General features: G+C 32.0%; 3 protein-coding genes across 8 annotated transcripts; 2 read left to right on the forward strand and 1 right to left on the reverse strand.

Moving 5' to 3' along the window:
• The first annotated feature begins 999 nt into the window (after nucleotides 1-999).
• Nucleotides 1,000-21,234, forward strand: LOC130612448 (splicing regulatory glutamine/lysine-rich protein 1-like). 5 transcript variants are annotated; one of them, XM_057433764.1, is made up of 19 exons: nucleotides 1,000-1,436; nucleotides 2,568-2,674; nucleotides 2,986-3,099; nucleotides 3,297-3,379; nucleotides 4,924-5,010; nucleotides 5,103-5,212; nucleotides 5,688-5,703; nucleotides 6,111-6,236; nucleotides 7,743-7,775; nucleotides 8,391-8,438; nucleotides 8,722-8,748; nucleotides 9,269-9,316; nucleotides 10,093-10,128; nucleotides 10,405-10,470; nucleotides 10,652-10,738; nucleotides 12,424-12,542; nucleotides 16,663-16,737; nucleotides 17,455-17,588; nucleotides 21,040-21,234. In XM_057433764.1, exons 2-19 carry the CDS (start codon nucleotides 2,630-2,632, stop codon nucleotides 21,097-21,099), a joined length of 1,314 nt encoding a protein of 437 aa, XP_057289747.1. In that variant the 5' UTR covers nucleotides 1,000-1,436; nucleotides 2,568-2,629; the 3' UTR covers nucleotides 21,100-21,234. The 5 variants fall into 5 exon arrangements, with proteins under 5 accessions (XP_057289747.1, XP_057289748.1, XP_057289750.1 ...); XM_057433766.1 differs by having other exon boundaries at nucleotides 1,154-1,436; nucleotides 6,159-6,236; XM_057433765.1 differs by lacking the exon at nucleotides 8,722-8,748 and having other exon boundaries at nucleotides 1,140-1,436.
• A 742-nt stretch (nucleotides 21,235-21,976) lies between these two features.
• LOC130612452 (uncharacterized) lies at nucleotides 21,977-35,943 on the forward strand. 2 transcript variants are annotated; one of them, XM_057433771.1, is made up of 8 exons: nucleotides 21,977-22,102; nucleotides 22,320-22,411; nucleotides 22,700-22,877; nucleotides 25,077-25,265; nucleotides 25,526-25,704; nucleotides 25,850-25,927; nucleotides 26,190-26,370; nucleotides 35,713-35,943. In XM_057433771.1, exons 2-8 carry the CDS (start codon nucleotides 22,364-22,366, stop codon nucleotides 35,847-35,849), a joined length of 990 nt encoding a protein of 329 aa, XP_057289754.1. In that variant the 5' UTR covers nucleotides 21,977-22,102; nucleotides 22,320-22,363; the 3' UTR covers nucleotides 35,850-35,943. The 2 variants fall into 2 exon arrangements, with proteins under 2 accessions (XP_057289754.1, XP_057289755.1); XM_057433772.1 differs by lacking the exon at nucleotides 21,977-22,102 and having other exon boundaries at nucleotides 22,320-22,457; nucleotides 35,713-35,940.
• A 2,392-nt stretch (nucleotides 35,944-38,335) lies between these two features.
• On the reverse strand, nucleotides 38,336-45,462 carry LOC130612451 (leucine-rich repeat-containing protein 23-like). The gene is made up of 10 exons (XM_057433770.1): nucleotides 45,354-45,462; nucleotides 44,408-44,520; nucleotides 43,692-43,743; nucleotides 43,179-43,286; nucleotides 42,626-42,719; nucleotides 41,640-41,907; nucleotides 40,646-40,722; nucleotides 40,336-40,451; nucleotides 40,038-40,070; nucleotides 38,336-39,512 (listed from the first exon to the last, which is right to left on the reverse strand). The coding sequence occupies exons 1-10, from the start codon at nucleotides 45,441-45,443 to the stop codon at nucleotides 39,462-39,464; spliced, it is 1,002 nt and encodes a 333-aa protein (XP_057289753.1). The 5' UTR covers nucleotides 45,444-45,462; the 3' UTR covers nucleotides 38,336-39,461.
• Nucleotides 45,463-52,248: the final 6,786 nt, after the last annotated feature.

The following is a 52,248-nucleotide window of genomic DNA, read 5'->3' on the forward strand; positions in this document are numbered from 1 at the left end:
TGTTCATTAGGAGAATGTGAATGTTGTAAACTTTGAAGTAATCCGGAAGTATTCAAAAGAGCACAATCGCGTCTTCTACCCTTCGTAGGTCCATCCAAACTCACAATTTAACCGTTTGGTGCAACAACGCTTTAAAATTTAAAAGAATAAACCTGTTTATTGCTATTGTATATAGCTTGTTGACGTCATTTGGGTCGACATATTGGACGGATAGTTCCGTCAACAAGTAATTCCCAGTAGAATTTTACTCCTGAACAGCATCAGGATACTCTCTTAACTTTATTAGAGCTAACTAATTTTGACTGAGGTCGTGCAATTTGTACTTAAAATGCTGATAAATCAAATTTACACGAAGGAAGGAATCATACTTAGTTCTAAAACGGATCTCCCAAATCGATGGAACATGTTGCCATACCCACATGGTTTAGCGGTTTTATATATATCATACGGTTGTTTTGTTTTTTTGAAGATGAGATTGTAACAGGTACTGGAGATGAGCAATAACTTATTTTGCTACTTCCCTCACGGAAAATTCCGCAAAAGTGTGGAAAACGTATAGCAATGCCCACATGGACAGAGTTTTTGTTGTTTACACAGTTTAACTCAGCAAGCGTTTTTGATTCAGAAAGCGTTGATCATCACGACATGTCCTGTGATCGAGGATGGAATTCACGCAAACGGGCTAAGGTTCCGGCAAGGAAAATTAATGCGCAGATCATAATAGAAGTCCGTAAATTTCTGTATTATAATAAGGGAAGCCCTAGGTGCAACGTAAAAGACGAGTGCGTATTGAAATTTGCGCAGAATTTGTGCTGAAATTTGCGCAGGACTCCATTTACTATGATTAAAATTTACCACAGGCTTTTTGACAGCTTTAATCAAAACATCCGATGAAAAGTGTTCATCTTTTATTATACTCGTTTTGAAAAAGTATCTACTCTGTCAACAACCTCGTCTCCAGAGGTTCTTGACTTTTTGAGATGTAGCCCGAGCGCTAGCGGCTTTGACTTATCAGGTAACAAATTCTGGGGATGGGGATGGTTCACGCAGCTCGTTGATTCTTACCTGTTGGGAGACTGAAAAGAAAGAGTGCTTTCTGGCACTACCTCTATTTGTCTTAGACATTAATTTTATAATTATTTACAAAAATGTTTTATGATGTTTTGCGGCAACATGTTCATGGGGCTTCTTTTACCATCTAGGAGATGACGTCAAACTGGATTTCATCCCACAAAAAAAATTACCACATAATGGCGGCTTTTGACGAGTATCATGTAAACACAAGAAAATGTGTCTTTATATTTGCTTTATTATTTCGAATTTTACTTAATAAATGTTAAATTGCTATTCTTCAGTATAATCAGGATAAGATAAACTTTTTTAAAATGGGAGGAAGTTTTAAAAAAGGGGGGAGAAGTACTGGAAATTAAAAACAGGTAAGCAAGTGTGAATGTTTATTATTTTATACAATATTTATTAACAGTTTTTTTTATACATTAAATAATATTATTATAAATAAATAAAAATAATTCTTACAATATAAAAATATTTATATAAAAATATTTATATAAAAACATTTATATAAAAATATTTATATAAAAATATTTATATAAAAATATATATAATTTATTTCTTATTAATATTATTTCAACCATTCTAAATAATTGTGTCAGTTCTTTTATTTTTTTCTTGACTGCTTGTGTATATTTTGGAAGAGCAAGACAAATAATTATTTTTAAAATACCCACTATACGTGGGTATTCTGTCGTCACGTGACCAGCCAGGGCCTTCAAAATATAAAAGGCCTAACAAGACTTGGGGACGAGGTTGAGAAAGTATATCAGTTGATGTTTGTAATAAGATTCACTCTACATTGCACCATGCGGCAAGTTTGAGACAGTTTAAAAAACAAGTGACCTTTGACATGTGTCGCTTCCTGAATGAAATAAAAGCGAAAGTATTTTATTTGAAATGATCTCCATACGATTTTAAAATTAAATTTGAAAAATAATTTTTACAAAAAAAAAATGTTTCAATTTTGTTCCAATTCGTTTCAAAAAGTTTTAAATCGCTTCGTTGAATTAAAAATCATTTCGTAATCGTTTTCAAATCGCTTTTAGTGCAACACATGTATATTAACACAATTTTTTTACTTATTATTTTTTACTTATAAATTACTTATTATTTGATAATTGATATATTCAATATCTTCATTCTTTATCACAAAACTAACGAAACCACATCATATAGGAAACAAAAACATCGCAGTAATTTGTTTAAAAAAATTATCAAAACAGGATCCTGGGAAGTTAAATCATCAACGTAGCTCATTTTAACACCATCAAAATATGATCGTACAAAGCAAAAACATCAGAGGGAATCATACAAAGTCTTAGTCAAACAAACAATTGGTTTCAAAACTATCAATACGTCTAACTTGTTTAAAATCAAACGTTGTATTGAAAAAATATTTAAATTTATTGACATCCCACCTTCCCCATCATAACCCCCCCCCCTGCCTTATATTTAACCACTGCTAGTTTTATAAATAATCTTTGTTTTTTTAGAGGAAATTCCAGAGGAGGTAGAATGTCAGCATTTACTCAACACAACAAACGCATATGCCCAAATGACAGCAAATGGGTACTTATCACAAGCCTTCCCTGTTGAAGATGTAATACCATTTTTATGTTTTTTTATGATAAAAACAGGGTATTTATTTACAACTTTAACAAAACAGACAATGGCCGACTTCTTAAAGATTTTGGCATATGTGCATCAAATAGGTTAGGTACTAAATTGGCACATGTTGTATTGATAGCACATCTTACTTGACTTATATGTCTGTGGGTAGGTGTGTGGGCATGCTATTGCATACTTGTCTTTAAAAAGCCTGTTGTAGATGCTTCGATTTTTACAAATTTTGTATTGATTCTTAACATTGCAGTTTTGTCAACCCAAATGTTTTATTTTTGGATAATTTAGGTACCCACAAATATACCAGGTTTTCCTCCACCACCGGTGATAACATGCACCACAGATCCGATGGAGTTGGAAGAAATTAAAAGGACAATATTTGTAGAAAACATTCACAACTCGGTATGTCTGCAATGTTGCTTTAATTTCATATATGTTTGCTGATACATGCAGCACTTTTGATTGGCTTTTTAAACAAAGATTTTTAGCGCTTTTCCTAACTTTGATTCATTATCAACTATTTGGTTCTTGCTGGAAATTCCTTATTTGTGGTATAAAGCGAATGTTATTTTTGTTCACTTGTTGATCACTTTTTCTAGATTACCTCTGAACAGTTAATGGCATTCTTTTCTGGAGTTGGTGAAGTTAAATATATGCGACTTTGTAAATCTGAAGAACAAAAGTAAGTTGATTCGAAGTTAAATTTTTCATAAAACTTACAGCACTGTAAAAAGGTTTGTTAACATCGTGGTTCGTATTTTTACCCCGCTGCACACGAACCACGAAAGTCCACGGTGCATATTTTTTTACTAAACATTGACTCCACGAACGTTACATCGTGGCTTACACGATTAAAGATTAAACTTTACATTGTGGCGTCCACAATAGATTTATTGTATTGTTACAACAACAAAGAATAAATTACTTAACAATTAAATTAAATTTAAAACCAGCAGCGATAAAAATGTTTAACATTTTTTTTTATTTGTTGGTAGATGTAGTTATATTATTAGATTTTGATCCTTCGTCAATTGAGCGACGACAAAAAGTTGTTTAAAATCATGAAAACGGGATTGTAGAAAGCGAAAAGATCGTTGTAAATCGTTTAGATCGTAGAAAGCCAGACTATCGCCTCAGGTCATTTAAAAATCGTGAAAACGGAATAGTAAATAGCTAAAAGATCGCTATAGATCATTTAAATTTCAGAAAAACGGCATTGTAGAAAATATTGCTGTAGATTGTTTAAAATTCATGAAAAAGCACAAAGCAAAAAGGTCACTGTAGAACGTTTAAATATCATGGAAACAGCATTGTAGAAAGCGAAAAGATCGCTGCACATCGTTTAAAAACAGTAAAAACGGGATCGTAGAAAGAGAAAAGATCGCCATAGATTGTGTAACAATCATAAAAACGGGATAGTAGAAATATATCAAGCAAGAGCAAAAAACATGCTTCGTTGAACGGGATAAAAGCTGAAATAAACAAATTAACTTTCATAACATATTTTTTTGAAAGAAACAATTAAATTATAATTGCTATACAATAACAAGAAATCATGGATCTCGCGAAAATGATCGTGGGACACACGATCCTTTGTGAAGATAATGATATTAGCATGGAGGCCACGATGCAATGTTGGAATTTTTGGTAATCGTGGAGACCACAATGGCATTGTGGTTCGCATGCACCACAATCGTTACACGAACACAATGTTAACAAACCTTATGACAGTACTGTGTGTTGTTTTTGCCTTTCTGTCAACCAAAAATTTGTTTAATGCATATTAATTTTCTGACAAACAAATTGTTTAGGAAGTCATTTTCTGTAGAAATCAGGAATACTTAAATAAGTGAGATAAAAGAGTTTTCCCAAAATTTTACTTATGTTAAAGACATTATGGTTTTATGAATTTTCAGAAAATTTTGTTCGATTTTCATTAGTGTTTAAGATTTTATGGCCCTATTTTGGGGCCTGTTTTAACAAAATTCTGAGTCTTATGTTTGAAATTATATACTTCATGAAATTAGTGTTACATCTACTTTAATTTCGTATGGATTCTGAACTCTGTTAAGTCCAATTGTGTACCAGTTTTTCTTCAACTTATGCAAAATTCAAGGTACAAAACCCATCTTTTATACTGAGTGGCTTACTGAAAAGAAAACTGCTTTTAAGTATTGATTGAAGTCTGTAACAGTTGTGTAAAAAATTGTTATTAATTCTTCTTAGATATGCCTTCATTGAATTTTCCATGGTTGAATCTGTACCTACTGCTCTGCAGTATAATGGAGTTTTATTTGGAAATCGTTCTCTTAAGTATAGTAATTATTATTGTTTTTATACCTTAATCTATCTAGTCTAAAATTTAACCTCTTGCAATAAAAATTCATGCAATGGTTTATTTTTAGAGTAACTCATGCGAAGAGCCCCGTTGTGAAGCCAGAGACTGAACGGATTGCAACAGGTAGATCTACAATAAGAACTATGCGTGATGTTGTAAAACGCCCCACTTTCGACCGTAAGTTGTTTTTTGTAGTTTCTTTCTTATTAACAATAATTTTTTTTTTAGAAGAACTTTAGTTCCTAATGAGGAATGTAAGGCTCAAGTTGTGCTATAAATAATCTGTAATCCTTGTATTTTCTAATTATATGTACCGTAAAAACATTTTTTTAAATAACTCAACTCGAGTACAACAATATGTATTATTTGCTGTTAGATCGACCATTACTGAGATGTAGGTTAAGATATCTCAGGCATTGCATCGTACAGCACTCCATCGTTGATGTAATTGTGTTGGAAATATATAGCATAAATATTTTATTTTATTTCTAACATATCACAAAAATACTAAAACAGGAATTTCCATGTTTACATTTTGTTGCAGTACCAATTAGGTATGATAAAAATTAGCCAGCTATAATCCTAAACAATTGTGCGTACTATTATTTACAAAATCGAAATAAATGATGAAATATTTACTACTTTTTTTTAGGTGAAACAAGATCAAGGTATGATATTGTAAAGTTATTTTTCAATCTTTTCCTATCACTTTTTTCCCAAATGTATTTTTTCTTATTTGTGTCAATTTAAATTGGGGAACTGAGGATGAAGATTCGATCCTAAAGATTTGACATGAGTACTTGGAATAAGACAAGTTATGACGTGTTATATTAATTTATAATCGATTGCTATTACTATCATTCTAAAAGAGACTGTAAAAATAGAATTGATTGTATATGAATCTTGCAGTAAAATAAAATAAGTAAAACCATTTTTACATATAAATGTGATTTCTGTAGTTCATTATTTTTGCCATATTGTTTAAGATACAAAACTTTGTCTTCTCGACCTCACTTCCTCAACTATTTCTTTCTTTTTAATAAGATTTTTTGGGACAGTTTTTTCATAATTTTAGTTTATCAGATGTTAAGTCGATTCCAAACGACTCCACTGGTAATTATAGATCGCCTACAAGAAGACGCAGTCGATCCCGAACCCGACGATCCAGATCTCGGTCCCGTTCTAGACGTCGCAAGTCAAGGTACTTGACCTGTCTGGATCAGATGTATTTAGGATCAATGTCAAAATGTTTCTACACATTATTGCATTATTCATAATGTTTGATTATATTTATTTATTTTGAAGATATATAGAACAAATTAGATCAAAAAGCAGTTTTAACTACAATTTTTAATAGATTTGGAAAATGTGAATAAAACAAATATCCCCGTGAAAACAGGAATTGTGTAAATTTCTTTTCTTTCTTATACCAGTGCTTTAGGATAAATGTAAGGACATTCTATTTTCCACTCTACTTTTTGAATTAACTGTATGATGTAGTTCATCGCTTAAAATACCGTGACTGCTGAGAATTTAAAATGACAGGTCAAGTCAATTTTTGGGAATCAAAAAAAAGTCTGAGAAGCAATGTGGAAATCTTTAATTAAATTTTGAAACTACTTAAACATATGAAATTTAACCATTGGCGAGGATAACAGCATATTAATTAAGTAAAAATTGACGTGTTTTTCACAATTTAATTTACCCACAAGTGATATATGAAACTGTTTTTTGAAGCTTGTTGTAAATGTTAATTGTTTATTCACTTTGAGTTTTAGCGGTTATACACTTTACGCTTTGCCATATAGCTACACTCTTGTTGAACTATGTGTTATTTTCGTTGCGTGAATTTTAGGAGCGTCTTTTTTTTACTCGTGGAAGGCACAATAAGCTGCCAGTGAATTTTACCGTTCATTTTTTTGTATCTTGACAGTCAAATATTAAATTTCGGCAGTCATTGACCGTTGACAGTCCTTTATTTTAAGCGCTTGTAGTTGTTAAGTACTTGTGGTGTCCAATGTTTTGATATTTTTTAGGTCTAGATCTCCAAAGCGTAGAAGGTCCCGTAATAGTTATTAATTCTATCATTTTTCTATTGATGTATATTAGTTTAGTAAATTGAGATACATTCTTAGGGCAAAATTCATTTCTGCATAAATTAGTCCCCAATTCAACAATTTTATGATCTTTTTTAAATGGACTATATGACCATGCAGTCTTATTGCCGTATGTTCTGCCTCTTGTGACAGATCTTTACCTGTGGCACGAATAATTTTTGAAGCTATAAAATGGTATGATTGCAGGAATGCAGAATGTAATTGCCTAAAAATAAGTTGCCCTAAGTCTCTATGTATTAACGAAGCTTGGGCACTATGTTTTTTTTTGTCTATATATATATTTAAATATATGTTTTCAATTAGTCCCGATCTGTTGTGCCTTTAAATTATTTTTTACTTACCTTTACTTACATACTCCAAGCTAATATTTTATTTTTGATCTATAAATAAAACAAACGTGACCATTTTCATGTTTCTAGACATGATCACCTAAATGAAAAGTAATATAATACATGACTTTGATTAGAAAAGCACATTGTACAGTGTAAAAGTTCTAAATCCCTATTAATGCAGTTTTGAAGCTGTTATTCAGTTTTTGTGCTCCTGCTGTTGTTTGAACAATTCAAAATTTGTTTTTTATTAATTTTTAGATCTCCAGTGCGGCGAAGAAGAAGCTATTCAAGGTAGTATATACTATTGTTTATATATTAACAAACTAAAATCTAAAGAGAGGGAGATTTTTTTTAACCCTAACTTTTTGCCAAGATAATGCAACTTTCTGTGTTGTCAATGAACAAAATTTAATAATACTTAATAATTATATTTTTTAAAAACACTTAACACATTTTATTAGGTGAGTTTTTGTATCTTGTTCTTCTTATCATTTAGTGCAGCTTTGGACAAAACAAAAAACAGGGTATTATAATAATTCCTCTATTACGTGTCTCTGTGTTGTACGAGTACCTTTTAAATCTATTGTTTTTTGTGAAAATCTTAATAGAAAATGAGTTTTTATTTACCTTTGTGGATAAAAAACTTGGGTGGTAATTAGAATCATTAGACTAAATAGTTCTCTTAATAGAAACTGCGACAGTAACTGTTAAGAACTTATTGTTGTACCATGTGCAACAAACCAGCTTATATTAGCTGTTATTTATGATTGAAGGTACCAAAAGCCAGATTGATTGAACAAGGACTTTTATTTTATGTCTAAAATGTTAAAATCAACACATCGGTAAATGTAATTTTACATTTGTTGTGTAAGCATCTAATTTTGGATATTGTTTATTATTTCACAGATCTCCAAGACGCAGTAGTAGACGAAGTCGCAGTCCATCTCGTTCAAGGTATTTAAATTTTGTTGTTGTTGTTTTTCCTGTCACTTAAATATCTGAATTGTTCAACTGACTTCTAGACTTCTTATAAAAGGGATGATAAAAGATTTAAGTAAAAAATGAAATAAAAATGCATATCCATATAGTTTCCCAACCAAATGTTGTTTTCCATTGTGGAAATTTAATTTCGATGTAAGTTTTTGTATTTTTAAACCAACTTAATGTTATTTTACTTTTTTGAATGGACGTAATTACAACCATTGGTGAATTGTTGCATTGTGTTTTTATCATTTAGTGCGGCTTTGGACAAAACAAAAGCTGGGTATTATGATAATTCATCTATTATGTTTTCCTCTGGTTGTATACCATTCTCTGTCTAATTAACCTAACTTGGGGGAGTGTTAGCCTGCAAGCACAATAGGGCCAATGCTTACAATAAAAAAGGAAAATGTCATATATTCAAAATTTTTCCTATTATTCAAATCTGATCATGGTCATTAATAATATTTCCAGAAATTTTTGTAATTATTCACATAATAATGCTTGGTGTTATATTTTTGGTTTAATTTTCTTTATCCTGACTTAGCAAATGGTGTTTTTATGAAAGATATTTATTGCTCAGAGTGCGGCGATTGAGTGACACAAAACATCAATCAACTTTATAGTCATTCGTCAAAACTTAAATTACATCAGTTCATCTGATTTAAAAATATTGGTTCTAGCATTGAATTAATATGGCACTAACTATATTAAATTTAACATAGTTACCAGGTATTTGCAAATCTAAAATTACTAGTAAAGAAATATCTTAGCATCAGATTCATGATTTCCCTTCTTTATAGGTCTCCCAGACGAAGCAGTAGACGAAGTCGAAGTAGATCTCGCTCAAGGTATTTACGTTCTTTTAAATCTTCCGTGCTTGAAATTACAGTTTTTTAACTTCCAATGGTTTGATCTTTTTTGTTTGTTTTTGTACACTTTTGGTTGTTTCACACCACACACTGCAGCACGTTTTGAATGAATTCATACTTCCTCTAAAAATTCACGCTGTGCCATAATGAATGCAAACTCACACTTTTCATCAGTTTCTTCAATATTCATGGTTGTGGCTGATTAATTTGCTTAGTAATTTTTGTTCACTTCATTTTGAGTTACCTTAACCAGTCTTTCAATATATGACAGCCACGTGAAATAGAATTTTAGGGAAAGCAAGTTTGTACTTTCCATATTTGTGTCTGATCAGTTTCCTCCATAATTTTTTGTTGACTTCTTTTTAAGTTACCTTAAACAGACTTAAAATATGGAAGCTACGTGGAACAGAATTTTTAGCAAAGCAATTTATACTTTTTACATTTTGTGGCTGATCAGTTTGCTTAACAATTTTTTGTTCACTTCCTTTCAAGTTACCTTTGCCAGGCTTTTAAAACATTGTCAAAGTCAAACAATTATAATCTAATATAACAAAATTTCAGAATTGTTACGGAGCTATAAATTGCCCCATACTATTCAAATTAGTTGTTAACAGCTAATTAACATCTTCTATAAGGTGGGGTTAAAATCAATAGGTTTAGTACACAAAATTAAAGATCTGCAATGAATAATATGTATCTACAAAATAATTTTATAAAAAGAGACAAAATTGTAACTCGGGTATTTGTTATTTCAGGTCTCCAAAACGTCGAAAATCAAGATCTCGTTCCAGGTAAGTTATAAGTTAGGTTTTTGTTCTAGAAGTCGCTTATATTTCTTTCACATCACATTCACAAAAATAAATACATTCAGTATTTATTTTTATTACACCAATGTCTTCCTAAAATCGTTCAAACAAAAATATATCTAACATTGGTTAATTTATTTACTGGTGTAAGGTATAATGCCTTTAATAAGGTATTTAACTTATGAAGCACAGTGTTTACTTCTACCCATTAATTTATGTTGATAATGAAAATAAATAAATTTATAAATAACTGCTATTTAGAGATCGACGCAAAAGACGAAAGTCTGTTTCCAAATCTTCATCGCGGTCTCCTATAAGACGATCCAGGTATGAAAAAACTTTTATTTCTCACGAATGAAGTGTTTTTGATTGGGAAGCCCTGCATGGAGAACTGCATCTATTACAGATGTCAAATCTTTACTTTTTGTAAATTTACTTCATAAAAAGAACTGCTTGAAAAAGAGATTTTAAACTTCTTTTGAACTTCATTTTTATTAAATTCATTTAGAAAAAAATCAAAATCAAGATCTCATTCTCCTGCAAGAAGAAATTCCCGGAAATCAACTTCCAAGTCTCCTGATAGATCATCCTCTAAGTATGTATATGATCATTGACTTGTTGTTATTTGTCACCTGATACAAGTTGTCGTCAGAATTTGTTTAAATTACGATTTCTTCATTATCTAATAAAGAAATACTGTATGTTGGCAATATCACAGGTACTAATGTGTTCCATTTTTCCCAAATAGACTAGAAATGTAATTTGCGAAATTCCTATCTTGAAAATATGATAGTTCTTGCGTGCTTGTATATTGGATTCTTTGTTACCTTGGTTGTTTCTTTATCTATTTTTGGTTTTGTGAATTCTGAATTGCTTAATTATACAAATTGTATAATTAAGATCTTCCTCTTCTTGTTTTTTCAAACTTCATTACCCAATTGTAGATAAATGTTGATTCTACATGGTTGCTTTAATGATTTCAAGAAAATAAAGTAACATAAATAAGTTAGATAGCAATTTTGCAGCATCAGCTTCAAAGTATTTTGGATCCGCCTGTTCAACCTTATTAAATATTATTCGTATTTTTTAATTAAATTAATAAAAATGTTTTGCCAGGACTGATTTCTGTTCTAAAGAGGATAAAAACATGGCAAAAAGTGCGCACCTGACTGGAAATAAAATTGAACAAAGCAAAAACAGACGGAAACGTTAAAGAGTTGTTGTATTTCCTCAATTTAAAGTTGAGTTTACTGCCGTTTGCTACGAGATGTTTTGAAGCAGCTTCGATTAAAAAAGAACAAATGTTTGTTAAAATAATCAACTCAAAGTTTTTATTTAAGATTTTTTTTTTTTATAATCCAAATCCTGAAGCCAATGTTGTTTTCGTGGCTGTCAAAATTAGATGGCTACTTATTTGGATCTAGATACTAAAAATATAATTTTAACAATGTACATCTAAATTGTTTTGTAGTTGACACTCAAGTTAACAATTAAAATATTGACGTTTTCCTTAATCTGACTTTTACAGCGGACAGTTATAGCTAGCTAGCTATTTACAGAGATATGCAAAAAAATCACAAGTAAAAAGTTACCCTAAAATAAATTGTCACACTACCTATCCAAACTGAATATTGTTTGTAGTAGCCATCTGCTATTGAATTTTTTAGAATTTATTACTTTAAGAGGATTTGGTGTGGATATATTAGGTGAAATGGAAAGTGATGTAACAATCTTTTTATAATATGCTATGAATATTCTCACTTACTATCCAATTATATTATAGTTATATATCATTATAAAAGGTGTTTTTTCTATTTTTATGTTTTTATTCCATACATTTGCAACATTTGATACCTATATTATGCAAAAATATTAAACTCAAAATTATTTGTGCATCGTTTTTTTTGAATAATGGAAATATAATGGTAACAAACATGTGTCAGATATAATAAAAAAGTAGCTAGGAAAAGTTGTTTGCAGGCTGGTCACTTAGTTTACCTCAATACCAACTTAAAAGAATGCATCAGGGTGAATAATTTTTTTTTTATGTTATAAGCTAAAGTTACTCATTCACAAACAAAAAGCACTGGTATTTTGTAGCACGTTTTCAAAAGCATTGAGTAAGTATCAAAAGTATTTGATGCTGCTTTTACAATGCCGGATCAGATGTTTAAAATTATTGTTTAGTTTGTGCATGCAGTATTTTTTACCATTGATAATCCTTTCAACCTATATAACTTGATTCATTTTTTTTTTAAAGTCAGCAATGCTTTTCCTTAGGAAAAAGAAGAAAGAGAAAGATCGAGAAAAAGAGAAAAAGGAAGGGAAAAGCAAGAAAAAAGAGGAAGGAGAAGTCAAAGAAAAAAATAAAGACAAGGAAGCGGAGGCTGATGACCAAGGTAATGCAGAATTTGATAAATATTCTCATTTTGAGACTACACGTTCTTTGGAAATGTGTTCGAAACATCTTGGAATTACTTAACTATTTACTTGTTGTATTAATTCACAGCTTACCCACTAGCTTAAATAGCCCCACAGTCAAAGACCATGGACACTCAATCAGAGTGGATGAATACTTGGGCACTAGGCGCTTTTCGACACTAAGTTAAAGTGGTGTTTCTTCAGATTGAGCGGTTAATTAAGCACTGGATGCTTAATCGGTCATTGTGGTATACTGGAAGTAAATACAATCAAACTTGTACTAAGAATTAATAAAGAATCAAAATGGCTATTTTTGTCATATTTTTTATTTTTGTATTCTTAAAAACCTTATAGAGCTTGTAACTCCTACAACAGATAAAAAATGGGAAAATAAATGGGACCTTTTCTCACAAAATTTAAATCTTGATATCTCAAAAGCATTGTTACCTGGTATACCTTGGTATGTTTGGGATTAAAAGTAAACGAAGTTATAAATAAAATATTAAACATGCTTAACCCTCAACGACTGGTGTCCTTGAGGCAGAGCGTTCACCATAAAATGGTGGGTTTGTGGTAGAGCTTTCGCCTCCAGTGCGGAAGATTGTGGGTTCAATCGATGATCAAGTCATGTCAGGGGCTATAATAGTGTAATTCGATCCTTTCTGCTAACGTTCCACCAATGAAAAAAACAGATTCACTTTTATTATAAAATGTTTTTTTTTTAAACCTTAAATACGTGTTTTTAAAGCGTATTTATCTCGAAAATTCTTACACTGTATGTTTTGCAACTCATATTTGCATAAAAATATCAGTATTCCTTTGATGTCTTTTTATTTCATGAAGTAAAGAGGAACTTAGTACCAAAAAATTTAGATGTCAAGTTCACGTTGTTTCATGAAATTTGAAGTTTTGAGTTTGAAAAAACACAAACTAAACAGGTTTCTACTTTGAACTAAGAAATTATGTTCAAAAATTAATTCATGTTATTTCGCGTTAGTCACCATTGAAAACGAAGCTTAACCCTATTCGGTCCGGGGTTTTCGAACATATTATGACCGGGGGGGGGGGGGGGGGGGGGAATTCCCTCTCCCCCTCCCCCTCAATAACCTTTCATAGGATTGTCTAAATTGAATCAAACTTGGTACACTTATAGTATGTCAAAAGAAACAAAATGGCAGCAATAAATTTTTGCTTGCATTAGCACTTTTTCTGTGATGTCATCAGAAGCTATAAATTTGTTCAAAATGCCACTATCTGCTTAAAATTCAATTACTTTAGTTCTAGAGCGAATTTTTACATTCTGTTTGAAGTTTCTGAAAGCTAAATAAAAGTTATTTAACATATTTTCCGGTTTTTACATAGATCGTATGAAAAATTGCCAAATATTGCCCGAAAATCCGTTTTTTCCGATTTTCGGGTAAAAATTTAAAATTGTACCCGAAAAAATCGGGAAATCGGATTAACTACGTGACTAAAACATGCAAAATGTTTCTTCTTGATAAAACAAAGTTGTGTTGTAAGTTTCAAGTTCTAAACATAATCCTAACAAGAGTTATTATATTTTCCCCATTATAAGGGTTTCAAAGAGATTTTTAGGGGTAGTTTCGAGTAATAGCCAATATCAAAGCCTCTGAAAGATATGGGACCTAAACATTTTGCATGCTGGCTCTAATGCTTTACACGCCACAAGTACTGCTTTAAAAGAAAATGAGCAATTTTTCGTTACTTTTTTCTTTAATTTTTATTCTTATCATTTTGTTACTTTTATTATTATTATTTTTAGCCCGAAAATGTAACGAGTCCGTCCTCAACTTTAATATACTTTTCATATAAAAAATTATTTTTTCAAATTAGTCGATTGCCACGCTCGCAAATTAAGAGGAAGTATCTCTTGAAACAAAACGGCTGAAACACCTTTCCTGAATTTTATAATCTATATAATAATACGCCAGTTCTGTCTGTCTGTCTGTGACTTTTGCAAAGTGGATAAAATTTCTTTAATAAAGTCTATGAAACATCGTCTATAAATTTGTTCTGTAAATTAGCAAACTTTGACGTTAGAGCAATATTGACGCCAAAGGAAAGTATATTAAGATTAGTGAAGCCACTGCATTGCACTTTTAAATTTAAGGCTAAATAACTTGGAAACGAGTGGAAATAACTGACGTCATCTCCTGCGTAGGTAACTAGGGACCACTTTGGGTAAGTTTCCCAAACTTAGGTCCCCAAATCCGTTTCGGAATGGACGGGTTGATGACGTCGCCAAAAAACCTTCAAACCCTAATATCTCTGCAACCGTTTGTCAAAAATACGCGATCCTATACATTTTCTTGATCAGCGTTTCAAGACGTATATAATGAAGGCAGCAGGTATACAAATTTTTTAAAAAAAATTTTGGGGGGTTTGACTGGCCATTGTTGACGTCAGTAAAATTTTAAAACCGTTATATCTCATTAACTGCTTATCAAAAAGACATGATCATATACATTTTCTTAGTCAGGGTTTATACCTCTGCACAGTACAGGCAACGAATAAACTAAATTTCGCTAAAAATTTTTGTAATTGCACTGCTGACGTCAGCAAAAAATCTAAAACAACTTATTTTTCCATTGTCCTTCTGCCTAAGTGGATTTTTCCACGGGCCTTATCGACTAGTAATCAATAAACAGCTTGTTTTTTCATGACATACTCTTTAATACCAAGCTAATAAACGGTGTATAGCTTTATGTACTATTTTGTACATTTTTGACCGATGAAAGCTAGCTAGCTTTACCTTATATTCTGATATAAGGAAAAAAGAAAAGGCGTAGCTAGTCTCTTATAATAATACAGAAATTTCCTGACGTTACGGCGCGACGTCAATAACACCACTTTAACGTCAATATCCTATATTAAATTAATGAAGCCATTACAGTGCACCTAAAACTTAGAGGCCAAATAACTTGGAAGCGAGGTGGTGACGTCAATGATTTATCACTGCGTAGGCAACTAGAGAAAACCTAGGACCAATTTGTGTGAGTTTTCCAAACCTGGGTCCCCGAATCCGTTCCGGAATGGACGGGTTGATGACGTCATCAAAAAACCTTTAAACCTTGATATCTCTGCAACCGTTTGTCATAAGTACATAATCCTATACATTTTTTTGATCAGCGTTTTAAGATCTATACGATGAAAGCAATAGGTATACAAATTTATAAAAAAAATTTTTCGATCTTGGTGAGGCCATTGCTGATTTAAATTTTTAAAGCTCTCCTTATATCTTATTAACTGCTCATATCAAAAGCACATGATCATATACATTTTCTTGATCAGCGCTTTAATCTCTACACGATAGATGCAACGTGAAAACAAAACTTCTAAATTATTAATGGTAGGTTGCTGACGTCATCAAAATTTTTATCCTGCCTCAGTGGATTTTTCCACGGGCCTTATCGACTAGTTTGTAATAATTATGACGTTATTCAAAATTTTATATTAGTTCTATGCTTTTCAAATAAGGATATTCAGATAGAATATCAAATTATTATGACAAAATTTGCATGCAGGTGTCTAATAGATAAATATTGAAACTCAATAAGTATTCTAGCCATGCAACATAACATTAAAGAGTTATTAAAAAAAAACCGGACCGAATAGGGTTAAACAAGCAGCTATTGTGCTTAAATGTTTTTCATAGCTCAAATTAGAGCTTTAAAAGCAAAACAGCACATTTAGCATTATTAGAAACTGAAAAGGCTATCCTGGGTAAATAATAACTGTGCTTTAAAATGAAATTGTTCTCATACAACAGACAAGAAAAGTAAAAACCTTTTTGGTACAAATTCGGAACTAGACCTTATTCCTGCAGAGATTGTGAAGGTTGTGGTTTTTCTGTTTGTTCTTCTGAGCCTTGAGAGTCGGTAAGTCGAAATACTATTCGATAAAAAATTTATCTTACATAGTTTTATTTTACATCAATTTGGGTAATGCGTGTTTCATATATCCTGGGTACCTTAACACGTGCATAGTAAATGCTTTCCATTTCAAATGGCGCGTATTAAAGTGCAGGATAGATTGTAATTATATATAGAGATGAAAATCGCTAATTTGTTTTTGTAGGAAGTAATATGTTGTTGTTTTTGTTGTTATTTGAGCTAAACAGCCTACTCACAAAAATCCACACGTTTGAAGAAGGTATTACGAATTTATTCATCTAGAATTTGTGAGTTTGTATACACCCCCTCAAAATGTTTTTTTATATTCTGGAAAATACCTTAGAAAGTACTGGTTCACACAAAAAGTTATTTCCAAGCCGCCATTTAGGAGTTTTTTTTCTTTCTCAAGTAAATCTATTTTCTTTCTTTAACATAATATTCCGAAATGTATCTAGACCAACTTTAACCAAAGCTTTGGGTATTTTCCACCTAAGGCTAGGTAACTTCTGTAACAGATTTACCAAAGCTATGAGTATATATCATTTAAAAGCAAATAAATTTATGGTGTTGTTTGATTTATCCTTTAGAGTCCTAAAACCAGGGCCCTTCTATTAAGTCCTGGGTGTTTGATCCCATTCATGAATGAAATAGACAACAACAATAACAGTGCTTAGTTGCTCGTTTATTTTTTCCGTGCATTTTATATCAAAGCAATGACATTACCTGTGGTTGGGGTAGTTGCTGTAAATTTTAGTTAGCAGCTAATCAAATAGCTTTTGTTAAATGATTTGTTCTACCAATTTGAAGTGAACAAAACTGCTAAAATTCTAGTGTTTAGTCACGTAGTGGTTGTTACAGACGCTGTTGATAATATTTTAACATTGTTATACTTATTTTATCGCCTTGCTTATCTGATTACTTATAGTTAATTATTTAAATTAAAAAATTTATCCTTATATATTATATTGCATCATAGATACCAGCAGATTTTTCTCACAATGGGATTATGTCCTTCCTCCTTTCCTGAAACTCCTTTGCCTGATCTACCAAACAACAATTTTATGGCTATCATTATCCACAGTGGAGACACATTTGTTGTGGTATATGGAGGTAGGTTGATTTGGTTCTTTTATATATATAATCAACATAAGCATTTACTTATCGAATATCACTGCCTTTCATAATCTATGCATCATGTTGCTAATTTTTTTTTATTTTTACGGAAAAAATTAATTTTTAAATTAATATTGGTATTGAGGTTGAATAAAATAACATTTAACGCAGGTTATTTCAAAAATCAAAGTATTCGTACTGTAGTCTCCATATTAATACCTGATTCATGTATATCCGAGATGATTTCGCACGCACCCTTATTATAGAACCTTTTTTTAATTAATGTTAACATAATATAGGCACAAGAAAAATCCGTTTTTTACCCTTGTCGTGTTTTAGACCTGTTGATTTTCCTACCGGTTTTTAAAGACAACTCCAGACAAAATTTAGGGAAAAGGAGGACAGAATTTTAAATTTCGTAGCCACAAGCAGATAATAAAACCGTTTCTATGTAAGTAATTCGCACTGTGAACATGTTAACATTCTTTTCTTCATGTCCCCTTTCCTTGTTCACAGCAGGCTTAAGCCTTCTGGTCTCAGGTTGATTTTCGCTGACGTCAGCAAGCCCAGATCAAAGTAGACAGGAAATTCCCTGTCTATTTTGATTTTTGGTCTTCAAACGGATTCTATAATGTTTGTATTGTGTGCAGCAAGCTCATTTTCGACGTTATTTCCTCAGCTTTTACCACTGCCGAAGGAAAAACTTTTGTAGCCCTCTACCAGCTGAGTACTGATCAGGTGATGCTGTTTCCCAATTTCAGAAAATAGCAAAAAAATAACTTTTGCATAAGTATCATGCTAACAGTGATTAAGAACTGGATTTTCTTATAAAGAAAAAGCCGTACTTTCGCATTCTTGGAATATCTGATCTGCAACATACCCAGGATTGTAATTTTTAAATATTACCATACTGATACAAAAAGCCAGTTAGTATGGAAAAATCTGTTAATTTAATTTGTTTATGACTCATAAAATCTGGACTATGTATGGAGCCTACTAACCGCCTTGGGAAACTATTATACATTACAAAAAGTTACAGTGCCTAAATTATAAATGACGTATTAAAATGTGATGAAGTAAAGTTTTTTGTGCGTCAATTTGAAGATGGCGATGGCGATAGCAATATTTCATTCAATGATTTAACTACAGATTATACCTGTGAAGAAAACACAAATTTCATTTATCCACGAAGACCAAACAAGCTATTTATAAAGACAAAAGTGCCACTTAAAAATTAAAACTATTAATTGTAGAAAATTACAAAAAAGGAGCAAAAGAGAAATAGAAAACATCCCTGCACGGGAGCTCGATGAAATGCTATCCACTTTTTTATGTACGCTAAGGAGTTTAACAAACTTTCTGTAAAAAATGATGATGACAACTATCAACCTGATTTGTTGACAAGTTTCTATACATAAGTGTTGTTGGAAAAAGGGAGCCAAATAAAAGTAAAGAAAGATGTAGAATTTCAACGAAGTGAGAAAGTTTTTGTCGCAAAGCGCAAAAAATAAACTCAACAAACAACAATTAATTCTTTGTAATAAACAAAATGCAGCTAGACCACTGAAAGAACGTAAAATCGAAAGATTAAAAATGATAAAGTATCTTAACACCGAAATGCCAGAACAAATACAAAGCTTGGTAGTGCTTCATTGTTCATTTTGGCTATCGTGCTAAAAGCGAATCAAGGAAATTATGTTTTGACGACATGAAGCTCAGCGTCGATTTAGATGGGAATACTGAATATCTTGAGTGGGATACAAAACGAGGAAATAAAATAAGAACTGGAAAAAAATAAGTAGTCACTAACGTCAGTTTAACCCTAGTGCTTATGCGACTACTTTGTGGGATTGCCTTGTTAAAGTATACAAAATATTATGTTGGTACAGACCACAAGAAATGAATAATTCAGGGTTACCTTTTTTCTCACCATAAAAATCAACCTCGGTCTGTACTTTTGTCAGTATCCGTTTAATATTAAGTACATTCAAAACAATTCTAAATTTGATACAAAATCTAAGAAAAAAGAGGTGCATTTCAATGCGTTTTTGCCTCCACTGAATAGTGGCCTTTGGTAGAGCGTTCCCTTTATATGCGTAAGGTTTTTGGAACAACCAGCGGTGGAGTTATACCAAAGACTATAAAAGTGTGAATCCGTCTTATTTCTTAATCTCCGTGCATGAAAATAGCAATATGCTTCATACAAAATATGTCGAGCTGGAAAGCATTGTCGCCAACCAACAACAATGGCTTTTCTCTGATAGTTTAATTTTTAGATGGCCAGAGTGATTGACAGATACAACGGGGAAAGTAACTTCAATGTATTATTTCGAATCATTGATGTATTGAGGGGCCTTCAGTTCACCGTCACTTATTCTTCCTTGACATCCCACGTGCACCATCAAAAACCACACTAAAGCAGAACTTGAGACTTTCGCGTGTAAAGGTTGTATGTCTTTACCAGCAACTGCTGCAAAACAGTTAGGAAGATTCCATCTATGTTACATCTATTGGATCTATCTATATATATATATAATACGAAGCTTCGTGTCTCTGTCTTTGGCTTTTGCAAGGACGATGTGCTTTTCTTATCTGTTTACTAACAAATTAGCTAGTTGTTGCTGTTAACACATTAGTTTGACGCCAATAATTAAGTTATCATTAGTAAAGCCATTGCATTGTACTTTTATGAAATAACTTGGAAAAGGGTGGAAATAATCAACGCCATCTCCTGCGTGTGTAACTAGGAACCATCCGAGACCAATTATAGGCCAACTCCTAAAGCTGGGTCAACCCACCTGTCTCGGAACCAATTGTCAAAAACCAAACCGCAATCTCTTCAAACGTTCTTTAAAGGACATGATCCTATACATTTTCTTGATCAGCGTCTAAAGCTCTATACATTAGAAGTAACTGTAAATCAAATTTATAAAAGATTTTTAGGTCAGCAAATCAAACCCCTTATATCTCCCTAATCGTTCGTCAAAAGCACGTCACCCTATACATTCTCTTGATCAGCGTTTCAAGCTGTACACATTACAGGCAACAGGTAAAGAAGTTCCTCAAAAGGTATTATGTATATCCCTTATCAACTACTTTTTTATAACTTTAAGCCATTTTTTACCAGTAGTTGGTACTTTTAAATATTTTACAAACAACAACAACAACAACTATTTTTCTTATTTTTGTTCTTCGGTACTGGTATATAACGCTTAAGTATACTAGAGGCGAGGATTATAAGTCTTTTCCCTGTGGGAAAACGTTTTCAAAGACGTGTTGTAGCTTTCGTAATTCTCAACTCAACTAAACGTTTTTTGAAACTCTTTGTCTCCTGTGTAAATAACAATAAAAACAACAAAAAGAATAATGATTGACATTTACACTGGACAATTGTCACGTTTTAACAACCTTTTCTACTTTAATTTGTTTGCTTTAATGCATCTTGTAGGTCAACTCGAGCTGGATGCTATTAAGCTGTCCATCAAACAATTCTGGTCGAAAGGATTAAGAAAAGCGAAAGCAAAGTTTGTTGATCCTGGTAATCCTGACACTGCAACAAGATGTTATAAATTTAAATTAAAGGGAAATCCATTTTTTGTTCCTAGTGGCAGAACCGAATTTATTCAGTGTCGAAAATTATGCACGAGTATTTTATACAGCATGTATGACTTAGGATGGAAGGTTAGTAAAAGCTCTTGTAAAATATAGTATGCGAGTTGGCTTTTGTAACTTTATAACACAGAAGATGAAAACTCGAGAAATCTGATGATGTGTGCTAAGCGAGCAGTTAATACGCGTGTTTATCCTCCAAGGTTTATCCAAATAACTGAAATATTTATGTATCGGAATTTATATTTGATTTGCCGCATTACATGTAATTATGAATTTGTTATCGACCGGCCGAGGACGGTCTGTCATCAGTAAAATAGAGAGCGATAGTTTTCGCGATTTTATTCAGGTTTCTTGGTATGAATTATGGTGTGGAGCTTCGGTGCTATTTTACATATTGTTTTCGAAAGGCAAAAACAACGGTATTCTTTGAATAAGGGAGATCATTTTCACTCACTCGCACATGTATGTTTAAGATAACTCCATCCGTCGCTAGGTAGGGACGAGTTTTCGACTATGGTGACTTTTTGGTATCGGCCAATAATACAGCGGAGCAAGTCTATGTGCGTAGTTTGCTATTGATTTAAAAATGATTTGACATATTAACCCATCTTATTTAAACAAAGGAAAAGTTTTGTAGCGCTTGCACAGTTGTGCTGGTAGGTTACCTTATTAGTCACAGAGTACGAATGAGAAAATGTATACAATGCGACCTTTTCACACTTCTTTTTTATTTAGCCAATTCGCGAAAATTTACTCCACAAGCTTTTCTTTAGCTTTTGGTATCAACTGAATTAAGTCGACATGGAGATTTAACAACCTGGATTTTTCAAAGGCAAACGTTGCCTGCCAATACACAAAATTTTCTCTCAATTGGCATTACACCACCTGATAAGCTGCAGGTATATTTCGGAGTTTTGAGTCTTCTATGGCAGAGATATGTGTACATTTTAATGTTGAATTCGGAATAATATTATTATTAATACTACTATTTCTTTTTCTTTTTCTTTCTCTATTTTTACTGAAATGCTGTACAATTTTATCAACAATATAAGATGATAAATTTTAAAAAAAATTGCACTGAAGATATGCATTATCATTCCCGGTTATTTTGTTTAGATAATTAACTGTCCAGTAGATTTACATGCTGTAATCATAGACGCATGCTCGCTCGTTTACAAAAAAATGACATCTCTGACACGACCTTCGAAGTAACATTTTGCTGCTTCAGTTTGTGATGCAATTATATCGCGTGATGTTAGTGGCAACGCTATTTTTGCGATTATTGGCTCTTTTAATGAAATATTTTAGAACATTCTAAATCAATTTTTTTCTTCACAAAATGACAGATGAGCCGTCATTTTTTTAGCATTCACGTTTTCTCGCACAAAAGTGACCGCCTATTTGTCTTGTTGAAAGAAAAGCTTCCACAAAAATTATAGTTCGCATCATATGTTGTGGGAATTTTCTATAGTATCAGATTTTTATTCTATCATTAGATAAAATTTAAAGGTTACCCATGGCGTTTTGTATGCAAAAGCGAATCTATCATGGCTAGACACATGTTGAAACGAATTGTCCAAAGTCTAACAGTGCATCAGTGGCTTTTGTATGGAAACAGCAATGTAAAGTCGGCCGCTGACACATTATTTTTTCGAGAAGATACTACAATGAAAGGTTAGGTTTTCACTTCTTACTTAAAGCATTGCCACAATGAAATGTGTTCAAAGCGCCCCTGTAAGACATAACATTTGGAAACTTTTAAAGATCGAGATTCTCTGAATTAACCAAAAACATTTGTTTGACTATTTAAAAAAGAGAATTTTATGTCCCTCTGTTTTTTACTTTGTTAGGATAATTAAATTCAGCACTAGTGCAAAAAAAATTTTCTAGAGCTTTTACATAAACTATCAAAAAGAAGACTATGCCAACTTATCGAATTTACTTATCCTGTGAACTACCGTGAAATGAGAACAATTTTATTTCTCTTCCCACAGAATTTTCCTTCGCAAACAGCACTTTTGCGAAAACCAAAATGCTTGTTTAAAACGGGCTCTCAAACAAAAACCCCGTGAAACATAAAATGCGTTGGCAGTGAAGCACAAAAAGAGGTCGGTGTTAATCAGCCCCTAGGTAATCTCCGCTAACTATGTTTCATAACAGCGATAGTTGGTATGGCTCGCTTGCATTATACCATACCCTTTGTCTAATTCTAATCGCATGACAAAAGTTAAAAAGATACTAAAGTAAGAGACAGTTGAGTTTTTTAAATTAAACAACGAAATAATAAAAAAGTATCTCATTGAGTTCTTCATTCTTTGCAGCCAAATCCATAAAAAGAAAGTCATCTTTACTATTCTTGCCTCCTGGACACTTTTCTTTTCTTTTGCATCAAATCGACCAAATTATCAAAAAATTCAAAATTTAATAGTGATTTGATAGCTAACTTACACGATTTATGCTTATTCGTGCTTTTAAAATTTTGTAGCAAGTTAGAATTTTGTTGCAAATATGCAAGTTCTCAAATCTCAAATTATTTGAGCTATTCTTCTACGTCAATACGCAAAATCAATTTTTAATCGTCGTATGTGATTTGTGCGCGTTTGCCAGGTATTTTCTTAACCAAACTGTAAACAAAACATTTTGGTATCAAATCCCACAATTACCCTGGACCCTACGCGAAATTGTGTCAACCGAAGATTGAAGCCTTAAAACTATTTGGGCCGATGAATAACGTAGGGAAGTTTAAGAACGCGACGCATAAAATTTGATCTGTAGTCTTGGTTACCCAATTGTTAGTGAGAGAGGGTTTAAAAAAGTGGAACAGTGGCAATTTTCTTGAAATTCATAGTTCGGCTTGTGATAAGGAGGGAGGAGTGGGGTGGGGGGGGGGGTGGTAGTTTTAATTTTTTTAGACCTCCTTTAAACACAATGCTTATAATTAGTTCTGAAAATTTTATTGGCCAAAAAATTAGATTAGTCTTTGCACAACATGTATAATTGTGTTGCTCATAATGTTGTCATGGTCTTTTATTTAAATTTAGTAGTTAATCCCGTGGAATAATCCACTTAGGAAGAACTTACAATGGGAAGGAACCATCATCTTTTGAATTTTGATAAAGTCAGGAATTAAGCATAATGCACCAAGTTTTTAATTTGTTAACCCGTTACCTCTTTTGTATAGCGCTAAAATCGCTGATGAAGAAAATATTAAATTATCGTTTTTGACGGAAGGTACACACACAGACAGACAAACGACGGCTATTATTAAGGAGACTAGTCGATAAGCCCGTAGAAAAAGTGGCTGAATAACAATGAAAAAGAAACATCACTTGAATTTTAGTAATATAATACGGAATTCACCCGTTGCCTCTATTATATAGAGCTAAAAACGCTAACCAAAATAATGTATAATAATGTCAGGGTTCAGCAGACCCGTCAATATTCACCATACATTTTTATAGAAATTTCTTTGCTCGTTGCCTTTATTTTTTAGAGCTTAATATGGTCATCAAGAAAATGTAAATGATCCATATGATTCTATACATTTTCTTGACAAATAATTATAACATCCATCGGTTCTGTTTTTTTAAAAATTGTTTATCCGTATATTTTCATTGTGAAGAGCTTAAGACTATGATACAAATAATGTGCTTTACCATGTCATTTGAAATTTGAAGGAAACTTCTGTTCCACCGTAATGACGTCATTTCTGATCCCTATGACGTCATAATATTTAACCTGCAATAATTGTACTTAATAATCTTCGATAAACCTTTAATTAAATTATAGCAATTATAAGAGGAATAAAATAAACTTGCACCTTCTAAATTTGTATGTATTTATTAAATGGTCTGGCATATTTTTATATTCTAGACGAATTTGAATTTTTGACTATCAGCTTAAACCGAAATGATCGATTACGATTTATACTTGTACAAGATCATATAGTCGCTACGTTGGAGACAGTCCGACAAACTTGGAATCATGGTGTAGAAGAAGTTAAAGACGATCGCCCGCATTGTTATGAGTTAGTACTAAAAGGAAATCCATGGTGGACATCAGGTAGGATGATTTGATGCAACTAATACCAAACTGCCTGTTTAAAGATGGTTTCCCTAGAAGAAAATTATACTGTAAAGGACCCTCTTTTATCAAATAAGTAAAAGAACACTTCTGTTTTTTTTAAATGTTTGGGCAAACAGATCTGTAAAATAATAAAGCGATCTTCTACCTTCCTTTAGTAAAAAACATTGCTTATCATTAATCACTTTCGTGTTTTATATAGGAAATTTCTTTAATGAAATGGTGGTTTTTTTATTTAGGTGTTAAAGCTGTCGAAGCAAGACTCGTAATCTTAAAAATTATGGAGAAACTAAGCCAATTTGGTTACTCTGTTTTGACTGGATTTGATATCTCACCAAGATCTAATGATAAATCTTTGTTTTTGTTTCAAAGAGGAACACCTGTTCAAGCAAAGTTTATGTGTCTTTCTCTGCATGATGTTAATATAATTCGGAATATATTATACTATATTAATAACGTGATCAAAATTCCTAATATCGAATTTCCATAGTCTTTTAATTGGATATGTCCGTCGTAGTTACAGTTAGTAGTAGTACCTAATTGGTAATTGTTCATCTTTTTAGATTGGAAAGGAAATCATTAACAGTTGGTTGCTTGGAATTCAAGAAGAAATATGTGTATCCGATATTGTTAGCTACGAGGTTTTCTTATTAAACAATACCCTTTTATTATTCTTAGTAAACGTAGAAAGGACTTTCAATGTGTTAAATTTAAATGGATTTACTATACTTCTTATAACTCCTTACAGATATGTTATGCAATGGTTAGTGTTGTTTTCAGGTTTTATTATTGTTCACAAAATTGTCAGTAACAATTTTACACAGCTCCAAAGAAGTAGGTATTAACGTAACTCGTGGTTTCTTCAATGATATAAGCTGATGAAATATACCTTTTTTATTTCAGGCAACATTAAATGGTTATCCTTGGAATTCTATATGGAGCGAGGGAATTTATGTGCGTGCATTGCTACTTAAACTTTTAAATGCTTTTACTTCAATGGGATGGAGATTGGCTTGCACAGCTGATGTAGACGCAATGTACGAGTCTAATGACAACGGAGCTGGTTTCCCAATAGATGTTCATAGTTAGTACTTTGTGTATGTTGGATAAATTAGCTAACAATAAGTATCGGAAATTCCGAGTGTTCCTTCGGGCACTTCTACTTATTTTCGTACAATGGCAATATGAACTTATTCCGACCGCGTTAATTTTTTTAACAAAATTAAATTTAGGTTATAAAAAGAAAAGCTCGGAAAAAAAGTTTGGAATTTGTTTGATGTGAACTGTAGAATAATATTTGCGCAAATCAAATCGTTTAAGTTTTTTTACAAATGCGCAAAATTTAGTACTCGCAAAAATTAGTACAAATAAAGGTGTTTGTATCGAATGTAAATTCAGCTGAATCTCAAGTTGGTGTTTTCACACGTTTATCACGCCGTTGTGTTGTAGCACCACGCCATATTTAGATTTTTATATCGCCAGAGTCAACAGACAGCTAGAAGTTGAAAGTGTGGTTGTGTTTTTTCTATGCCAGCGAGCTAGCTGCTCCATACTTTATTTTTTAGCCTTTCAGTTGTGCTAGAGAACCATTTTCCCACTCCATTTCTCTTGCTTCTCCCTCCTGTAACTATTGGTACACGGCTGATATTAGTTAATCTCGTTGGTCATTTTTAATTAAGCAGTTTGTAGTAGACTTAAAGGGGAAGTAACCTCAAAAATATAAATTTATTTTTACGACTACGTATTTGTATTTCAACTTAAAATATCAAAAAAAAAAACATATAAACACGAGGAATTATTTTAAATACCTATATTTTCTGTTCATATCTCCTTAAAAACTTCGTTTTCGAAAAAAGCGGGTCAAAATTAAAAAGACTGGGTTCTACCTCAAATATGGCATTTTGTAGTTCAAAACATTGCGCTAGCTAGACGAGGCTCTAAGTTGTTTATATTTCAACAGACTTTTGAATAAGAAACAAAAATGCATTACAGTTTCTTGTCCAGTGACAAAGAAAACACTGTTCCAGGCATTTCGGCTCTAAAGTCATTTAGTTTTGAGCCTGAAATGTCGTTAGAAGAACAAGAAAAATTTTTAAGTTGCAGCCACGAAGACGAAGTTGTAGAAAAAGAAGGCAATCGAATTGGAAACAATAATCGGTGTAAATAAAGTAATCACTGTAGACCGATGAGTTTATTCTCTGAAAGTTTGTGCTGCAAAGATAATAATGAAATTCCCGACGACTACTTCGAAAGCAAAAATAATTTCGCCGAATATAAAGTCGTTCATTTATAATCATGACTGCGGTGATATCCATTTTATATCTTTGACCTCCTTCTGTCTTCAATAAATTGAAATTGTTAAATTGAATCGAGTTATAAATAAAGTCCAATAAAAAAGAAAATACATTTTCCATACGCACAACACGATAAAAAGTTTCTCACCAAGCTCTTTACAATTCCTTCGTCTCAGTCAATTTTTCTTCCCGCGCAATCATATAAATCCTGGATTGACTCCGGAACATATTTGGACAAGTTCAATCAAGCTGGTGTTATTGATATTATTAATAGAAACAAACAAGTTTTTGAACCTTGTGCAGATTTGGTTGAGAAAGCATTAATAAATATGAGTTCAAATTTATCTTTGAATCAGGATCAGTTTGCTGATGAAGGAAATGATGAAGTGTCACATTTGATGGAAGACTCTCATGATTTACGGCACAGTGAAAACACATAAATTTAAACATTGTCCCAAACATTTCTATTAAATCTTTAAAATTTCGACCAATTATTACACAAACTGGCACCTGCACGTGCAATGCTGCTCAGGCAATCTCTGATTATTTAAAAACCTTTGTACACTAATAATGACTTTATCATGACAAATACACAAAACTTTCTTTGATCCAGAATCAACCACCGCTAGATGTAAATGAGGAGTATGTATCATATTATGTCGAGTCATTGTTTACAAATAACTTACATCTTGGACGAAATTTATATAAACAAGAAGCTACCATAAATCTGCAACGCCTTCTCGAAAAGCTGACAACGCAGAGCACCTTCATTTTCCAATCAAGATATTACAAGCAGACTGATTGCTGTACAATGGGAGGTCCACTAACAGTCATTTTTTCAAACATCTTCCTGACAAAACTTGAGAATGAAATCGTCCGACTAACCGAACCAATCTTCTACAAACGATTTGCGGATGATGTGATAAATAGACGAGTAGCCAACCAACCAGATCGTCTATTTAATTTAATCAACAACTACTACCAAATATTCGTTTTATAGTTGAAGTAAATCACAAAGTTCTTGGAAATCAATTTGAACATTAAAGAAAATAAGGTCATCACATCTGTTCATCGAAAACCAAACAAGTTACCTACACACTGGACTTCAAAAATCCCAAAGAGATATAAACGAAATGCGATCAACGTTGATTTAAACAGATCGTATCGCATAGGCATGAATTTTAATGAGGAAAAGAAAAACATCAGAGATAAATTTAACCATGCTGGTTTCCCGATACTCTTCACAGATAGTGTAATTCGTCAGTCAGAAGAGAAGATATCGTCTCAGCCCGAAGATCTGATTATTCCGGAGTTCTTGTTCAAGGAATCAAAGAAGTTTATCCTTGTAGAGATTCCTGATTCAAATGTACAATTTGTGAAACGTTTTCTCCAGAAACTAAAGGATTTTACAAACGACAAGATCGATATTGGCATAAAATGGTTGACAAAGAAAGTCAAAAATCTTTTTTGCGTCAAGGACAAAAATCCCCATCAAGCATGCAATTTACGGAGACGTATGGACGTGCAATGCAAATTACATTGGTGAAACAAAACGAAATCTAGAGGCACAAAAATATCAACAAAGATCAAGAACCTGCAAAACAACTAAGGGAATACCCAGTACACGCTTTCAATTGGAAAATTCTAATGAATGCACAAATTGACAAGAACACGAAAGAACATTGAAGCGTCTGTAATCGCCCTTAAGAGACCTACCTTAAACGACCAATTATCCTCACAGCGACTCTTCCTCTTTAGAAATGGTGTAACATAAATATCATAAGAAAAGATAGTTACTGTCCTACCGTAGAGAATTACCTTTTTCTAATTTTTAATTTATCTTTTATCACCTCTATGAGTATGATTTTGCAACTTGTATATATGTAGCATATCTGATTTCTCATTTTATTGTAACATCTATAGCATTGATGATGGTTTTTTACCGAAAAGCTTTTGCTTAAAATATATTTTGTTGTTATCATTCCATTTCATTTCATCTCATTATTCTGAATCAGAAGATCCGGCTAAGGGCTGTAGTGTTAGATGAGGTTTGTGTTTCTGCTAGTTGTGCGTCGACTATTATCACTAATAACGAGTTGATTACAAAAATTAGATCACTTAACAAAAGGCAACGGCAATGGTTGGGCAAAAAAATTTGTTAAAAATCTGTCAGCTGCTCAAGTTATATATATTTCTCCATTGTGCATGTTTTTACTGGAGGTGCTGGAACAGGTGAATCACATTTGATTAAAACTGTTTATCATGCTTTAACTAAAATATTCTTATACAACTCCAAAACTTTGGACACACCAAAGGTATTATTGCTTGCTCCAACAGGTGTAGCTGCTTTTAATATTAATGGAACTACTATCCATTCTGCTCTTGGCATTCCAGTTAGTAAATTTGGAAAGAGTTTGCCTAGACTCAATGATAAAAGTAGGTCTGCGTTACGAAATAATCTGTGTGAATGGCGAGCAATTATCATTGATGAAATATCCAGGGTCTCCAATTTGCAACTTTTGCATATTCACTCACGGTTAAATGAAATATTTGGATGTTTTGATGATGTTCCATTTGCGGGTATAACTTTTGTAAAAGTCAGTGACTTCTATCAACTGCCTTCAGTATATTTTGAGTACAATGATTAGTGGCAAAATTACGCACATTAGTGGGATTTTTTTAAGAGGGTTAAACTTCATGAAATTATGCGCCAAAGAGGTGATTCTGCACTAATTGATCTCTTAAACAAAGTTCCGACTGGCTCATTTGAAGCAGAAGATGAGAAGCTACTAAAACCTTGATTTGTTACACAAAGCAATACAACTCATCCAAATGACGCTTTTCATATCTTTGCAGAGAATAAACCATGTGAAGAACATAATTGTCAAATGTTGAGATTAAATGAAAATTGTTTGTACTCAATACTAACAATTGATGATTTTCTTCCTAAAAATGTTGCTAATAATGTTATTGACAAAGCGCTTAGTCGCAATAAAAATGAAACAGGTGGTTTGGCAGGCAAACTAGAAGTCAAAGTTGATGCAAGAGTAATGTTAACAATTAATATTGACATTGCAGATCGTTTAATTAATGGACAACTTGGAATGATTCGCTACCTTAGTTCTAAAGTTGCCTAAGTCCTGAGTGCCTTCATTCTAAAAGGGCCTAGGTCCTAAATACCTTAAATCTGAAAGGGCCTAAGTCCTGAGAGCCCTAATTCTAAAGAGGCCTAAGTCCATTTTCTTGATTTTGAGAAAACTGCGATTTAAGTTTTTACTTGATTCTGAAGTCATATTTAATATTTAGGTTTGGAAGTAAAACTTTTCTGAAAGCCATGATTATGCTTTTGTTTCTCTAGGATCAAAAGCTGTTATTGGTAAAGTAGATAAGTCATGTGTACCAAGCAAAAACAACAAATTAATTTTTACTAATTTTAAATTATAGGGACTTAGCACCATATGAACATTTTCACTAAAAGGGCCTAAGTCCATGCCTTCAAAATTCAATTGTTTGAAAAAGTCCAAAACATTTCTAAAAGCAGTCCATACCCATTCTGAGTGAAAAAAAGGTCGAAAGTTATCAAACATAAAAAAGGCCTAACTTCATGCTTTTCCTAGAGCCCTGAAGAAAACTAGAATAGAGTAACTGAATAAGACTGATAAAAGTGCTGGTAGAAGTACATTTTATTTGAAGTATCAGCTAAATATTTCAAATATTCCTTGAATTTTACTATTAATGTTTATTATACAGGAATTATTAGACTAGTAAATATTAATCAACAGGAATAATATCAGCTATCAGCAAGACTGGAACAATGTTGAAGAAATATATAATAGAATTTTATAAATTAGTTTTTATGTGCCTTTATGTCATTATACGCCTAATAAGGCATGCTTAGGGCTAGGGTTAGGCAAGGCATACCCTTGGCATGGAGCGATATGTAACTAGTGTAACCAGTGTTTTTGAGACTGGATCGTATTGAAATTTAGCTAGGCAATGCAAATTACTGCAGCCTAGAGGCTAATCTGAGGCAATTTAAGGCAATAATGTAATGTAATGTAAACCAAAATTGAGAAAAAACTAAATGAGAATAAATTATTGAATCTACTGATAAAGATACTTTTTGAGCAATCTCTGCAATTCTTGAGTTATGAGTAGCTAAACTTTTTTGTAAAGTTAAAATTTAAAAAAGGTTTACTTCACAGTAGTAGAATCTTCGTTGTGAGTAAAATCGTCAGAAATAGAAAATTGAAATCAGGAAGTACAGCCCAAAAGGAGAGCTGATTATTAAAAATGGTACTGAAGACCCCTCAAAAACTATTTTGAATTGATAAATAATGAAATCATACAAAAGTACAGAAAACTCCTATATAACAAGAGTATTTTGAATGGATAAAAAAATCTGAAATTTAAATTGTTTTTATGTTCAGCTAACAGTGCTCAATATGGTCAGTTGAACATAGAGCCGTCTATGTCCAATGTTAGAAAACTTGAACAGAACAGGAATAAATAAAAGTGATTAAATCTTTGGTAACTCTGAAATGCAAAGATTTAGTCTAAACTTAACAAAAAGAATGAATCAAAGTAATGAAATACTTTAGAACTATTGCCAAAACTGAATAATAAAAAAGTAACTTGAGCAAAACAAGAAATATAAAAAATAAACATGATGATGAAAATAAAAACTGTTTTAAATATAAGAAATGAAAAAACTATGTTAAAATAATTAATAGTAGCTTAAGTGAAATTAATTGCTAACTAATGGAATATAATGCTAATAGACAATAATACTTAGGAACTGTTGAAACTATTTTGCAAATTCGCTATGGAATAAGCAAGAAATGGGGTTAAAAAAAGTTTTGAAAATAATTACATGGCGGGAATGTTAAAAACTATTGTAATGTAAAACTGTCATCTGAGACCTTCCCGTTTTTAGAATTAACCATACCTCTTAGGTCAGAATTCAGGCCTCTTTGAAAAATTTGAACAGAACTGAATAAAGGTGATTAAATCTATGATAACAACTCCAAAGTTTGAATATTTAGTCTAAAAACTAAACAAGAGCCAATAAAATGTCTCATCAAAATACTAAAATACTTTAGAAAGACCAAAGGCCATGTGTAGTAATAAGACAATTTTCAACTTCTCCTTGTACAAACCTTTGTAGTGAAATTGTGGACGAATCGCATTATTAGAGCATAATGCAAGCAAATCCTGAAAAAACATTTTTAGAAATTTTGTGACTTTAATATTACAGCACATGTTTTTGTATAAGCAAAATGCTAAATTACGCTCAAAGCTAATATGATAATTCCGTGGCTATTAAACAATTTACATGTTTACTCTCTGGATTTATAAAAACATGTAAAACATTTTAGGCTGACTTACTTAAACAAAATGACCGAGTCTGAGTCTTGTATACTTACAAATGTTGCTTTACCAGGATAACGTCACATGAAAAAATTTAAATTAAATTGAATTAAGCTTACTTTTAGCAATGCATTCGACAGAGGTAGTTTTTTTTTTTGTAAAGTGTTGGTAAATTAAAATTTTTTGGGCCACTCTTCCTTGCTTGTTTAAGTTTCATACCGACCACAACGTTTGTAAAAGTAGCAGTTACACTATATCGTACGCCAATTGAAACCTTGAAGTCAGTGGAAGGTGCAATTTTTATTTGTTTGACCTTCAACCAATGCACCTTAGTCATTTTCCTAGTTTTTTTTCAGGAGTTTGATCCGTCATTAATGAGGAAAAAGAACCATCAAAATCACTTTTGAAGTTGTAGAAATTGTTTGAATCCATTGAAATTTCTTTATATGGATTTTTCCTCTCTGTTTTCTCAATCAGCGTGATCCATTGTGTAGAGTGATGAATGTTAACTCACGCGCTCAATAACGGAACAGACCATATCATTAACATTTTGTGTGTAGCCTTTCTCTAAGTACACAAGGTTGATGACGATACCCTTTTCGTTTGCTAAGATGGATAGCATGTGAACTATAAAACGGGTTTTTTTTGGCATATGCAATTGTCAGTAAAAAGATAGAGTGTTACAGTGTCTGGCAATTCTTCAATAAACAATTTCAGTCAACTTGAAATTTCATTGGAGCCGCGCTTAACTTTTTCTTTTTCAAACTATTTCAAATTCTTTACCTGAAGTTAATAATGGGTTGATGGGTGGTTTGACATCATATTTCAAACTTTTCGTTGATTTTTGTGTATTCTTCAAACTTCATACTCCAAATAATGTATGATTCACAACAATGTTTATCTTCGTCGAATTTGCTCCACATGTTTAAACTTTGTGCATAAATTAAAGTAATGAAAAACGTTTGCCAGTCTTTCTTCACCTTCTAATTGTGCAGATAATCGGTATTAGGAACCATTGTTGCCACAAACAATGTCTTTCCCCGTTTAAAAAGGTTAAAGTTGGGACCTATAATTGTCCCCTCAAAAAGTCACTATACTTATCAGCTGCTTCACTCTTTTCAAAATAGCCAGCCCTAACATGACAATTTTCTCCAACTTTATATTTTACTTCAAAACGCCGTTTTTTGGTGCCTATTCTCACTTTTCTACTAAAACAATATATTTGTCTAACATGCTAACCACATTGGCTCGCTTACGAAACTAAAAAAACCTTTTTAGAAAAAAAATACAGAGGCAAAAAAAAATCTCCCACTAATTCACCCAAGTTTACCAGTTTCAGCCAAATGCAACCATTTTTGAGCCATCTAGCTCTTTTTTTAGGACAGGCAGAATCATTCACCGTGAATTTACCAGCTAAGATCAAACTTATAATCCTGGGTCTGTCTTGCAATATACTGTTATGTCTTTTGAACTTTTATTCTGGCAGAGAGCATAAAGAGACTTTCTTTCTTTATCCCCAGCAACTGTAATTGAAATATTTAGAAACGAATAAAGATGCACCTATTTGATTTCGCTTGGTTGAATTTAACTAAAGCTGAAAATATGAAAAAGTAACCAAAAAGTTTTAATATAAACCAAAATATTATTTTTCTTATAACTATATATAAATACACACTATAAAGGTATTGTTGCTTTTCTTTATCGCCATTGCATCATTAATACACTATATTCAATTTTTTCACCTACTTACAACTAACCATAATGCTGGGCTTTTCTAAGAATAAATAGACTTAGGTTCTTTTGTTTTTACTTAAATTGAATTTAATATGGACTTAGGCCCTTTCCCATGGACTTAGGCCTTTTTAAAACTGAAACATTTCATCCAGATGGACTTAGGCCCATATGTACTAAAACCTTATTGGACTTACGCCTTTTTAAAATGAAATATGTTTTTTATCAAAGGTTTGTGATCAATTTTCAAGATTTTCTAACCTCAAAACCCATACATTAGACACATCAAAATAAAGCCAGTGATCCAGAGATTCCGAAAAATTCTCAATTTTCATAAAAATGGACTTAGGCCCCTTTAGAATTGTTAGGGACCTGGACGAAGGCCCCTTTAGAATTGGGGAGGACCTGGACTTAGGCCCCTTTAGAACTAAGGTAGCGAGCATATATCATTTCACACTAATGGTTTTGGTAACAATATTTCTATAAAATTTGATGATATTTAAGCGGGTCTAAAGAAAATGCAAAACAATCCTTTAGCAATGCAACACAAATGGGTTCCTATTGAAAAGGCAGAGGCCAATATTATAATAAGGGATAATAAAAGTAGTTCTCCAATTATAAAGCGAACACAGTTTCCTTTGATGTTACCTAAATCAGGCAGTTATTATTTTTTCATAGTTAAAACAAAATAGTTTTAACAATGGTCAAATGTATGTAGCCTTAAGTGGAGTTACTTCCTTGAATGGACTATTTTTAACAGGTGAAAACAAGTCATTCACTATTAAAGCTGATGCTAAAGTATCATGCGAATATGACTGTGTGAGAAGAGAATCCACACTCCAACCATTACATCAAGATGATGATTTAGAAACAGATTTGACAATTACGTTATTAAATAAAAGGTCTGTTAACAGGCATGCTTTAGATATTTTTCATGATCAATTTTTGATAAGTTCGGATATATTCTGTCTCATTGAAACTCAACTTTTACCAGAACAAAGTAGCTACAGATGGTATTTCTGAAATTTTAGATGACTTTCGTATGTTACACAACAAGTTCAATGGCAACTTTCAAAGAATTTCATTTCGACATGATCTTAATGTTGAAATAGTTAATATGTATCAAAGCCCTGGCGTTTCTATTATAGAGTTTAAAAAACTTTCCTGACTTAATCTGTCCAAGTGTTATTGTACAGAAAAAATACATCTTGTTTGTCTCAGTTCTATGAAACGTTATGTGTATTGTTCAGTTATCATCAATTCAAATTATTATGCGTGACTTTAGTATCAATGCCCAAGATTACACACGTTCAAATGTGTTGTCACAAATATTGGAGACTTTTTATCAGATAATACAAGAACCAACTCATCTTCGTGGAGCAACACTTGACCATATATATGTCAAAAAGGAGCTTAGATTCTAATTTAAAATTCACGTTCTAATTGACGTTTAAAGGGATTTACGAACTAAAACAGAGTTATGAACTGACGCAATTTGAAAGACATTTTACGAACAAGTGGATGACTACGAAACAAAACATGTGCATGGTCAATTTTGTGGTGATGATGATTCTTGGTGAAATTTAAAATGTAAATGTAAAATATGTGATTTATAGAGATTTAAATTCATTGAATTCATTTTAAAGGGAAATGGAATTTAATAACTTGTATCGAACTGTTGCCATGATAAACTTTGACATATACATGCTGTAAAATAGGGAAAGAAGAGGACAATTTATGTCTGGGTAAATATTATATTACGTATTTTTAGTATTCATTTTTTCTTTAGTTTTCATTGTTGAAGAGAACAGATGAATCTATATGTATTCACAATATACCATTATCAGCCATAATAAATTGCAATCTAAAGACTGGAAACGTACCAAAGTATTTTTCCATCAATATCCATGTTATATCGATGCAACTTTACTGATTCACGAATTCAACCGCTAAAACATTTTTAAACTAGAAGGTTATAATAGTTTAAAACACGTATTGGAATCAGTCATATCCAATACTACCCTAACTAGTGGACGCAGAATTGCAGCGATTCATAAACTGATATAAGAAGAATGTACGAGCCATGCCATGCCATTACTTACTTTCGTTCGATGCACCACTCCAAACGTTTACGTCGGCTATAGTAGCAGAATAATACTGCATCCGTGAAAAATACATCGTGCTTAATTAAAATAGCGTGCAGTGCTCAAACTAAGGGAAGGCAACTGTAAATCTCATCATTTAAAAGAACTCTAGATTTTGTGCAAATTACATTGTAAACTGTTATAAGTATTGTCACGTCAACTTTAGGTGTAATGTTATCTTTCCACGTTTAATGTCTCCAGTTCTAATTTGTGTTACTTTTGTAATTTGGCAATTATTGTATTGTTTTTTCTTTGTTTAGTAGTAATAAAATATTAAAATATCTCCTTACTGTACCCTTTTAATTGTTTATTTGTTAAAAATGGGAATTATGTATCAACAATATTTTCGCGCAACCAATTGTTTGCGCAGCGGCTTTGCGCAAAAATTCGATGTGTGCGAAAATTTAATGAATGTTAAGGGAAAAATTTGTTTGCGAATGATCTAAGATCAGGACCGCCGACTATCGCTCGATATTTGCGCAACATTGCGTATAAAGCCTTATTGAAGGGTCGGGGCTAAACGAGCCAATATGAAACAAATTAAGTATAATTTCGATCTTTACGAACACAAAATTGTCATTTCTTTGGTGCCATTGGCTGCTACGTGAGCTTTAGTATTCTGTGTGATTTTAAACCGATCGCGATTTCTTGTTTGTCATTGATTTGGAAAATGCAGAAAAACCCTGGTATGGTAAGCTAATGACACCAAAAGTGAAAGCTGGTGTAAGGTTTTGGGACATTTTATTCATGATTGGTCACGTTTAACAAGAAACAATTTTTATGCGCGAATGGAACTACACAAAGCTGTTTAGAAGAAAAAAGTTTTCGCAAAACAAAAATACTGAGTAACTGTGATAACGACAGGCTGTTAAATTTTAAAACTTTCGAGAAAACTTGTTCCGCAAAATAGCAATTGACAGTTGTTGTTAGGACGATGTTACGATTGACTCCAACCTATGCAAAAGTTATTTTTGAATAAGAATTGAAAAAAAACAGACAGCGTGTTAGAAGCTGATATTAATTTTCGCGCAAGTAATGAAAGTCGACCGCGACAAAAAACTGGGCAAAATTACTATCATTATAGAAAGTTCCTATATATGTCCATGTTTTCAAAATATAAATAAGCAGAATCTTGTACTCCGCTCATACAAGTGAATTTTTAAAAAGCCCCTTAACAAAAAAATTTACAAAAAGTGAGGAATAGAATTGAAGAGGTGATTAAATATCGGAATTAAATATGTCAATTTTTACATGCTGCATTCCTGTTACAGTGCTCTATATGCTTGAAAACATTATCATTTTTTATGCTGAGGTCAGGGCGACAAATTTTATGAAATATGAATAGAATCACAGAGGATAGACAGTTGTTTCGAAAAATGGTATGATTTTCTATTTTACAAAATACCTTTGAAGAGACATTCCCTATTAAAACATTCTGACCACGATAAAAACAACAAATATGGCTAACAGGTTGGAACGCGCGCGAAATTTATAAAAACAAACTAAAACATACGTCCACTCATGTATTTAAAGGTGAAATATCTACAACAATAAGGAATATATTAATTTAGAATAGTTATGTACAAAAACAACAAAAATAAACTCCATAAAAAAATTAACCCTGCCTTTTCCCAACAACCTAAAGCAATACATGTTTTTATAAGCATATTTCTGAAAAGCATATTCAGGCTCAGATAGGGGAATTTCTTAACCATAAGTCCTTGTTGATCTTTAGTTTTGTGGGTGTTTTTTTAAAAAAAACTAAAATCAGGATCATCTTATCTTATCCACATAACTTAAAAGGCATCGTTTAAGTTTTTAATTTGTTTCTCTAATAAGCATAGAGTAGGCATACTAAAATCCTTCTCGCATAATATCCCAGCCTGATTTCCAAATTCCTCTTGCTAATAAAAAACGTACTGATTTACACAGTGGTTAACTAGACCGGTAGAGAAAAAACCTGCCGAACGTTTCGGGTAACAATAACTTAAGGGGGCTACAAAACGGTCTGTTGATTTTTGACTTTAGTGACTTACACGAAAGTTGAGCTTATGGCGCGGGAAAAGTTTAAGATCAGTAAGGACAAAACGACATCTTAAACTAACTTAAATATCACAGTAGAAACCAAAAACAACAAAAAATTCCTTCATTTAATTGAGATCCATAACTTGAGATTTCATAAAAGGACTTACTATTCGTTTAAATAAAGCTTTTTGATAAAAGCTTTGAACTTTTTATATTCTTCCAAACTTTGCTTTGATCAGAGAGAACTCACAATAACTTTAAATTCTTATATTCTTAACAAATGCAGTCCCTCATGCTGTCTATATTTCCTAATGAAAAAAAAATTACTTTTACCTTTACGTGATAAATTTTGCAAAACAGAAATAGAGAAAGTATCAAATTTATCGCAAAAAACCATTAGCCTATCGTCTCATAAAACATTTTTACCTGGATATTTTAGAGCGGTCTGTTTATTACACGATGTTATTCGGAATATGCGTAATGTTTAACATCAATGACCACCACTTCGTAGCCCCTTTAACTTTCCTTAGCAATAAATAACGTATTGTTTTTTGAACACTCAAAACTTTTTAAAAAAACTTCAAAATCATGTTCTGTTGGCGTTACATTTTTTAACTTTCTTCTTCGTCTTCGGACTGAATAACTTCAACAGCGCCATCGCCCTTCATAAAAAAAAATTAAGATTTATAGCAACACAAGCCGAAAAAACTGTCAACTGCGCACGGGAAAAATACTGCAACAATTTCTCAGTTATACTTGACACCTCAACAAAGGACTTGGTGTTACCGTGTGAAGTAGAATTAACTCATAATAAAGATTATCAAAGACTTAACACAACAAAGACTGCAATAAAACACGAATAACGACACAAGAATTACTTTCTTTATTTTCCACTGCTGCAAAAACGATAAAGCATTGGAGTATTAGTTTTTTCGTGCCGGTCTGCTGGCAATTTTATTGTTGCTACGAGGCTTAAAACGGGTGAGATTAGATGTGTGTCTAAGAAAGTTTAACTGTCATGATTCGAAATAAAACGTCATTAAAGCGTAAAAAAGACCAACGTTATAAGAGCGATTGACTGTAGGTTATTTAAAACCGTCATGTGATTGACTTAAAAGGATATTCAAAAGACAAAACACATCTCTGTTTGTTCTGTAAAAATGTTTACTGCTTAAAATAATACTAACCTGGTTTTCGGCTTCTGCACGCTGATTATAAATCTAGAGAAAACAAAGGAAATGTTTTTTGCCTACGTCAGTAGTTTAATATTACTTAACATTAACTTAATTGAACGTAACTTCACAGCTCTCTGTAATCCGCTAAAAAAATTAAGAGGTGGCAAATAGTTAAATAGGTTAATTCTATACTAGATTCACGCAATTTGAACTGCAGCTGCTACTCCTATAGCAACAAATTGCCAGTCTTTCTTATTACAGCTACCACTGTTAGGGGCTATAAAAAACATAGTGTAAAATAAAAATGAACCTCTTCGGCTTCTTGTCTTTCCTCGTCCTCATAAATATCTTGATCCAAACGTTCCAGTCTCGGTAATATGACCAGTACTTCGACTCGATAGCCTTCTTCATAACAAACAGGATTTTCTACGCACAAATAACGATTAAAAAACAAGACAGCGCAGTGGGGTTGTTTCAAACTTTTTACATATTGTAGGACTGTCTAGTGGACTCTCAGAAAGTAAATTATCAGCTAAAATAATAATCACTAAAAATGAGACATGGTTATCAGAGCGTATTTTATAATCAAAACACATCAAAAACACAGTCAAGGTGTATACCGCGTAATATCAAAGCACGGAGTCTTGGTAAGCATTTTAACTTGTGCAGCTCGGTAAATTCTGTAATGTTGTTTTTCCTGAAATTAAAAAGGGAAAATATGTCTAGATCGTGCAACAATGCGCAAAGATTAAACTCAAAACTCGCAAGTATGAAAAGGGTAAAACAATTTTTTTAAAAAGTCCACTTAAAATTCAATAACAAAACATCATTTTTTACCTTCGTTCTTTAAAAAACAGCGCTAATATAAATGTCTGCCTCATTTATGGCATGCTTAAAAATTCTTGATTCAGTCAGTCTCTTTTTATTCTAGATAACATCAACTTTTTACTTGCTTAAAATTGTAAACCGTGTTCAGAAGAAAGTACATTTAGACACAAGCATCCATATTTTATACATAATACACCAAAAAAATAACGACGCTTTTTTAGGTTTTGCTGGAAGCTTTTTTTAAGAAAATAAACAGGAACATTTGTATGAAGTTTCGCTTCCCCTCTAAAACTTTTTATCGCACGACAGTTCATTGCAAGACTATATGCTATGCTACCATAACAACAGAGTGCAGCAGAGAACCTCGTGTCATTCACGTGAGTAAAAAATGAATACAGTAACAAAAATAAACGACTACTCTACAACATGGAATTTATCAAAAGCATTAAAACCTTTCCATATCAATAACACTTTCCGTGTAGTAACAAATTACTGAACGAAACCGAAATCGTACCAGTCATGCCATCGAAGTTTGACATTCTCAACACAGATATTACTTTCACTCGGAGGTTTGGTCAAATATGGAAACATGTTTCGACTCTCTATTATAAAAGATTCTAAAATCTTTCAGATAGCGACGGTAGTCATACGTGGTATTGCAGAAGAATATGATAAGAATTGTTAAACACTTTTCACAGAATTGAAACACATTACATTTTTATGTAAACGCACAAAAGTAAGGATAGAGTATGGATAAACTATTAAAATTTAGCTTTTAACACTGACCTTAAATTGAGATATTGCAGTTGTTTCATATTTTCGGAAAATCCATCCAACTTGCTAATGTTATTTTGTCTCAGGTGCAAAATGGTCAAATGTTCCAACCTCGCCAAGTCCTCAATCTGCGTGATTGCATTTTGTCCGAGATAAATCTTTTTCAAGCTTTGAAGACTGATACCAGCCGTGGTAGTTAGCTTGTTAGATCGTAGTTCGAGTGTGGTTAACCGAGACAATTCAGGTGGATCTAACCCCTTTACTTCTGCGATTTCGTTTCCTATGAATGAGAATATTATTATATTTCTTTTTAAAGATGTCCAAAAAAAATTTTTTTTCCTTAACAACATTCAGCCCTTTCTTGTATCTTTTTTTTGGCACTCTGTGGTCTTCTTATTCGTCGTAACACATGATATAAATATAGTATTCTTAATTGAACACTTTTATATTTCAGCCTTTACTTTTTATAAGTAAAATAAACTGCGCAAAAGAGCAGTAGAAGATGCGAAAAATCAAAATTTACAAACGGGCGTGAGAAAAGGACAGACAAAAGTTAAATGAAAGTAACACATTCCTGAAATTTGAGTAAAGAGACATTTTACAGATTACATTTTTTTTTGGAAACATTTATTTTATGAGGTGTTTTATTATTTTCAAATGCAGAAGTTTTATTAGTATGCTTTTAATTTTTTAACTTATTTGAGCTTCAGGAAGTCCTGTTTTTGTGGCGTTATCGTTACAGTCAAACGCTTCTTAAATTTCTCTTACGAGCCTCACTTCCAAACAAAGACCAAACAGCTATATTAAACTAACTGTTTTATCAGGATGTTTATTCACAGTACCATTTTGAAGTTTTCACACTTCATCGATTTTGTGGTAAGGGTATGAAATATTTTATTCAATTGCCAGAACAAAGGAAATAAACGTGGAAAGTCTAATTTTGTTTAGTCTATTAACAAAGCATGTCACATGTTACGTCCTAAATAAACTTAACATACCGTTGAGATTCAATACTTCAAGCAGTGGATGAATGATTCCCTCCATGTCTGATATTTTATTATCACTAAAATTAGCATGTTGAAGGTATGGCAGCTAAAAATACACACAAAAATTAATAGGTATAAAATCAAATAACGTAACAAACGATTTGCATTAACAACGAAAACTGCTTGCAAAATGACAAGTGTAACCCGCAAGAAACTAATGGTGTTACGCTACGAGAAATGATTATCTACTTTGAGTAAACAAACATTTAATTGCAGAAATGAATTTCGCGGATCTTGAAAATATTTATTTTTGCAGCTTTGTAAAAATTTCTTTGTCGAAGCTTTTAATTTCCTAAAACCACATTTTTTGCAGCAAAGTTTTTTCAATTCTTTCTACTCGATCTCCTATAGGACTAGATTAGAAAATGAAGCATTTTGGAATTACACATCTGCGAAAAGGTTTTTCAAAAAATTTCTTCCGCAAGCAAATTGTTCCATTAGGCGATCAGAAGAAAAAAACAGGCAAAAATATCCCAAGAACCCTATTTCGAACTTAGAAGCTCACCTCATCCATTTTTGCTGACTTCAACTGATTTTTGTCGGCTTTTAACGTTAACATTTCTTTTAAACAATTCAAAGGAGAGATATCTTTGATGTTGTTTCCACTTATGTCCTAAAGATTTTAAATTTAAAAAAAATAAAAAAAATCCATCCATAATTTCGAAAATAGTATAGTTTTTATAACTGGTCAACCTGTAGTCAACCACAACATATATTATCTAATGGGCTGTAAGTGACCTATTGACCACACCTAGCCCTCAACCCCTCGTTTAAAGTACTTTTTCTATTGCACATTTTCTAAATTGCAAAATAATTATACATGTATAATAAAAGTACCATGACGTCCCGCCACGCAAGGCTATCGTGACAACTTTTCTTAATTAGTCACTATAGATATAGATTTACAAACTTACTAGATGATCCTGTCACTAAGCATCACTGTGAGTTATTGAAAAAAAATTAAAAAAAGAAGTCAAGTTTTATTAGGATCAATTAATATAACTAAGTACTTACTTACCACATATCGTAAGTGAACAAAATGTGTCAAGATTGAGATGTCAGTTATTTCTCTAAAAAATAAAATTTCTTTAGGTGATCAATGTCTCCCTTAAGAAAACAAGCACATCCAACATTTTGAAAAACTACAAAAAGTAACAAGGTTGGTGACTTAATAACAGATCAAAATCACTGGTGAAGCATGTTTATGTAACAACATCAATGTCGCTTTTGCACATCTTAATAAGGCAACATTTAAAATTGATATATATATATATTTTCGTATCCATTCTTTAACCATAACAACTTGCAAAGGCGATATTTTTACAGTATGGGACAAGGGGAGAGCTATTATTTTAGGGGTTACTCTAAGCTTATTTAGAATTAAATAACTAAATTATTTAGAAAAAATTAAGAGAAATAAAATCTAAGAAAATTACCTAGTAAAAAATATAATCTGAATGGAAGTCACATGATTAATTTTAGCAATTTGAGCAATTTTATTAGGACTTTATCCCAAGGAAATGTCACACATATAGAAAACTTTCAACTTAAAAACTTATAAAGTAATAAGAACTTGATTATAATTCGCAAAATGATTTACACTCACAAATTGATATAGGAGTCAAGCCCAATATCTCACTGTTAATATTGCCCTTAAAGAGCAGTGATGCAGTAAAATGTGTTGAAAACAATTGGAACAAATTCACTAAAAACTAACAAAAATGTGAAATTCACCTTTCATGAATATCTAACCGAACATAAGCATGAGAAAGCCCATTTCCTACTTTGCACAACAGAGACAAACTTTCTCGTATTGTTTCCTGCGTTAAGGGATTATCTTCGAATTCCTAGAAAGTAAAAGTATAATATATAGCCAATATGCAAATAAAAGATTGCTTAATCGTACAAGGAGGAATCTAAATACAGAAATATATAGGCTTAAAAACTAAAAAACTAAAAAATTTAATGGGTCATTGGAAAACAATGAAGATGCTTAGGACGAGCAAACGAGTAAATTTTTGGCAAAAATTTCTACGGTAATCAATACACCTTTATAATATCTATGCATTGATAAAGTTTGGATGCACATCCCTTAACAGGTCTAAAATTACTGATGACACAAAGTGACAAAATTTTCTATTATTTAAATATGACATCATAATTTATGCAGCATAATTTGATCTGAAATTCTTTAAATGTGGATATCTTGTCTTTTAAAAAATTTAAAAAGATTTGTTAACCAACTTTTTATGCTCTATAAGTCCAACATCATTTTATGCCTCAGGTTCCCTAGCAAACCTAGCATAGGCCTTTTGTTGCACTAGATTTCTTTCTCCCCCTTTGTATCGTGTGCGCATCTTCGTTGTTTTCATTGTAAAATCAAAACATTACGCTACACAACAAATCGTGTACGGCTCATAACTTGTCTTTAAGGAGATATCCGACGTTAAAATTAGGGTACTAACTTTTAATTATCTGCCATTGAGCAAGCATTATAACAAAGGCTGAATGCTTTGCTCTGTATTGCAACTGTAAACCTATCATTGTGAAACTACCAAGTTAAGAAATTGCATGATATTTTTATTTTACAAGAACTAACCAAAATCGCCATCAGTTACTAGTATCACTTTAGTATTGTGACAACTCAAATAAACATGTAGAATACTTAATGTCTGCATACCTCTTCCTCTTCCTTCTCATCTTGGTCATTGTCTGAGAGAACAGGTTCATCAACCCCTTCTTCATCATCAAAATCAGAAAATTCAGACATTTTTCATAGCATTTCTAAATTTAACATTTTTAATAAAATTTTATAAGAAACATTAAAATCATTATTATAAGGTGGTCATGTGATACATTTTAACTCAATCACAGTTCAGTGTACAAAAGAAACAGGTATTTTCATTGGTCAATTCTTTAGAGCAAAATCTGGACTTTTACAGAAAACTTTGTATAACTAATAGCTATGCCATGGTTTAACCTAGTACTTGAACATAAAACCAATTTTTGAAAGACTGGCCACAAAAGGTGTCTGTTTTCTTTTAATGGTTAGCACAGAATGAAATCCAGAATCAAAAAATTATTTCACATATAAATAATTAATCCACAAATACCCATAAAAATTCTATCATCTATAAAATTTAGACAAAACCTATATACTAAGTAAGAACATTAAGGCAAATATGTTTTAACAGACATGTTGATGTCTAGCATGGTTGATAAAAAATGTTATCAAAAGATAAGCAAAAAACAATTTTCTTCTGAAGTCATAGACTGACAAAGCTTTTGTCAAACAAATCTGATCATTTGTTTGCAACAACCAACTAAAAGCATTAGATATCGATATTAAAGTTAGAAGGCTACTTCTTAAAAAGTGTTTGCATTTTATTCTAAATCAACAAACATGGTTTCTAGCAACTGCAAGATTTTTTTTACAATTTTACATATATATTTTACCATATTTTATTACATTAATTTTTATTACATATTTCTTAATGATTAATAAAAAAATTCCCGAGCTGGCCTTAATTACTCTAGGTTTTTAAAATATGACATAATAGCCAGGTTTTACATATATACACTACAAGCAATATGTAGGGAGATATGAAATTCGACTCTATACATAGCCTAAATATGATTTTTGTATGTAACAAAAAATTATCTGATTTAAAAACAACTGAAGTAGAAAAAATAAAATTAGGAGCAATAAGAATTGCATGAAAACCATTAAAACCAAACAGAATCCAAAAAAGCAACAAACGCTATGTTCATAATGTTTACAGTTGGTTTTTAGCAATTGTTATGAACTACAAATATAATATTTGAAACACAGACATACTCTGTAAAATCTTAAAACTGTTGAAATTCTTTTTTTCAAACTATAAGTAGAAATACAACCGATAGCACAAATAAATAACGTAACGGTGACAATATGATGAATAAATAAAATTGTTTAATAAACTTTTGCATATATGTATAAATTTGTAATTAAAATATAATTACATTTTTGCATTAAATAATTTACAGTAAACTGTACAAATGATTACAAGTTGTGTGGACATAAAACAAATATCTATATAATGTACAAAAACAATAAAAATTTTACAAGGTTTGCACACAGCACATGCGTTATATACCTCTTTGGCTAGTGACAGAATATGAAAATATTTGTCTCGGTGGAAATTAATATAAGGTCGAAAACATCTGCAAAAAATGCTTATTATGTGAACATTTTCTGCAAAGTGGAAAAGGTTCTGAATAGCACAGGAGTATCATGCGGCATAAATCATGTAATTATGGGCACTTTGATTAGTTTTAGATTTTAATCAGTTTGATTTTTATAATGTTAAAAAACGGTGTAAAATGGGCAAAAAGATATTAACTATGGTGAAAAATTCAAGGAAGTAGGGTTTAGTGATAACAAAACATAATTTTCTCTCCAGGGAAACATACCAGTTTTACAAAAGAAAAATCATTTTTGTGTTAGTTTGTTATGTTATGTTATGTTATGTTCATTTGTTAAAGTGTTATATATGTTATGTTTTTATGTGACTGAAGAAAAAGTAGTAACAATATCTTATTTTGTATCTTTAGATTATATATATGAAGCAAATTGGTCGAATACTAGAAGTACTTAGTTTCACTATAACCCTGCAAATTTATAATAATAATTTGCCACTATAGATTTTCTTTATCATCAGCTCTTTTTCTTTAGCAAAAATTGAACTTCTGGCACAATACTGCCTAATTTAATTAAAAATTAAATTAAAGAATTAGGCTGAGGAGAACAGAGCTAAACAAACCTATTGAGACCTAAACAGTGTGCTACTACTTTCACAAAATACCCTTGCTTATGAATAATTTTGTTTTGAATGCAATCTATGTGCTTGTTTATACATGACAAGCTAAGAATGCATGAGAACTACTGTCAAATAACTGTACATATATATCTGATATTTGATGTTTTATATTGAAGATGTATGATAAAACACATTATTTACATTTATCATAAAACTTTCTTCACTAACAGCTGAACTATGAATTCTGCCAGCAGAAACTGACAAGACTTTTTCTCCAGAAAAATATTCATTCGGACAGCTTGAAACACAGTGGATGAATCTTGGTTATCTAAACCAAGTTTTCCCTTGTAACCATCCCTGCTGCTACATGGCATCATCACAGCAAACAAGACTGTGTCCATGGTTTTCTCCAACACTACAACTCACTTGTCTTGCATGATGAACATTTGTGTAAAGTTGAGGAGTTAAAATATTATTCTTTACATCCTCCCCTAGACCCAAGGCATTATCATGACTTTGTCCGCAGGTTTATAGGCTTCCCTCTTCAGTCCTCACTGCACAGTGAGAAAATCCGGTACTTGCATTTACAATTTTGACATCATCTAGAGATGAAACCTTTGTTGGTTTAGTTCAGTACATGTTGTCACCATGGCCTAACACACCATGATGATTAGAACCCGAAGAATATACAGATTCATCTTTAGTCCACCCAACAGTGTAATTGTGTCCACAACTAACTCCAACAATATTTTTTAATTCAGAAATCTCAATAGGTTGTAATACATGACCCGTGACAACACCACATGCCTTCTGATGATCCCATACAAAAACTTGGTCAGCTTTGGTAGAAACAGCATCATTCTAAAGCCCACATGAAATCTAAAAGGGATCAATATAAAAAATAGACAACTTAGCATAGTGCTATTACAAAAAATATTACATTAGAAACTTTTTATCAATAAAAGCAAATACAACATTAAAGTATGATATGGGTCAGTGACAGATAAGGGTACAAGATTCATTAAAAAGTTGAAAATTGGATATGTGTAAATACATTAATTAGCCCTCAAAATTAAGATGAGAATTCTCTACCTAAGGGATCCATAAGGCTTTAGATAAATTCAATAATATATACATTAAGGTTGCACACATCTTATTTGCTGTTTATCATTTCCCAGTCTCCAAAAATTATTTTGAAGGCTGCCATCGCACGCTACAAAATGGATTTCATAGATTGGTTTTGAAAACTCAATATTTATTTTTCACGCATGCGATTAATCACACACCTGAAATAACTTAGGTGTGCGAGTGCGATCGCACGCTTCTCCTGAAAAAGACTGTGGTGTGGATAAAGAATTCAATAATTATTAGTTTCACACTGTTTTGAAAATGCTGCATTCATAATGGCGAATTTGCTTAGGTATGCAAGTTATGATTTATGCAAAAAAAAATATTCCAAAACACGTGTGGGAGAAAAACACTGTCATGTTTTCAGCTTTCGAACAAAAATTTGCAATTTTGTAACATTGCTTTACGAAATATATTAGATTTTTAATGTTAATGTTTTCGAAAAAAGATCAGAGAAGAAAATATAATAATAATTATTAAGAACCACATTGTGTTCTTTGAAGCCCATAGAAGTTTACTGAAATTAATGATCACACTTACTCTTGGAACATAAAAAATGTAGGGGAGAATATATACAACTTATTATTATTTCTACTATCGAAAAGGCTTATCTCAATTTCTAGATATAAAAACAAGACACCAAGTCCTTAGAACAACGTACTGTAGAAACCTTACACCCTACACAACAGTGCAAGTAACAATCATTTCAAAATTTTAAAAGTTTTGCTTCGCACAATCTACCAAAGTCTGTGCAGAGAAATATTGTTAAATTTTTACTTTTGATCTATCAATATATAATAACAATAAATAAATAAAACTGAGCTTCTATGCAGTACTCCCAGTTTTATGTATTAACAATCTTTAGCTGTAGCTATATATAATAAATTCGAATGATCTAAATTCTTTATATACAATTAAAATATAATTGATTGTGAATCGAGGCAATAAAGCATGCCATAAAATCATTTATTTACAATAAAAGAGTTTATATTTGGCCAAAAAATATATTTAGCCTAAATCACCAATTTTCCCTTTTTTAAAAAAAATACAGGGCAATAGCAAATGCAGCGAAGAGAGACAGGTATCCTTTTTAATTAAAATTTGTGAGGCAATAAATGTAAAATACGCAAATCTATCTATATCTTGAAAAGTTTCTGTAATTGTTTGTATCATTTTTCAGTGAGTTGGGCACCCTCGTAATAGTTTTTGCGATATAAAAGGGGAAATTTCCTGATGAAGAAAAAATAGCTAGCTAGCTATGCATATTACAGCTAGCTATTTATAGCTAAAGTGAAAATAGTTTTGGCAAACTAGAGTTTTTTATTAGACGACCATTCCAAGGAAAAGGGGGCAAAAAATAAGAAATATGAGCTGTTGGCCACATTTTTGGCTCTAAAAAATCCTAGAATAAGAGCAACTATATCTACAGTCTCTTATTCAAATATTTATATATGGATGGCATTTTTACTAGGGTGGGATGGTACGCATGTATACTGCACTGAGAAGCAGTTGTTGCTAATGGTTGCCTTGAAGAAGCTCGTCTGGCAGCCAGCTATGAAAGAAAACAAATCAAAACACAAAACAAAACAATATCTTTCCCGGAAAACTCTAATAACAAGTGCCAGGTTGGAGGGCCTATTTTGCTCGGCGACTAACTTAAGAAATTCGAGTAGCTGACATATGGAGGTCATTCTTGTCTCGATGATTCATGAGACTACTTTAAGGATGAACAAGAAGCCCTGGGGGCTCTAAGAATTTCCGCTCGCTACCAAAATATTTGATGAAAACCAGCTAATTCGTTGTGTTATTGTGCTAAACATTTGAGGAGGTTTGGTGCATGAACCTCTGAAGATAAAGCACACAAGTGACATTATATCTTACAACAAACGCAAACAAAACGAAACGTGTCATAATAAACTCACATTTTAAAATAAATTGCTAACAAAAAATACAGCCTAACATTCATGGTAAGTCTTGCGATTGAAACGTTTATGGTCTTAAACGGCATTTAGTTGACAAAAAATCAAAATTTTGCTGTGACCATCATTTTCAGCATACTTTTTTTATTAACTGTGCAAATTTTTGTCGAAAATAAAGCAGTTTTAATTTTTGGATCAATTTTGGCCTAAAATGGCATTTAGGTGACAAAAATCAAAATTTCGATGTCACCATTATGTTCACCATACTTTTTTTGTTAACTTTGCCAATTTTTGTTGAAAATGAAGTAGTTTTAATTTTTGGACCAATTTTGTCCTAAAATGACATTTAAGGTGGCAAAAAATCAAAATTATTATGTCACCATTATGTTCAGCATACTTTTTTGTTAACTGTGCCAAATTTTGTTGAAAACAAATACTAATTTTGTCCTTAAACATCATTTAGATGAGTTCCCAGTAGTTGGGGAGCTTGGGTGCGAAGTTTACATCTGTGACGGAGAACATGTAATCCCAGGGTCGATTTTTTCTCAAAAAATGCTCCAAAAGAAAAAAACGACGGTTTTAAAGAATTTCCTACGCCTTCGGGCGCGGAAATTCAATAACATAACATGAATACTGAACAGACAAACCGAAATAATATCTTCAATAATACTTTAAGGATGTAGCTTTCGGTGCAGACAGTAAGTTTTGACTAAATATTTAATAGAATATAGCTACATAAAATGTGATTTAAATTAAATTTTAATTTAAGCGTGGAAATAAGTTATCCAAATAAATTTTTGAATTAAAAGGAAAATGCATTTTGTTTGAAGACAAAAAATCTTCCATTTCTCAAATAATGTTCGACGGGATACCGTTTATAGTTGTTGGAACAAAAAGCCTATGGTACTGATAGGAACGCTTCTCACAAGAAAGAAAGAAAAGAAAATAAGCTAGAGCGAAAATTATCCTTCGAGATATTGTTTCCTTTCCAGATTACAAGGTGAAATAATATTTTTCCATTCAAGATTACCCGTAAATGCTATAGGATAACACCGTCCTAATATTATTTTATTGTTTATTTAGATAGACAAGTTAACTGAATGGAAGAAAAACTGCGCCAAAAAGTTGAAAAATGAATGGGCAGCTAATAAATCCCAAGTGAAGACCAACAGAGAAATTTGGATAAAAATATTAGATTGCCACGCAGACCATTTGTAAGGGGAGGTATTGTCAATATAATATAATGTAACGTATAAATACACTAAGGACGCTGTTGCAATTATATTAAACTTGAAATCGTTTCAGCGCGGTGGTATCAGTCAACAAATCGATTCAAGAATAATAACGAAAATTCACGAACTCGATGGTCAAGGAATAAGGCAAGTAAAAGAGATATAAAGACACATAAAGATATATGTTCAAAACAAGTTGTTTTGTGATAAAATGGTTCCTTCACCAACAAACAGAACATTTTTTCCTACACGACGTGACATCACAAACCACATGTACATAAGCACAACAAAGTTACGTTTATCATAGATCGATCAAAATTTCTTATTGTAGAGGAGTTCATCGACAATGTGATAGATTGTAATACTGTAACTCCGCCTCAATCTCCACCTGTCATTAATTTGACCTCACCCCAGAAAACAGGAAAAACTGACGTTGTCCCGGGCCAGTTACTGAGTGAAAAAGAATTGTTGACTTTGCGTGAAATGGACAAAATTAT

This window comes from Hydractinia symbiolongicarpus, chromosome 10 (genome assembly GCF_029227915.1).
Source record: "Hydractinia symbiolongicarpus strain clone_291-10 chromosome 10, HSymV2.1, whole genome shotgun sequence".
Lineage (NCBI taxonomy): Eukaryota > Metazoa > Cnidaria > Hydrozoa > Anthoathecata > Hydractiniidae > Hydractinia > Hydractinia symbiolongicarpus.

Coding starts and splice junctions, on each gene's coding strand:
- LOC130612448 (XM_057433764.1), top strand. CDS start 2,630: ATGACAGCAAATGGGTACTTATCACAAGCCTTCCCTGTTGAAGAT. Junction 10,471..10,651: donor TCTCCTATAAGACGATCCAG/GTATGAAAAAAC, acceptor AAATTCATTTAG/AAAAAAATCAAAATCAAGAT. Junction 16,738..17,454: donor AATCCACACGTTTGAAGAAG/GTATTACGAATT, acceptor ATTGCATCATAG/ATACCAGCAGATTTTTCTCA.
- LOC130612452 (XM_057433771.1), top strand. CDS start 22,364: ATGCTCGCTCGTTTACAAAAAAATGACATCTCTGACACGACCTTCGAA. Junction 22,878..25,076: donor AGAAGATACTACAATGAAAG/GTTAGGTTTTCA, acceptor TTTATATTCTAG/ACGAATTTGAATTTTTGACT. Junction 26,371..35,712: donor TTTCCCAATAGATGTTCATA/GTTAGTACTTTG, acceptor CTGAAATTTTAG/ATGACTTTCGTATGTTACAC.
- LOC130612451 (XM_057433770.1), bottom strand. CDS start 45,443: ATGTCTGAATTTTCTGATTTTGATGATGAAGAAGGGGTTGATGAACCT. Junction 42,720..43,178: donor AGTCAGCAAAAATGGATGAG/GTGAGCTTCTAA, acceptor GTGTATTTTTAG/CTGCCATACCTTCAACATGC. Junction 41,908..42,625: donor TGAAGTATTGAATCTCAACG/GTATGTTAAGTT, acceptor TCTCATTCATAG/GAAACGAAATCGCAGAAGTA.